General features: G+C 39.9%; 5 protein-coding genes and 1 long non-coding RNA gene across 6 annotated transcripts; all 6 read right to left on the bottom strand.

Moving 5' to 3' along the window:
* Nucleotides 1-14,857: 14,857 nt before the first annotated feature.
* Nucleotides 14,858-18,307, bottom strand: LOC128449687 (uncharacterized). The gene is made up of 2 exons (XR_008339897.1): nucleotides 18,155-18,307; nucleotides 14,858-18,037 (listed from the first exon to the last, which is right to left on the bottom strand). It is a non-coding gene; the product is annotated as an uncharacterized LOC128449687 (long non-coding RNA).
* Nucleotides 18,308-21,754: 3,447 nt separating this feature from the next.
* LOC128449688 (sialic acid-binding Ig-like lectin 14) lies at nucleotides 21,755-24,606 on the bottom strand. The gene is made up of 3 exons (XM_053432967.1): nucleotides 24,268-24,606; nucleotides 23,487-23,897; nucleotides 21,755-22,863 (listed from the first exon to the last, which is right to left on the bottom strand). Exons 1-3 carry the CDS (start codon nucleotides 24,326-24,328, stop codon nucleotides 22,535-22,537), a joined length of 801 nt encoding a protein of 266 aa, XP_053288942.1. The 5' UTR covers nucleotides 24,329-24,606; the 3' UTR covers nucleotides 21,755-22,534.
* A 4,839-nt stretch (nucleotides 24,607-29,445) lies between these two features.
* LOC128449191 (B-cell receptor CD22) lies at nucleotides 29,446-32,280 on the bottom strand. Its single transcript, XM_053432244.1, has 3 exons — nucleotides 31,966-32,280; nucleotides 30,599-30,874; nucleotides 29,446-29,714 (listed from the first exon to the last, which is right to left on the bottom strand). The coding sequence occupies exons 1-3, from the start codon at nucleotides 32,261-32,263 to the stop codon at nucleotides 29,446-29,448; spliced, it is 843 nt and encodes a 280-aa protein (XP_053288219.1). The 5' UTR covers nucleotides 32,264-32,280.
* Nucleotides 32,281-32,734: 454 nt separating this feature from the next.
* On the bottom strand, nucleotides 32,735-34,019 carry LOC128449689 (sialic acid-binding Ig-like lectin 14). The gene is made up of 2 exons (XM_053432969.1): nucleotides 33,673-34,019; nucleotides 32,735-33,317 (listed from the first exon to the last, which is right to left on the bottom strand). Exons 1-2 carry the CDS (start codon nucleotides 33,731-33,733, stop codon nucleotides 32,887-32,889), a joined length of 492 nt encoding a protein of 163 aa, XP_053288944.1. The 5' UTR covers nucleotides 33,734-34,019; the 3' UTR covers nucleotides 32,735-32,886.
* Nucleotides 34,020-39,957: 5,938 nt separating this feature from the next.
* LOC128449192 (sialic acid-binding Ig-like lectin 14) lies at nucleotides 39,958-41,767 on the bottom strand. The gene is made up of 3 exons (XM_053432245.1): nucleotides 41,671-41,767; nucleotides 40,910-41,317; nucleotides 39,958-40,286 (listed from the first exon to the last, which is right to left on the bottom strand). The coding sequence occupies exons 1-3, from the start codon at nucleotides 41,729-41,731 to the stop codon at nucleotides 39,958-39,960; spliced, it is 798 nt and encodes a 265-aa protein (XP_053288220.1). The 5' UTR covers nucleotides 41,732-41,767.
* Nucleotides 41,768-59,976: 18,209 nt separating this feature from the next.
* Nucleotides 59,977-62,023, bottom strand: LOC128449197 (sialic acid-binding Ig-like lectin 14). Its single transcript, XM_053432254.1, has 3 exons — nucleotides 61,688-62,023; nucleotides 60,929-61,336; nucleotides 59,977-60,305 (listed from the first exon to the last, which is right to left on the bottom strand). Exons 1-3 carry the CDS (start codon nucleotides 61,746-61,748, stop codon nucleotides 59,977-59,979), a joined length of 798 nt encoding a protein of 265 aa, XP_053288229.1. The 5' UTR covers nucleotides 61,749-62,023.
* Between the last annotated feature and the right edge of the window lie 9,317 nt (nucleotides 62,024-71,340).

A 71,340-nucleotide genomic window follows, 5' to 3' on the forward strand; every position in this document is an offset into this window, starting at 1 on the left:
ACTAAACAATTTAAAGTGGATAAAAACATCTTAAGATCACATAACTTTCTTTATTTACTGTAAAACATGTGATTATAAGTTATTTTTCAGCTTGTATCAGAATTTCCTTCTTCCTCTTTTCATTTCTTTTACTGACAGTTAGAGTTGTCTTTGTTTTGTTCCTCATGTCAAAATGGTTGTGAACTTGTGGTTTGAAAACACAAAATTCACCTCACCTCTATGCAGAATTAATCATTTATTCAAGGAAATTAAGTGTTTTTGTTAATCCCAGAGTTCAGTTTCTTTTTTCCTTTAATAACTAAAGTATTGTTTATTTTCCTTTTTCTTTTTTAATTTTATTTGACATTAGCTACTTGTCCAACTAACTTTTATTCAAAGAACCCAAAGAACACATATACAATATGTCGACTGGAAAAATAACAGTGTATTCATTACATTTACATTTTTTAACCGTTAGTCTGAAATATACTGTTTAAAAAGTCATATCTGGCTCTTTGGGTTCATCTCAGTCTTCAGGGAACTACGACGTCTGAAACCGATGTTTGAGTTTTCATTTGGAAAAAAGTTTTTCAACTGACTGGAAGAAAAAGTGTTTTAAATTATTATAAATTGTATGAAAAAAAAATCATTTTGTTTGTAATCAGTGTATCTACTGTAAATACAACTTCTGAAACACTTTATTTTACTCTAGTAGGTAAACATCATGAGGAGATAAATAACCATAGAAGCTTGTTCTTACCTCAGAGGACCCACTTGTATCAGTCTGTCACACACAGCCTCACTCCGAGTATGAGACTTTACAGAAAAAGGAAGTTTTCACACTTTGAAAGGGGATGCAAAGAAATGATTATCATCCCCTGTCATGCAAGCTAGAAAACAGCTTATTGTAGGTGTTATGATTACAGTGATGGAGTTTGCAGCTTCTCACAGTATCTGCACTCGGATGCTCTTCCCCCCACTTCCTCTATTAGTTGTTGTTTGTAGTGAAGTCTTGTTGATAGGCACAGAGCAGTTTTCATAACTTCATATTTATTTTGAGAATTCCTGCTCACATAGTATTCACAGTGTCTCTATTTAAAACTTCATCTAACAATGTGAAAACGTATCAAAAGGGTTTGTGGAGAGATGAATAAACATAAAAGTGCAGTTGAACAACACGTAAACAGGAAACATCTCACACAGAGAAAAGCATTTCACTCCCTGAGAGCTGCAGCCACGATCTTCACGGCATCAGCCGCCATTTCATCAATGGCGCAGTTCAGAGCTTGCAGCATGGCTGTGAAGGAGCAGCTGGCTTAACGGGCGTGTCTGGGCATGGCCATCTCCACCAGCTTTGACGACACCGTGGCCAAGTCCTGTTCTGCCGCCGCCAGCCGCCGCTTCACTTCCCCTTTGGTAACCTCCCCTGACAGCACACAGGTCCGCAGCCCTTTAAGTCTCGGGGGTTCCACGCCTCGCTGCCGGGCCAGTCGCTCGACTGATTTGTCATCCAGGCACAGAGATAACTGAGCTTTCTTCAGGATCCACACCGCTACTCACGAGTCCACCATAGAAGCCACCAGGGGGACGGGAACGGCAGACATCCCAACAGATAGCGACGCAGAGGCCCATCGTGGAGCTTTGAAGGTCTCCTTTTTCTGGGTGACCAGGGCTGAGGTGAGCGTCGGGAGAGCCAAGAGAAGGGCTTGGGCTCGGATCTCTGGAAGGTCTTTGCCCAAGTCGTCCAACAGACTGCCCTTCCACAACTTATGACCCTTCACCTATCTTTAGTTGTTCAGGAGAGCATGACCCAGACAAATACCTTCATCTGAAGTAACTTAATCAGCTCCATGCAGGTCCGGACCTCGGTATTATTTAAAAATGTGGGTGGTGGGTGAGTGAGTAGGAGGTGGAGTGGATCATCTTCTGGTAAATATACAAGGTAACGTAGTGTTAACGTCTCCTGCTCGACCTCCAGACCGGAGTCAGTGACGTACAGGGGAGATGTCTGTTCTCCTCCCGGGCTGAAGCCGCTTCTCACTTCAGGGTTCACACCCTTCACTTTCTGCAGCAGTAGAGAAATAACAGAGAAGCTGTTGTATTTATTTTCCAACACACTGTAACTGACCTTGTCCATCTTTATTCTCTCTCTCTCTCTCTCTCTCTCTCTCTCTCTTGACCACTCACTCTCTTAAACACATTGAAGCTCTACTCTTACAACACAAGGCCGATCAGTGAATTGATGGACAGAATCTACTCTGCACTGTTACAATGTAAATATGTGAGCTGGGTTGTTGTGTTTCTTCTCTGAGACTCAAATGAAGAGATTTCTTCAGACACACTTTCCTTTGGGAAGAAACAAGAGGCTGAAGTCAAGCCCAAGAGAGAAAGACAGAAAGGTGGTGATGATGAGAGACAAGGACCAGTGTTCCCACTGTTCCCACTCAGGGCAGTATTAGTGTTATATAACTGTGCTGTTGAATACAAAGAAAGAAAGTTCATCATTTGTTCCAACATATTTCATTTTATTTTGAGCAACAGGATATTTACATTTCAGGTGTGTGGGTTTGGATTAAGTTCACAACACTGGAAAGCACAAAAAAAAACATTCAGCAGTGATTCTCAGCATTTCTTGTCTAACTGCATGTCATTTATATATATAGATTATATCAAAAGTTATTAATACAATCATTTTACACTCACATTATTTACATTTTAAGTTTCAAAATAAGGATTTTAACCGTTTATCCCTCACATTTAGCTTTGTTCACTATTTTCTCCAGAACCTTTAATTAACAGTTTTGAATATTGATATATTATATTTTAGCTCAGTAATGTAACTTCTGTGTCTTCTTGCTAACTTGTTTTAAAATACTCCAAATGGCAACATGGTTTAACACATGAACTCTTCAGACTCTCTGTGATGACTTATTGTGAATATAAACTTCCTCAGGCCCGAGGTAGCTGTAAAAAGCAGGACGAGAACATCTCGGGTCAAATCCTGACGTTAGAGTAAAGACTCTCATCTTGGTGTGAGCTGCTGGAGTCTCTGTTGGTCGTCTGACGTCGGGGCGTCGCTGAGAATCTCACCTGTGGAAAGTTCAGCTCCACTTCACCTTCACTGGTGTGGTCGTCAAATAGATTTGGAGATGTTGGTGCACGTGCAGCTGCATCACTAACGTCATCATAGTCCTGCAGGCTCTCTGGTTCCTTGTAGGATGAGAGTGAAGGTAGTTTAAAGTTTATTTGTGCTACAATTTCTGGATTAAATTCACCTAATAGCAAAATATAGAGACTGATATAAAGAAATGAGAGGTCACGGTTCCTGACCTTTTTAACTCGTGTTGGCTTGGACACCTTCGCATACACGGAGTCTTCTTCCACCTTTCTTTGCTTCTTCCTTGAAAAACAAATATCAACATGACATGTGCTGATTAATAACGACTTTGTTGTTCTGGTATTGTATCACAAAGATTAAATTCTCACTTCAGATTATTCTTAAAGTTCAGAGGAGCGTAGTTGACAGAATCCTCCTCGGTGTTTCCATCTTGCAGTCTTGTGTGGTTTTGTGCAGAGGCAGCCTGAGCAGATGCAGACAGAAAACATCAGTGGTTATCAAGCAGCAACTGAATCTCTTCATTCAGGCTCTAAAATGGATGCTGTACAGGTTGTCTTTTATATAATGGTCCCAGTATACTGAGATATAAGTGTACTGATAGAAAACTACTGACAGGGCAAACAGTGAGGGCAGGATATGGAAGAACAAGGAGGGAAAAGCAACAGCTTGAACAGTACAAGACACATCTGCCTGTAGAGCCAGATTAATACTGATGATAGAAGATGGAAGGCAGTAGCTCTACATGGTCAATTTGAGGGGTTGAAGATATCATGATAGATTATTTATTCATAATTTTTAAAAATGATGTGCACATGTTGTTGTCTTGTTTCAGATCCTTGCATCGTGTTTTCTCAAACTAAAACAAATAACAGATTCTGGGACTTTGGATGCTTTGTAATATCACCATTAAAACATATTTGATAACATATGATTGAAATTATGACTTTAGAGCAGGGGTTTTCAACCAGGGGTCCGCGGCCCCCTGGTGGTCCGTGACGGCATTGCAGGGGGTCTGCAAAATTAACTTTGATATTTCAACACATTTCCAGATTACTCTTGAATATCATGAAAAATATCTAAAATAAGAAAAATATATCTAAAATAATATAAAGGTGATGAGGGGACCCTTGAAACCGGCTTGGGGCTAGAAACTGCAGGTAGTTTTCCCCTGTGCATGCGTGTTAAAGAGAGATGTACAAGAGCAGTTGACCTAGGTAGAAAAACTCTCAGGAGGTGTTGGAGATGTAGTTTGTGTGATGGGAATTTTTGTTTTCCCAAGAAGAAGGCCCAAAAGGGCAGCATTAATAATGACAATATTAAATAAAACAAAAGAGCGGAAAAAAATACTTTGTAATGAGAAAAATGAATTGGCATAATAGCCAAAACAATTAATTGCAATAACAGTCAACTTTACCACATTCGCTGGTTGAGAAACAATTTCTTAGGAGAGTTATAACACCTACGTCTATCGAGTAGCAGTTCTCCCAACAGAATGAATAGACAAGCTTAAATCGGGCCTAAGCACGCCCCTACAGTCGGCACAAACCATGATTGTTATTGATCACCTTTACTTTAACGTTCTCTCAACATGTCAGCTACATGTCTGTACATTTAAGTCATGAAGGTTATATATTGATGTACATATGGTTCTGAGATGCAGTACAACTACAAACTGCATTTTAATTTTGTTTTCAATTCGTAAGCACTGAAAATCAACCATTTTTGTTGTTTTTTACAGAAATTTTTCTAGATTTGTTAACTAGGTATATCTAGATTTGCTTTAGAGTATTTAGAAGAATCAGTAGTTTTACAGCTGTAACAGGTTAGAAGTGATGAGGCAGAGGCTTAAATATCCTGAATCTTAGACCTGTACTCTCCTTAATAACTGTTTCCTACGATTTCAATATACATAAAGCCAATTAGATATAAATGTTGAAGTTTCAACAACTGGTTGTTAAATAATTAAAAAATCTATTGTGCTACGACACGGTTCTGACAACAGGCCACCATGACTAGACACTTTGAATTAAACTCTTTTTAATATAAATCTTCTTGAGTTTTACTAAAGTCTCTGTTTAAAGACTGTTTTAACTTATTGTTTTCTAGTTTAAAGTGTTGTCTCAACCCGGGACTCACCTGGGGCAGATTCAAAATGCTGTAAACAAGGTTGATGTCGGTCGGAGGCCTGTGGAATATAAAAGATATGTAAGAATAAACATATGCATACAGAGTGAATGACTATTATAAATAACAGGGCAGACTTTCATTGTGTTATTCATGTCGGAGGATATAGAAAATAAATGGATGCTTTGACTATAGCATGAGCAGCAGTCCATGTCTGACTCTGTCCCACATGATGATCCTTGTCCTGGGTGGGGACAGTGTGTTGAGTGGGTGTGGTCTTACGTGCTCTCTGGAAGAGGCTGGTGTTCAGGGGCGTCTGGACGACTCAACTGCTCCGAAAAACCAGAAGGGGATTTGGTGTTTGTTGTTCCTTGTTGAATAGATTTTTTCCTCCTGAGTCTGAAAACATAGAGGGACATGATGTGGTTACACATGCCGGACCATCTCTGAAATGTATTTATTTAATCAAATTCACTTCTTATTCATTCACCTTAAAACTATGACGATTAAAATGATAATCATCAGGACAAATAGAGCAGGAACGATGAACTTCAGGATGTGCAGAGAGTTTCCTGTGGCTAAAAGAGAGAGAGCATCATATCGAGCTTCACCTTTGGCTACGAAATCAAATCATTTACTCCTTGATTCTTATTGTGTGTTTGTGCGAAGGATGTAGGAAATGGGATGTACTGATGGACAACCAGAAAACATAATCTGATATAAACCTCTCACATGTCTCCTGAACAATTAAACACACAGTTATAAGGTCTTGAAATCCACTCACGTTCAAACAGATGGACGGGATCAGACAAACTTTGATCTACTTCATTTTGTGCGATGCAGTAGTAGACTCCTGACTGGTTTGAGTACACTGTGTGGTTTTGATGCTTTGACACAAGTTCATCCTGTTCCTCTCCCTGACTCTTCCTGTACCATGAGTAGTGTTGGACTGGGGGAAAGCTGTGACTGAAGCAGCTCAGCATCACGGAGCTCCTCCCGTCAAGCTCCTGCTTCTCTGCCGACTCCGTGATGTGTGTATGTTTTGGAGAAACTAGCCGGGAAATTCAGGAGAAAAGACAACGTCATTTTCTGAACCTCATCAAAGATCAAACATGAAATACACAACAAGTGAAGTGACATTATTGCTGCTCTTTAAAACCAGACTGAGAAGAATGTGAAACGTATTTTCGCACCAGTTAATGGGCATTGAAACAATAAAAGATAAAACAGACTGGCTTTAGATTCTCCTGATGAAACTTTCAATTTTTCTCTCAGCAATTTCTCTTCCTAGCAAAGGGTTAACCCTAACAGCCACTGATTTTAGGTAAGTGTTCAATTTTTTTACTTATTTCTGATCAGATTTGCTAAACCTTATTTTGAATGACATCACATTGTGGAGTAATGTTTTCTTCTTTTTGGAACCAGCACGTCTGATCAGTATTTACTTTATACACAGTAATGTAGAATATATCCTCCTTGTTTATCCATTCACCATCACAAGTGCATCATTCTACTCACATCTGACTTTAACCTCAGCTGGCTGTGACTTTCCACTTCCAATGTCATTGGTGGCTTCACAGCTGTACAGTCCACTGTCAGAGGGACTGGCTGAATTCACCCTGAAGGTCTGAGTCTGAGTCTGTTGGATGATTTCCTCTCTCCCATCAGTCGTCTTCCTCCAGGTGACAGAGCTCACTGGTGGATTGGACTTGGAAGAACAGCTCAGTGTCAACGACACATTTTCCTTCACATCAAGACCAGGATTGGCTTGAACTGTCACATGTTTGGGACTGTCTGCAGTAACCAAAGATATAGAAAACAGAGAACTGTCAGATTTAACCACTGTTCAGTATAATGGTCTTTATAATATAGAATGACCCTGCATAATAAATGTTTTTTATTTCATCAGGGTCTATTTCATGGTTAATTTGTAGGTAGTGGACTAATTTATATAAGAGAGCACAATAACATGCAAACCTGTGAAAATAATTCATTGCATTACATAATTACACCACAAATTGTACTATAAGAAAAATTACAAGTGCTTAAAATCACAAAGCTTCATATCAACAGAATAATAATTTACTCTGGTGGAAGAATTACAGATATTTAAGTAAAAGTAGAAATATTGCAGTACAAAAATACTCCATTACAAGTATAGGCCCTGAATTCATAATTTAAACAAGCAGCACAGTAGTTTATCAGGAGTATTCATTAAGTGGCAGAGTGGCAGCACGTAACATTACTGGATCATTATTATTTATAATTTATAGATTAAATGACTTTATATAGGGTCTGGTAGTTTATTGATATTTTCTAAACTCTACAGAACTTAATCAAATAGACACAGTTAGTTTATGTGATTCATTTCTCAGGTGCTTTTGTTTCAACTGTCAGAAGTAAAAGTTGATGGAGGAGTAAATGAGAAAAGCTACTTTTGTATTTATAGATCTTTTAAGAAAAATTTGGTTTGATATGTTTGGTTGAAAAAAAAAGCCGCAGCTGAAACACTCACATTTCACCACCAACTCCTGCTGCTTGCTGTCCTTTGAGCCCTCAGTGTTCCTGGCACGGCAGAAGTACCAGCCAGCGTCGGCTGAAGTCACAGTAAATGTGTGGTAGAGAGAGTTGATGGGTCGTGAATAAAGATTTTCTTCAGTGATTATTTCACCCTGATTATTTGTGTCGGTCCTCATCAAGGTGAGAGTTGACTGTGGGAAACTTTCAGCAGTGCAGCTGATGGCGATGGTCTGACCTTCTGTGTCCTCAGACCTCATAGACAGTTTAGGTTCAGTGGGCGGGTCTGTAGAGAGAAAGCAGAATCTTCTTTAAAGAAGGAACATTATGATTTTATCGTTTCTCATCCCTATAGTCTGTGTCACATAGGTTTATTGCAAATGTAAAAGTACTGCAAGGCTAAATATCCAACAATACGTGGTAAAGGGAGCTCCTCTCTTGAAGCTCCTAAACTCCTCTTCATCAGTCCAGCAGATATGATTTATTGTACTAAGACAGAGTTGGGGGACAAAGCTTTTGAAACAAGAGCCCTGAGGCTCTGAAACAGCCTGAACGAGGACATACAGCAGACTGAGTCAGGAGCTGAAAACATACTTTTATCTTTCTTCATTCACTGATTTTACATAGGTCTAGTTTTTATTATTGTATTTATTCTTTTATGACCGATTTTTAATTTGTTTTAAAATTCATATTCATATTTTGATGTGTTTTGCCTTTTTGGTTATTTGGGAAGCCCTTTGTAACGTTGTTTTGAGAAGCGCTATTTAAATAAATCATGTTATGACAACAGGCCACTTTGGTCATGTTGAAATAGATGTTTTCATTTCAGAGAAATGTTGGATAAGTTTAATGAATTAATTAATTTACACCATAGTTAAAAGAACCCTGTTGTGTTTTTGACATTGTGGAGTAATGTTTTCTTCTTTTTTGAACCAGCACGTCTGATCAGTATTTACTTTATACACAGTAATGTAGAATATATCCTCCTTGTTTATCCATTCACCATCACAAGTGCATCATTCTACTCACATCTGACTTTAACCTCAGCTGGCTGTGACTTTCCTCTTCCAATGTCATTGGTGGCTTCACAGCTGTACAGTCCACTGTCAGAGGGACTGGCTGAATTCACCCTGAAGGTCTGAGTGTGAGTCTGTTGGATGATTTCCTCTCGCCAATCAGTCGTCTTCCTCCAGGTGACAGAGCTCACTGGTGGGTTGGACTTGGCAGAACAGCTCAGTGTCAACAACACATTTTCCTTCACATCAAGACCAGGATTGGCTTGAACTGTCACATGTTTGGGACTGTCTGCAGTAACCAAAGATATAGAAAACAGAGAACTGTCAGATTTAACCACTGTCCAATATAATGGTCTTTATAATATATAATGACCCTGAAGAATTTATGTTTCATCAGGATGTAAATCAAGGTAAGTTTGGAGACAGTGGATTAGGGATCACAATAACATGCAAACCTGTGAAAATAGAACATTGCATGAAACCAAAATGTATACTATAAGAAACCGTATAATTACTGGGAGTCACAAGGCTTCATATCAACATAATTATACTTTACTCTGGTGGATGAATTACAGAGATTTAAGTAAAAGTAGAAATATCGCAGAGCAAAAATACTCCATTACAAGTGTAGGCTCTGAATTCATAATTAAAATAAGCAGCACGGTAGTTTAAAGCGAGAGCAGAGGCTGACATTTCACACACAAGCTGGAAGCAGATGATCAAAGTATTTGAATTACATAAAAATGATCGGAAACATCATAGTACTTACACAGTACTTGTATGCACACTGGTTGACTCTTATCCCCTCCACCAATGAGGTTTGAGGAGCTGCAGCTGTAACAAGCTTCATCTGCTCTTTGTATTGTTAAACTCAGCTCTCGTCTGTTTGTGTTCTTCCACCAAGAGTCAGTTTGTTGATTTTTGCTGCGGGACCAGAAGTAAGTCGTCGGGGCAGGATTGGCATCGGTGTCACAGGTTAACATGAGAGAACCACCAACTTTCACTTGGTTATCAGAAGAGCCACTGACAGAAATGCTCGTCTTCCTCGGCTTATCTGGAAAAAGGACCCAAGTGAAATGAGCTTTATCTCAACAACAGGTGAATCTGAAACAGAAGATTCTTTCAGGTTAATTCACAACCCAGATAGCACACGGATGTGGGCCACTTCAGGCAATGATCCATCACTTCTGGTCTTCTCCTGGCCCAGGACAAATCTGGACCAAGACACTTGCTATGTGACTGACGGTCCACTAAGAATGTAATATTGTGAATACTATGCAGAAGATTTTAGTTCAGAATTCAAATTAAAACAATACATGAAGACAAAGTTTGGGGACAAAGCTTTTGAAACAACAGCCCTGAGATTTAAGTTCTTACGGTTATAAATTCCTGAGGTGCTGTTGTTTCAACTGTCAGAAGTAAAATTAATGAAAAAACTCGATCACTGAAAAAATACACAAGAAGATTTTTCTTCTGCATGGACAGTTTTTTTTATGGAAGATTTTGTCTGATTTGTTTGTTTAAAACATAAAGCCGCAGCTGAAACACTCACATTTCACCACCAACTTCTTCTGCTCGCTGTCCTTTGAGCCCTCAGTGTTCCTGGCACAGCAGAAGTACCAGCCAGCGTCGGCTGAAGTCACAGTAAACGTGTGGTAGAGAGAGTTGATGGGTCGTGAATAAAGATTTTCTTCAGTCATTATTAAAGCCTGAGGATTTGGATAGGTCCTCATCAAGGTGAGAGTTGACTGTGGGAAACTTTCAGCAGTGCAGTTGATGGTGATGGTCTGACCTTCTGTGACCTCAGAGCTCATAGACAGTTTAGGTTCAGTGGGCGGGTCTGTAGAGAGGAAGCAGAATCTTCTTTAAAGAAGGCACTTTATGATTTTGTTGTTTTTCTTCCCTCTAGTCTGTGTTACATATGTTTCTTGTAAATGTAAAAGTCCTGCAGAGCAAAATATCCAACAATCTGTGGTAAAGGGAACTCCTCTCCTGAAGCTCCTTAACTCCTCTTCATTAGTTCAGCTGATATGAATTATTGTACAAAAGGACAAAGTTTGGGGACAAAGCTTTTGAAACAAGAGCCCTGAGATTTAAGTACTTACGGTTATAGATTCCTGAGGTGCTGTTGTTTCAACTATTAGAAGTAAAAATTTATGAAAAAAATGGATCACTGAGAAAATACACGAGAAGATTTATCTTCTGCATGGACAGCTTTTTTTTATGGAAGATTTTGTCTGATTTGTTTGTTTAAAACATAAAGCCGCAGCTGAAACACTCACATTTCACGACCAACTCCTGCTGCTTGCTGTCCTTTGAGCCCTCAGTGTTCTGGGCACGGCAGAAGTACCAGCCAGCGTCGGATGAAGTCACTTTAAACTCGTGGGAGAGAGAGTTGCTGGGTTGTGAATAAAGATTTTCTTCAGTGATTATTAAAGCCTGATTATTTCTGTTGATCTTCATCAAGGTGAGAGTTGACTGTGGGAAACTTTCAGCAGTGCAGCTGATGGTGATTGTCCAACCTTCTGTGACCTCAGACCACATAGACAGTGTAGGTTCAGTGGGCGGGTCTGTAGAGAGGAAGCAGAATCTTGTTTAAAGAAGGCACATTATGATTTTATTGTTGTTCTTCCCTCTAGTCTGTGTTACATATGTTTCTTGTAAATGTAAAAGTTCTGCAGAGCAAAATATCCAACAATCTGTGGTAAAGTGAACTCCTCTCCTGAAGCTCCTTAACTCCTCTTCATCAGTCCAGCTGATATGAATTATTGTACAAAAGGACAAAGTTGGGGGACAAAGCTTTTGAAACAAGAGCCCTGAGGCTCTGAAACAGCCTGAACGAGGACATACTGCAGACTGAGTCAGGAGGTGAAAACAAACTTTTATCTTTCTTCATTCACTGATTTTACGTAGGTCTAGTTTTCTGTTCGTTTATTTATTCTTTTATGACAGATTTTTGTAGCCAAATTGATTGTGAAACTATGTAGAGTGAAGCTTTTTGTGCCAAACTGCTCTAGAGTCATAACTGATCTTGAAGAGTTCAAACCATCGACTAAAAGTGAAGTCAAAGTGTCTAGATCGACACCTGGTGCCTGATTGCAGTATAAATCTCACCTCGTGAATTTTTGTAAATGGGACATGAACCAAACTAAAAAGTAAAAATACACATCAACTAAAATGATCTCAAAGATGCATTCTGTCGTTTTATCAATGGTTTATGTTCAAATGTCCATTTTTCATGTACGTTAGGTTAATAATTATATTTCCACCCGGAGGAGCCTTGGTTGCTCGGGCAGGTAGGACACATTTGTGTACTGATTGTAATTTTATGTATATTATGAAACATATTTCCATATTCAGATTTGTATTGTACATACATTTAACGGGACTTCCAGGGTCACTTGTAGAAACATCTGTCGGTGAAAACACAAGTGGAGAAGTCAGTTAATCTTTAATGCAAATGTTGGAAAAAAAACACCAACTTTATTTTCAAAATGGAAAAATAAAATCCTTACGTTTTATTAGGGCCAGAAAAACCAACCACGTGACTGTCTGAGCCTCCATCTCATGTGGGACTACAACTGGATTTCTGAAACAAATAAAAAATTCAAAGTGGATAAAAACATCTTAAGATCACATAACTTTCTCTATTTACTGTAAAACGTGTGATTATAAGTTATTTTTCAGCTTGTGTCAGAATTTCCTTCTTCTTCTTTTCATTTCTTTTACTGACAGTTAGAGTTGTCTTTGTTTTGTTCCTCATGTCAAAATGGTTGTGAACTTGTGGTTTGAAAACACAAAATTCACCTGACCTCTATGCAGAATTAGTCATTTATTAAAGGAAATTAAGTGTTTTTGTTAATCCCAGAGTTCAGTTTCTTTTTTACTTTAATAACTAAAGTATTGTTTATTTTCTGTTTTCTTTTTTAATTTTATTTGACATTAGCTACTTGTCCGACTAACTTTTATTCAAAGAACCCAAAGAACACATATACAATATGTCGACTGGAAAAATAACAGTGTATTCATTACATTTACATTTTTGAACCTTTAGTCTGAAATATACAGTTTAAAAAGTCATATCTGTCTCTTTGGGTTCATCTCAGTCTTCAGGGAACTACGACGTCTGAAACCGATGTTTGAGTTTTCATTTGGAAAAAAGTTTTTCAACTGACTGGAAGAAAAAGTGTTTTAAATTATTATAAATTTTATGAAAAAAAAATCATTTTGTTTGTAATCAGTGTATCTACTGTAAATAAAACTTCTGAAACAATTTATTTTACTCTAGTAGATTAACATCATGAGGAGATAAATAACCATTGAAGCTTGTTCTTACCTCAGAGGACCCACTTGTATCAGTCTGTCACACACAGCCTCGCTCCGAGAATGAGACTTTACAGAAAAAGGAAGTGTTCACACTTTGAAAGGGGATGCAAAGAAATGATTATCATCCCCTGTCATGCAAACCGGAAAAACTGCTTCTTGAAGTTATTCTGATTACAGTGATGGAGTTTGCAGGTTCTCACGGTATCTGCACTCAGATGCTCTTCCCCCCACTTCCTCTATTAGTTGTTCTTTGTGGTGAAGTCTTGTTCACAGACACAGAGCAGTTTTCATTACTTCATATTTATTTAGAGAATTCCTGCTCACATAGTATTCAGAGTGTCTCTATTTAAAACTTCATCTAACAATGTGAAAACGTATCAAAAGGGTTTGTGGAGAGATGAATAAACATAAAAGTGCAGGTGAACAACACGTAAACAGGAAACATCTCACACAGAGAAAAGCATTTCACTCCCAGAGAGCTGCAGCCACGATCTTCACGGCATCGGCCGCCATTTCATCAATGGCGCCGTTCAGAGCTTGCAGCATGGCTGTGAAGGAGCAGCTGGCTTAACAGGCGTGTCTGGGCATGGCCGTCTCCACCAGCTTTGACGACACCGTGGCCAAGTCCTGTTCTGCTGCCGCCAGCCGCCGCTTCACTTCCCCTTTGGTAACCTCCCCTGACAGCACACAGGTCCGCAGCCCTTTAAGTCTCGGGGGTTCCACGCCTCGCTGCCGGGCCAGTCGCTCGACTGATTTGTCATCCAGGCACAGAGATAACTGAGCTTTTGTCAGGATCCACACCGCTACTCACGAGTCCACCATAGAAGCCACCAGGGGGACGGGAACGGCAGACATCCCAACAGATAGCGACGCAGAGGCCCATCGTGGAGCTTTGAAGGCCTCCTTTTTCTGGGTGACCAGGGCTGAGGTGAGCGTCGGGAGAGCCAAGAGAAGGGCTTGGGCTCGGATCTCTGGAAGGTCTTTGCCCAAGTCGTCCAACAGACTGCCCTTCCACAACTTATGACCCTTCACATGTCTTTAGTTGTTCAGGAGAGCATGACCCAGACAAATACCTTCATCTGAAGTAACTTAATCAGCTCCATGCAGGTCCGGACCTCGGTATTATTTAAAAATGTGAGTATGTGGGCGGTGGGTGAGTGAGTAGGAGGTGGAGTGGATCATCTTCTGGTAAATATACAAGGTAACGTAGTGTTAACGTCTCCTGCTCGACCTCCAGACCGGAGTCGGTGACGTACAGGGGAGATGTCAGTTCTCCTCCCGGGCTGAAGCCGCTTCTCACTTCAGGGTTCACACCCTTCACTTTCTGCAGCAGTAGAGAAATAACAGAGAAGCTGTTGTATTTATTTTCCAACACACTGTAACTGACCTTGTCCATCTTTATTCTCTCTCTCTCTCTCTCTCTCTCTCTCTCTCTCTCTCTCTCTCTCTCTCTCTCTCTCTCTCTCTAACACATTGAAGCTCTACTCTTACAACACAAGGCCAATCAGTGAATTGATGGACAGAATCTACTCTGCACTGTAACAATGTAAATATGTGAGCTGGGTTGTTGTGTTTCTTCACTGAGACTCAAATGAAGAGATTTCTTCAGACACACTTTCCTTTGGGAAGGAACAAGAGGCTGAAGTCAAGCCCAAGAGAGAAAGACAGAAAGGTGGTGATGATGAGAGACAAGGACCAGTGTTCCCACTGTTCCCACTCAGGGCAGTATTGGTGTTATATAACTGTGCTGTTGAATACAAAGAAAGAAATTTCATAATTTGTTCCAACATATTTCATTTTATTTTGAGCAACAGGATATTTACATTTCAGGTGTGTGCGTTTGGATTAAGTTCACAACACTGGAAAGCACAAAAAAAATAATTCAGAAGTGATTCTCAGCATTTCTTGTCTAACTGCATGTAATTTATGTATATATAGATTATATAAAAAGTTATTAATACAATCATTTTACACTCACATTATTTACATTTTAAGTTTCAAAATAAGGATTTTAACCGTTTATCCCTCACATTTAGCTTTGTTCACTATTTTCTCCAGAACCTTTAATTAACAGTTTTAAATATTGATATGTTATATTTTAGCTCAGTAATGTAACTTCAACACTCCCTGAGTCATTCTCTACAGCCATAATTACTGTTATTCACAAAAAAAGTAGAGATCCTTTGAAATGCTCTTCATATTGGCCGATTTCATTGTTAAATACAGATTATAAATTAATTTTCAAGGCCCTGGCTAACAGACTCGGCCAATACCTGCCGCAACTAATAAATCCAGACCAGTGTGGCTTTATTTCAAAGCGTTCCTCAGCTAATAACCTGTGTAGGCTTTTTAATATTGTTCACTTAACAAAATCTGAAAAGGAACCCAGTATAGCTGTGGCTTTAGATGCTGAGAAGGCCTTTGATAGGCTAGAGTGGCCATACTTATTTAAAGTGTTAGCCAAGTTTGGGTTCGGTCAATTATTTATTAGTTGGGTTCAAACTCTATATCATAAACCCCAGGCAAAAATCAGCACCAATGGACAGATTTCATCTACATTCCCTTTAAGCAGATCAAGTCGACAGGGATGCCCTTTGTCTCCAGCACTTTTTGTCTTAGCAATTGAGCCTTTGGCTGAAGCAATTAGAGAAGATCCTGATATAAAAGGCTTTCAGGTGGGTCAGGCAGTTCATAAAATTAATTTGTTTGCAGATGATGTTATTCTGTACTTAAAAGACCCTGATAACTCTCTTTCCAAATTACAAACTGTATTAACTACTTATAGTAGTGTTTCAGGCTATAAGGTGAATTTGGAAAAAAGTGAAATTATTCCATTGACAAATTTTGATCACTCCGAACTCCAGCGAACAAGTCAATTTAGATGGCCTATGGATGGTATAAAATACCTTGGTATATTTGTAGACAACAACCTCAAAAACCTGTACAAACTGAATTACCTCCCACTGCTCAGTAGGATTGAAGATGATTTACGTAGATGGATGGGCTTGCCTCTCACTTTGATTGGAAGAGTGAGTTGTATTAAAATGAATATACAACCGAGATTGCAATATCTGTTTCAATCCCTACCCATTCCATTGCCAAAATCATTCTTCAAAGCTCTCAATAGATACGTCAGGCAATTTTTATGGAATTGTAAAACACCCCGGATATCTATGGAGAAGCTAACATGGGACTATGGCTCGGGGGGACTTCGACTGCCAAGTTTTAAAAACTACTACCTGGCAGCTCAACTGAGGTTCATCTCAGCCTTTTTTGAGGGCAGCGACGCCCCTTCTTGGACACAAATCGGATTGCACCCCCTGAATGAAAAGGTCCGCAGTGACTTCTTTTATAAGCACAATTCTAGAACTGTAAACAACAGGACAGATAACCCTATATTGAGGCATCTGATAAAAATGTGGTATGAGGTTCACAAAGGTCTTGGATTGAGGGTGGGGCTGTCACCTAAAACACCTTTAAAGCAAAATGAACTTATACCCATGACTCTTGATAATAAGATTCTGGACAGATGGCACCATAAGGGAATCCAACACTTGAAAGATTGCTTCGACAAAAGACTTTTCATGCCATTTGAACACCTGAAGAGGAAATATAGTTTGCCCAATCAGACCTTTTTCTGTTATCTCCAATTAAGATCCTTTTTGAGGGCTAATTTGGGTCCTGAAATTACTGTTATGAATGATGTTGAAAGATTTCTTTGTGATGGGAACACACATAAATTTATTTCTAAAATGTACCGCCTATTGTTGAATGAAGGCCCAAAACCAGGTGTGCATAAGTCTAGAATGAAGTGGGAGTCAGATCTCAATGTTACAATTGAAGAACAACTTTGGACAGAACTATGTCAAAACAGCTTGTCAACTATTATCAATGCCCGTTACAGATTGATTAACTATAATACTCTACATCAATTATATTTTACCCCAGAAAAATTACACTCATTCAAATCTAACCTGTCAGAAATGTGCTTTAGATGTGATACTGAAGTTGGTTCCTTTTTGCATTGTACCTGGCTGTGTATGAAAGTTAGGCCTTTCTGGCATGATATCTGCTCCACTTTAACCAGGATCACGGGAGTAAATATTCCAGTGGACCCTGAATTTTGTTTATTGGGGAACTTAACAAGTATTCGCCGTTCTCTAACCAATGCACAACTCAAATTCATTGAAGTTGCTCTATGTGTGGCTAAGAAGTGCATTGCAGTGTCATGGAAATCTGACTCCCCTCTTCTTATTGACAGGTGGTCTGTTGAGATGAATAGTTGCATCCCCCTGGAAAAAATCACTTATTGTCTCAGAAAACGATATAACACCTTTTTGAAAATTTGGCAGCCATATTTAGACCATATTGGTACATCTCTTACACCAAATACTTAATGTAGTTGTTTGTATTGACCTTGAACACTGACCTTTTTTTTTTTTTTTTTTTTTTTAAGGGGGGCGGGGGGCACTTTGTCCTTTGTTGTCCTTTGTTATGTCTCTATACTGTTTGTATACTGATATGTTTGTTTGTACACATTACATATAAAACTGAAAATAAAATATTTCCAAAAAAGTAATGTAACTTCTGTGCCTTCTTGCTAACTTCTTTTAAAATATTCCTAATGGCAACACGGTTTAACACATGAACTCTTCAGACTCTCTGTGATGACTTATTGTGAATATAAACTTCCTCAGGCCCGAGGTAGCTGTAAAAAGCAGGACGAGAACATCTCGGGTCAAATCCTGACGTTAGAGTAAAGACTCTCATCTTGGTGTGAGCTGCTGGAGTCTCTGTTGGTCGTCTGATGTCGGGGCGTCGCTGTGAATCTCACCTGTGGAAAGTTCAGTTCCACTTCACCTTCACTGGTGTGGTCGTCAAATAGATTTGAAGATGTTGGTGTACGTGCAGCTGCATCACTAATGTTTTCATAGTCCTGCAGGATCTCTGGTTCCTTCTAGGATGAGAGTGAAGGTAGTTTAAAGTTTATTTGTGCTACAATTTCTGGATTAAATTCACCTAATAGCAAAATATAGAGACTGATATAAAGAAATGAGAGGTCACGGTTCCTGACCTTTTTAACTCGTGTTGGCTTGGAAACCTTCGCATACACAGAGTCTTCTTCCACCTTTCTTTGCTTCTTCCTTGAAAAACAAATATCAACATGACATGTGCTGATTAATAACGACTTTGTTGTTCTGGTATTGTATCACAAAGATTAAATTCTCACTTCAGATTATTCTTAAAGTTCAGAGGAGCGTAGTTGACAGAATCCTCCTCTGTGTTTCCAGCTTGCCGTCTTGTGTGGTTTTGTGCAGAGGCAGCCTGAGCAGATGCAGCCAGAAAACATCAGTGATTATCAAGCAGCAACTGAATCTCTTCATTCAGGCTCTAAAATGGATGCTGTACAGGTTGTCTTTTCATCACTGGCCCCAGTATACTGAGATATAAGTGTACTGATAGAAAACTACTGACAGGGCAAACAGTGAGGGCAGGATATGGAAGAACAAGGAGGGAAAAGCAACAGCTTGAACAGTACAAGACACATCTGCCTGTAGAGCCAGATTAATACTGATGATAGAAGATGGAAGGCAGTAGCTCTACATGGTCAATTTGAGGGGTTGAAGATATCATGATAGATTATTTATTCATAATTTTTAAAAATGATGTGCACATGTTGTTGTCTTGTTTCAGATCCTTGCATCGTGTGTTCTCAAAATAAAACAAATAACAGATTCTGGGACTTTGGATGCTTTGTAATATCACCATTAAAACATATTTGATAACATATGATTGAAATTATGACTTTAGAGCAGGGGTTTTCAACCAGGGGTCCGCGGCCCCCTGGTGGTCCGTGACGGCATTGCAGGGGGTCTGCAAAATTAACTTTGATATTTCAACACATTTCCAGATTACTCTTGAATATCATGAAAAATATCTAAAATAAGAAAAATATATCTAAAATAATATAAAGGTGATGAGGGGACCCTTGAAACCGGCTTGAGGCTAGAAACTGCAGGTAGTTTTCCCCTGTGCATGCGTGTTAAAGAGAGATGTACAAGAGCGGTTGACCTAGGTAGAAAAACTCTCAGGAGGTGTTGGAGATGTAGTTTGTGTGATGGGAATTTTTGTTTTCCCAAAAAGAAGGCCCAAAAGGGCAGCATTAATAATGACAATATTAAATAAAACAAAAGAGCGGAAAAAAATACTTTGTAATGAGAAAAATGAATTGGCATAATAGCCAAAACAATTAATTGCAATAACAGTCAACTTTACCACATTCGCTGGTTGAGAAACAATTTCTTAGGAGAGTTCTCCCAACAGAATGAATAGACCAGCTTTAATCGGGCCTAAGCACGCCCCTACAGTTGGCACAAACCATGATTGTTATTGATCACCGTTACTTTAACGTTCTCTCAACATGTCAGCTACATGTCTGTACATTTAAGTCATGAACGTTACATATTGATGTACATATGGTTCTGAGATGCAGTACAACTACAAACTGCATTTTAATTTTGTTTTCAATTCGTAAGCACTGAAAATCAACCATTTTTGTTGTTTTTTACAGAGATTTTTCTAGATTTGTTAAGTAGATATATCTAGATTTGTTTGAGGTTTTTAAATTAAACCAACATGGAAAACCAAATGTTAAAACTTCCTTCTATCCACACGCAAGCACACACACGTACGCACGTAGGCACATCAGGTGGCCGCGGGTTACTTTCTAGTCAGAATGAAGGTCCCTGGGACATAACCAGTTGAAAACCCCTGCTTTAGAGTATTTAGAAGAATCAGTAGTTTTACAGCTGTAAAAGGTTAGAAGTGATGAGGCAGAGGCTTAAATATCCTGAATCTTAGACCTGTAGTCTCCTTAATCACTGTTTCCTACGATTTCAATATACATAAAGCCAATTAGATATAAATGTTGAAGTTTCAACAACTGGTTGTTAAATAATTAAAAAATCTATTGTGCTACGACACGGTTCTGACAACAGGCCACCATGACTAGACACTTTGAATTAAACTCTTTTTAATATAAATCTTCTTGAGTTTTACTAAAGTCTCTGTTTAAAGACTGTTTTAACTTATTGTTTTCTAGTTCAAAGTGTTGTCTCAACCTGGGACTCACCTGGGGCAGATTCAAAAGGCTGTAAACAAGGTTGATGTCGGTCGGAGGCCTGTGGAATATAAAAGATATGTAAGAATAAACATATGCATACAGAGTGAATGACTATTATAAATAACAGGGCAGACTTTCATTGTGCTATTCATGTCGGAGGATATAGAAAATAAATGGATGCTTTGACTATAGCATGAGCAGCAGTCCATGTCTGACTCTGTCCCACATGATGATCCTTGTCCTGGGTGGGGACAGTGTGTTGAGTGGGTGTGGTCTTACGTGCTCTCTGGAAGAGGCTGGTGTTCAGGGGCATCTGGACGACTCAACTGCTCCGAAAAACCAGAAGGGGATTTGATGTTTGTTGTTCCTTGTTGAATAGATTTTTTCCTCCTGAGTCTGAAAACATAGAGGGACATGATGTGGTTACACATGCCAGACCATCTCTGAAATGTATTTATTTAATCAAATTCACTTCTTATTCATTCACCTTAAAACTATGACGATTAAAATGATAATCATCAGGACAAATAGAGCAGGAAGGATGAACTTCAGGATGTGCAGAGAGTTTCCTGTGGCTAAAAGAGAGAGAGCATCATATCGAGCTTCACCTTTGGCTACCGAAATCAAATCATTTACTCCTTGATTCTTATTGTGTGTTTGTGCGAAGGACGTAGGAAATGGGACGTACAGATGGACAACCAGAAAACATGATCTGATATAAACCTCCCACATGTCTCCTGAGCAATAAAACACACAGTTATAAGACCTTGAAATCCACTCACGTTCAAACAGATGGACGGGATCAGACAAACTTTGATCTACTTCATTTTGTGCGATGCAGTAGTAGACTCCTGACTGGTTTGAGTACACTGTGTGGTTTTGATGATCGGACACAAGTTCATCCTTTTCCTCTCCCTGACTCTTCCTGTACCATGAGTAGTGTTGGACTGGGGGAAAGCTGTGACTGAAGCAGCTCAGCATCACGGAGCTCCTCCCGTCAAGCTCCTGCTTCTCTGCCGACTCCGTGATGTGTGTGTGTTTTGGAGAAACTAGCCGGGAAATTCAGGAGAAAAGACAACGTCATTTTCTGAACATCATCAAAGATCAAACATGAATAACACAACAAGTGAAGTGACATTATTGCTGCTCTTTAAAACCAGACTGAGAAGAATGTGAAACGTATTTTCACACCAGTTAATGGGCATTGAAACAATAAAAGATAAAAAGGAACGGGCTTTAGATTCTCCTGATGAAACTTTCAATTTTTCTCTCAGCAATTTCTCTTCCTAGCAAAGGGTTAACCCTAACAGCCACTGATTTTAGGTAAGTGTTCAATTTTTCTACTTATTTCTGATCAGGTTTGCTAAACCTTATTTTGAATGACATCATATTGTGGAGTAATTTGTTCTTCTTTTTGGAACCAGCAGGTCTGATCAGTATTTACTTTATACACAGTAATGTAGAATATATTATTTAAGTTCTTACGGTTATATATTCCTGATGTGCTGTTGTTTCAACTATCAGAAGTACAAATTAATGAAAAAACTGGATCACTGAGAAAATACATGAGAAGATTTTTCTGCTGCATTGACAATTTTTTTTATGGAAGATTTTTTCTGATTTGTTTGTTTAAAACATAAAGCTGCAGCTGAAACACTCAGAATCTTCTTCAAAGAAGGAACATTATGATTTTATTGTTTTTCTTCCCTCAGTGTCAACAACACATTTTCCTTCACATCAAGACCAGGTGAATTACGAGACATTTTTAATTGTTATTAAATGTATCTTCATATTTTGATGTGTTGTTACTATATATGTTATATCGGGAGCACTTTGTAACGTTGTTTTTAGAAGAGCTATTTAAATAAATCAAGTTATGAACACTTAACAGGACACTTAAGTCATGTTGAAATAGTAGAAACTCCTCTTCATCAGTCCAGCCCATACGATTTAATGTACTAAGAAAAAGTTGGGGGACAAAGCCCTTGAAACAAGAGCCCTGAGCTCTGCTGTGACATTAAAGATAGAGAGAGTGGCAGTTCCTCTTTCTTCTTTGTAATAGAGCAAGTCATTGATTGTGGTTTTCCGCAGAGTTGTTCCTGTTCCATTTCTGCTGCTTTGATCAAAAACTTTAGTCCACGTGATCCGCGATGGAAGGAAACCTTCAACACTTCACTTCAGAGTCAGAGTCTCGCCCTCACTAACACATTTTGGGTTAATCTGACTTCCTTCACATCTACGATAGATAAACAGACGTTGCACAGTCATATAATTTGGTTAAAGCACAAAGTTTCCTGTTGTAAAATCAGCCCCTCAGAAATGAAGTAGTTTCTACTCACAGCTCACACTCAGAGTCGCCGTCTCCTCTGTGCTCACGTGTCCTTGGAAGAGGACCATGCAGGTGATGTTGGTTCTGTGATGTTCAGCTGAAGGGGAGAAGGACAGAGTCGAGCTGCTTCTCTTAGCGAACTCAGCCACGTTCTCAGTTTTGAAGGCCGTGATGTTTCCTGTGAGGTCAGCGTCGCTCTCTCCTCTTCCTCGCCACCTCCAGGTGAATGCAGGTTCAGATCCAGAGCAGAGACCAGGAGCAGTGCAGGTCAGTGTGGTCGGCTGTCCTTCCGTCAGAGGTGGAATCATCACTGTGGGCCTCTGACTCAGACCTGATGGGAGACCAGTTCATGAATGGAGTCAGATCAGAACGTCATCATTCCCTTCATTCACATTTTTTTAAATGGGGCAACGATAGGAATCTGCATCAGCTAAACAACGGCCAAAATTACTTTATGTCCCACCCATAGACTGTGAATAAAGATGGACGACATGACAGCTCCACTAAAGTGAAGCCAAATTCCCCTGATCACCCTCTGGTGGTTGCCATCTCCATGTTAGTAAATGGGACATGGATCAAAAACTCAAACTTCACCTCAAATGAACTTTTCACAAGAACTGTTTCCGTCACTTCCAGGAGATCATATCACACTGATGTTTGTTAAATTGCAAATTCTTCAGAAAGTTTGTTTCTAATACGTTTTTTGGTGTGAGCCTCTGTAACGGGATGAAACATCTTAATTGGTCTTACAATCGGTTGAGCCCATGAACTGACAGGACTTTGACACCACCCTACATCCCAAAATCTCTACTGTGCAAACTTTGACACCAAAAGTGCAACGTGGCATCACACGTATTTTGTACAACGGAAGGAAATGGAGAAGTGTCGTTCATGTTTATTTGCAGCCTATGGCCCCAAAACACCAAACATGTCATACAGCAGGATGGTTCATACCTTTAACAGAGACAGTTGCTCTTTGGGAGAATTTGGAAAATGAACCTGAACTCGGTAAAGTGTTAACTCTGAGTTGATATGTTCCAGAGTCCGACTCCTTCAGGTCATTGACGATGATGCTGCAGTTTTTCTGGCTCACATCAGACTCCAGCAGTGACACTCGTCCTTTAAACTCCGACTGAACCTTATCGCTGAAGGTGTTACTGTGGAAAATCCTGTCTCCACCACCACATCTCTGTTTGGTCGATTCACATTTAAACCAAACTATATGTAAGACTTTGATATCCTCAGGAACAGTGAAGGAGCATGGTATCACGACACAGAGTCCGGCCTCCGCTGTTATTTCTCCTTCATCTAGAGTGATACAGTAATCTGTCAACGGACAACTTTGTTTCCCCCACACTGAAGAACCTGTTAATGCAAACATTAAGAGAAAAACAGGGAGAGAGATTATTTAAACTTTAAAAATATACCAAAAAAGAAGAAAGGCTACTTAAAAAACAATAGAACATGTGAATCTGTCAGTTTTACACAGTTTATATATATATATATATATATATATATATATATATATATATATATATATGAAATGAGGTCAGCAAACACGACACAGAGGAATTCCAATAATCAACGTATAATACTTTGGAAAACAAATGTATAGTTGAAATCCTAATCCCAAATTAAACCTTGTCAGTAGCAAATCTTTTTAATGGCAAACTATTTCCACCTATTCTCTTCATAACTATAAAGTTGGCATATAAGTAAAATAATAAGTGAATACCTGTCTCAGCATCGCTGACTCTCACAGAGAAAAGCAGAGTCGCCCAGATGAGAACAAACATCTCTTCTTCTTCTTCTTCCTCCAACGAACCTGACACAGAACATACAGTAACGGAACCAGAGGACAGTCTACCATCGAAATCATCGTCTTAATAAAGGATGCTGCCTGTTCAGATTTTCCTTGAGTCGCTCTTTTAGGAGAACAAGCAGCAGCTCTGAATCGATTTACATCTCACACCTTCACTTCACCAGCAAAGCCAGGAATGTGGCAAAGATGGTTACATAAACCTTTACAGTTCAGAACATTATATAAATCAAGCATTAGTTAAATGTTGTATTTTACCTTTCTCTCTCCCTCTCTCTCTGTTTCTGCTCTGAAGTGACTTCTGCTCTTGTTGCTTTTCTGTCTACTCCCCAATTATCACACTCAACCGTTTAAGGAAGTCACTGCTGAGAAATGTTTTTCCTGTGCACATCGACAGGCTTTTACACACTGTGATGTGTAAGAGGCTGGAACACCATATTTGTCTTTGTTTATTTTAATAGGAGCTTTCTGCAGAAAGGATCAACAAAGAGAGTCACAGGGATCTCAGTGAAGATGGAGAACAGTCAAATGCAAGGATCTTATATAGAAGAACTAAGGCCGTTTGTCCGAGCCAGTTCAGACTGGTTCTGTAGGCCAAGATTGAGACAGGAATTAGTTTTCTCAGTTGTTAACACACAAAAAGCGAAAATTCTGCACAATTTGCACAACCTTCACTTCATGTACCAATCGCTCGACCCAGTTTGGCACTACTTCACACTCCCTTATCTGCATTAGACTCTGACTTTCCTTCATTACACTCTGATGTCAATTACACATCACCTTGTTGTCAAAACACTACACACAATGTTCAGTTGTTGCACACACTTCTCAAGTAAAATCTCAAAGCATCAACCTACAACACACAAATACTCAAATCTCTAAGCATTCAGGTCTGTTGAGCAATTTCACAGCATTTTCACAGCCGAACAGGAAACTGTAACTGTAGATATGGTTCGTGAGAACAACTCTATCACACTCAGACAAATTAAAACTAGGATCCTGGCTGACCATGCTACATTTAGAAACGTCCAGACCGTCATTGGAGCGTATTCTTCATAGGACTGCCATGCTGATGAAACAAGTGTTCAGGGTCCTATTAGAACGGAACACAGGCATCAAGGAGTTACAGTGAGAGTTTGTGCTTGTAAGTACCAACATTCAGCACTGACACATGCATGTATTGTACCTGTAAGCCAATATTGTTCCTTTTCTACAGTGTCTCACTGTAGCCCACTGTGTGGACCTCTCTGTGTCCATACTGTAACTTGCATTCTCATGCTGATCCAGGAGCATGACACAGCTCATGTGTTGTACCAGTACATCTTTATTGATGAGGTGGGATTCAACCTGGTGAAGAGGAGGCGACGGGGCAGAAACGTCATTGGCCAGCGGGCCATTGTTGAGGTCCCCGGCCAGCGTGGTGGGAACATCACAATGTGTGCTGCAATGAATCCCCATGGGGTCTTACACCGTCATCCCCACCTAGGGGCCTATAACGCTGCCCGTCTCCTCATCTTCCTGGATGGCCTGCATGACCTGCTGGTACCACCTGACCAGGTAGATGACCCACAGTGGATCAATCACGTTGTCATCTGGGACGTGAGTGTCGAGGCCTGTCAGCATTGTGTGTGTGAGGTTTTTAGTTTTCTGGGTGCAGTTTTGAGAAAGCCGTTATTGTTTTGAAAAACGTGTGTTAACGATTGTGAAAAACTGTAATTTTTGTGAAGGGGGGGGGGGGTTGAGTAGGCCGGTTTACAGAACTGTACTGTTCTCTGTGTGTACCGAAATAAACCTTTTTATGCTGCATATTTGTGTTCTGTTTTATGTTTGACTATGAAAAAAGTAGGCTTACACTGAGACATTTTACAAAAGGAGAAATGGCTCATTCATTCATATGGTGTGTTCCATTTTAATGATTGTGTTTTCAATTTTGCACTTCAGTGTGCTGTAAATGCTTGGTAGTGTGCAAGCAAATGCTTAGTTGTGTGTTCCCAATGAATGGTATGTGTGTGTCATTTGAAAATATGGCTGTGTGTACCAAATGAAAACACGAGTTCCATTTTGTGAACAGATAAGAGATTTGATGGAAAGAGTCATCTTGCAAAGGGAGTGTCAGGTTTAGAATTTTGTGTGTGAGGTTTTCAGTTTTGTGTGTGCAGTTTTGAGAAAGCCGTTATTGTTTTGAAAAACGTGTGTTAACAATTGTGAAAAACTGTAAGAAGACATTTAGAAACTTTACACCTCAGTCACATGCAGGCACGTGCATAGACATTTTGGGCGGCAGGTGCTCAAACCAAAAAAAAGGGCACCCATTGCCAAAATTATTTATGAAATTAAAAATAATAATAATAAATAAATAGTAGAACAGTAAAACTGCCTTTAAATTCTCTGCCTGTCTGTCTGTCTGTCTGTCAGTATCTCTCTCCCTGTCTCTAGTGAGTGCCGCCGAGCATGTCGGGGCGAAATTTGTGCACGTGCCTGCTCACATGCATGTGTTCTTTTTCAAGACGTAATTTAAGGTTTAAATGGTCCGTTGATAGAAATGCATCACAAAATAATGTGCTTTCTTGACGCAATGCATTTTGTGTGTACATGCATGTTCCCGAAACTCTTTCACACTGTGACATGTTCACAAATCCAACAATAATGTCAATAAACTTAAAGTTCATCATTTGTTCCAACATATTTCATTTTATTTTGAGCAACAGGATATTTACATTTCATGTGTGTGGGTTTGGATTAAGTTCACAACACTGGAAAGCACAAAAAAAAACATTCAGCAGTGATTCTCAGCATTTCTTATCTAACTGCATGTCATTTATATATATATAGATTATATAAAAAGTTATTAATACAATAATTTTACATTTTAAGTTTCAAAATAAGGATTTTAACCGTTTACCCCTCACATTTAGCTTTGTTCACTATTTTCTCCAGAACCTTTAATTAACAGTTTTAAATATTGATATATTATATTTAAGCTCAGTAATGTAACTTCTGTGCCTTGCTAACTAGTTTTAAAATACTCCAAATGGCAACACGGTTTAACACATGAACTCTTCAGACTCTCTGTGATGACTTATTGTGAATATAAACTTCCTCAGGCCCGAGGTAGCTGTAAAAAGCAGGACGAGAACATCTCAGGTCAAATCCCGACATCAGAGTATTAACTCTCATCTTGGTGTGAGCTGCTGGAGTCTCTGTTGGTCGTCTGACGTCGGGGCGTCGCTGTGAATCTCACCTGTGGAAAGTTCAGCTCCACTTCACCTTCACTGGTGTGGTCGTCAAATAGATTTGGAGATGTTGGTGCACGTGCAGCTGCATCACTAACGTCATCATAGTCCTGCAGGCTCTCTGGTTCATTCTAGGATGAGAGCGGAGGTAGTTTATAGATTATTTGAGTGACACTCTCTGGATGTAAGTCACAATAAAGTTCATACAAGACTCACATCTGATTCTTTAAGGACTTGAAGACATTTTCCTTGATTTAATTGTTTTGTTTGTTGCACAGAATAAATGGGTGAAGGGGAGGTTTCATCTCCTGATGAGTTTTGTTTCCTCTAACCACATGATTATCAAGCAGCAACTTAATCTCTTCATTCATGATCTAAAATGGATGCTATACAGGTTGTCTTTTATATAATGGTCCCAGTATACTGAGATATAAGTGTACTGATAGACAGCTACTGACAGGGCAAACAGTGAGGGCAGGATACGGAAGAACAAGGAGGGAAAAGCAACAGCTTGAACAGTAAAAGACACATCTGCCTGTAGAGCCAGATTAATACTGATGATAGAAGATGGAAGGCAGTAGCTCTACATGGTCAATTTGAGGGGTTGGAGATATCCTGACAGATTATTATATATCATTTTAAAATCTAATGTGCACATGTTGTTTTGTTTCAGATCCTTGGATCTTGTGTTCTTAACATAAAATTAACAAAACATTCTGGGACTTTGGAGGCTTTGTAATATCACCATTAAAACATATTTGATTACATATTATTGAAATTATGACATCATTTAGAGTATTTAGAAGAATTAGTAGTTTTACAGCTGTAACAGGTCAGAAGTGATGAAGCAGAGGCTTAAATATCCTGAATCTTATACCTGTACTCTCCATAATCACTGTTTGCTATGATTTCCAATATTCAAATAGTCAATTAGAAATAGATTTTTAAGATCAAACAAATGTGTCATTACCAAAAAACCAGAAGGGGATTTGATGTTTGTTGTTCCTTGTTGAACAGATTTCCTCCAGTATCTGAAAACATAGAGGGACATGATGTGGTAAAACAAGCCAGACCATCTCTGAAATGTATTTATTGAATTTGATCAAATGCACTTCTTATTCATTCACCTTAAATTTACAACAATTACACTGATAATCATCAGGAGAAGTAGAGCAACAATGAGGAACCTCAGGTTCTCCAGATAGTCTCCTGTGGTTAGAAGAGAGAGAGCATCATATAGACACTGAGTTGTGAACATGGAGAATTAGTTTAAACTTTATTCCTTGTGCAGATATTTATTTAAGACTGAATTAGAAATACTATTCTGTAGTTGTTTACCTCCATCAACCAAGATTCTGATGAGGCCACTGTGACCTTTGACCACTGATATCTAATCACCTCACAGTTTTGAGTTCTCATTGAAAGTTGAGGAATTTCTCTAAAGGCGGTTTTGTAAAATTACTTTCAAGAGGACAAGATACGTGTTTTGTGAGGCCACTGTGACATTGACCTTTGACCTTTGACTGCCAAATCAAATCACTAACTCCTTGAGTCTAATTGTGTGTTTGTTCCCTCAAGGCGTTACGTGGGTATTGCTTTTACAAGGCAAAAGTATGCTTTGTGAATTCACAGTTTTGTGAGGACACAATCTTAACCTTTGACCTCCACATTCTTATAATTTCATTCCTGAATCACACTGAACATTTACATTTTAAGTTTAAAGAAATTCCCTCAAGACCTTCTAGAGATGTCACATTCACAAACATAGGACGTATGGACAGACAACCAGAAAACATGATCTGATATAAACCTCTCACATGTCTCCTGAACAATAAAACACATAGTTATAAGACCTTGAAATTCACTCACGTTCAAACAGATGGACGGGATCAGACAAACTGTGATCTACTTCATTTTGTGCGATGCAGTAGTAGACTCCTGACTGGTTTGAGTACACTGTGTGGTTTTGATGCTCGGACACAAGTTCCATCCTCTCCTCTCCCTGACTCTTCCTGTACCATGAGTAGTGTTGGACTGGGGGAAAGCTGTGACTGAAGCAGCTCAGCATCACGGAGCTCCTCCCGTCAAGCTCCTGCTTCTCTGCCGACTCCGTGATGTGTGTGTGTGCAACTAGCCGGGAAATTCAGGAGAAAAGACAACGTCATTTTCTGAACATCATCAAAGAGCAAAAATGAATAACAAAACAAATCTTTAAAGCCAGACTGAGAAGAATATGAAACTTTAAATGGGAGGATAAAACAGACAGGTTTCAGATTCACTTGGTGAAACTTCCAATTTTTTTCTCAACAATTTCTCTTTGAAATAAACTACAGCCACTGATTTAAGGTTACTGTTCCTTTTTTTTTTAACTTATTTTTTTAGCAGGTTTGCTAAACGTTATATTGAATGATTTGTCCAAAAAGTCTATCTGAAATAGATTTTTGAAGTATAAACAACTTGAAATGTCGTTAAATAATAAACAAAGCTTTTGTACTAAGACAAAGTTTGGGAACAGAGTTTTAGAAACAAGAACCCTGAAGCTCTGCAACACCCTGACTAGCTTAAAACTAAAACTAATACTTTCATCTTACTTCGCTCTATAATTTACATACTTCTAGTTTTTATTCTTTTATTTGTTATTTTTGAAAAAATTTTAATTTGTTTTTTAATTTATATTCATATTTTGATGTGTTTTTACTTTTTTGGTTATTTGGGAAGCACTTTGTAACGTTGTTTTGAGAAGTGCTATTTAAATAAATCAAATTATGACAACAGGCCACTTTAGTCATGTTGAAATAGACGTTTTCAGTTCAACGAAATGTTGGATAAGTTTAATGAATTAATTAATTTACACCATAGTTAAAAGAACCCTGTTGTGTTTTTGTCATTGTGGAGTAATTTTTTCTTCTTTTTGGAACCAGCACGTCTGATCAGTATTTACTTTATACACAGTAATGTAGAATATATCCTCCTTGTTTATCCATTCACCATCACAAGTGCATCATTCTACTCACATCTGACTTTAACCTCAGCTGGCTGTGACTTTCCACTTCCAATGTCATTGGTGGCTTCACAGCTGTACAGTCCACTGTCAGAGGGACTGGCTGAATTCACCCTGAAGGTCTGAGTCTGAGTCTGTTGGATAATTTCCTCTCTCCCATCAGTCGTCTTCCTCCAGGTGACAGAGCTCACTGGTGGGTTGGACTCGGCAGAACAGCTCAGTGTCAACAACACATTTTCATTCACATCAAGACCAGGATTGGCTTGAACTGTCACATGGTTGGGACTGTCTGCAGTAACCAAATATAAAGAAAACAGAGAACTGTCAGATTGGACCACTGATCAATATAACTTAATCAAATAGACACATTTACTTTAGGTCATTCATTTCTCAGGTGCTATTGTTTCAAATGTTAGAAGTAATAGTTAAATAGAAAAATACATGAGAAAAGCTACTTTTGCATGGATAGTTTTTTTAAAGGTAGATTTGGTTTGATCTGTTTTGGTTGAGAAAAAAAGCCGCAGCTGAAACAATCTTGCTGTCCTTTGAGTCCTCAGTGTTCTTGGCACGGCAGAATTACCAGCCAGCATCAGCTGAAGTCACAGTGAACTCGTGGGAGAGAGAGTTGATGGGTCGTGAATAAAGATTATTTTCGGTGATTATTAAAGACTGATGATTTGTGTAGGTCCACATCAAGGTGAGAGTTGACTGTGGGAAACTTTCAACAGTACAACTGACTCTGATGGTCTGACCCCCTGTGACCTCAGACCTCATAGACAGTATAGGTTCAGTGGGCGGGTCTGTAGAGAGGAAGCAGAATCTACTTTAAAGAAGGCACTTCATGATTGTATTGTTGTTCTTCCCTCTAGTCTGTGTTACATAGGTTTCTTGTCAATGTAAAAGTTCTGCAGAGCAAAAGATCCAACAATCTGTGGTAAAGGGAGCTCCTCTCCTGAAGCTCCTAAACTCCTCTTCATCAGTCCAGCCCATACGATTTAATGTACTAAGAAAAAGTTGGGGGGACAAAGCCTTTGAAACAAGAGCCCTGAGCTCTGCTGTGACATTAAAGATAGAGAGAGTGGCAGTTCCTCTTTCTTCTTTGTAATAGAGCAAGTCATTGATTGTGGTTTTCCGCAGAGTTGTTCCTGTTCCATTTCTGCTGCTTTGGTCAAAAACTTTATTCCACGTGATCAACGTTTGAAGGAAACCTTCAACACTGCACTTCAGAGTCAGACTCTTGCTTTCACTAACACATTTTGGGTTATTCTGACTTCCTTCACATCTACGATAGATAATCACACGTTGCACAGTCATATAATGTGGTTAAGAACAAAGTTGTTGTAAAATTCAGCCCCTCAGAAATGAAGTAGTTCTACTCACAGCTCACATTAAGAGTCGCTGTCTCCTCTGTGCTCACGTGTCCTTGGAAGAGGACCGTGCAGGTGATGCTGGTTCCGTGATGTTCAGCTGAAGGGGAGAAGGACAGAGTCGAGCTGCGTCTCTTAGCGAACGCAGCCACGTTCTCAGTTTTGAAGGCCATGATGTTTCCTGTGAGGTCAGCGTCGCTCTCTCCTCCTCCTCGCCACCTCCAGGTGAATGTAGGTTCAGATCCAGAGCAGAGACCAGGAGCAGTGCAGGTCAGTGTGGTCAGCTGTCCTTCAGTCAGAGGTGGAATCATCACTGTGGGCCTCTGACTCAGACCTGATGGGAGACCAGTTCATGAATGGAGTCAGATGAGAACGTCATCATTCACTTCATTCACATTTTTTTAATTGGTGCAACGATAGGAATCTGCATCAGCTAAACAACGGCCAAAATTACTTTAGGTCCCATCCATAGACTGTGAATAAAGATTGACGACATGACAGCTCCACTAAAGTGAAGCCAAATTCCCTTGATCACCCTCTGGTGGTTGCCACCTCCATGTTAGTAAATGGGACATGGATCAAAAACTCAAACTTCACCTCAAATGAACTTTTCACAAGAACTGTTTCCGTCACTTCCAGGAGATCATATCACACTGATGTTTGTTAAATTGCAAATTCTTCAGAAAGTTTGTTTATAATACGTTTTTTGGTGTTAGCTTCTTTAACGGGATGAAACATCTTAACTGGTCTTACAATCGGTTGAGGCCATGTACTGACGGGACTTTGACACCACTCTACATCACAACATCTCTACTGTGCAAACTTTGACACCAAAAGTGCAACGTGGCATCACACGTATTTTGTACAACGGAAGGAAATGGAGAAGTGTTGTTCATGTTTATTTGCAGCCTATGGCCCAAATACACCAAACATGTCATACAGCAGGATGGTTCATACCTTGAACAGAGACAGTTGCTCTTTGGGGGAAATTATATGAACCTTCCTTCGGTAAAGCGATAACTCTGAGTTGATATGTTCCAGAGTCCGACTCCTTCAGGTCATTGACGATGATGCTGCAGTTTTTCTGGCTCACATCAGACTCCAGCAGTGACACTCGTCCTTCAAACTCCGACTGAACCTGATCGCTGAAGGTGTTACTGTGGAAAATCATGTCTCCATAACCCAATTTCTGTTTAGTCGATTCACATTTCAACCAAATTACATGTAAGACTTTGATATCCTCAGGAACAGTGAAGGAGCATGGTATCACGACACAGAGTCCGGCCTCCGCTGTTATTTCTCCTTCAACTAGAGTGATACAGTAATCTGTCAACGGACAACTTTGTTTCCCCCACACTGAAGAACCTGTTAATGCAAACATTAAGAGAAAAACAGGGAGAGAGATTATTTAAACTTTTAAAATATACCAAAAAAAAGAAGAAAGGCTACTTAAAGAAAATAGAACATGTGAATCTGTCAGTTTTACACAGTTTTATATATATATATATATATATATATATATATGAAATGAGGTCAGCAAACACGACACAGAAGAATTCCAATAATCAACGTATAATACTTTGGAAAACAAATGTATAGTTGAAATCCTAATCCCAAATTAAAACCTTGTCAGTAGCAAATTGTTTTAATGGCAAACTAAATCCACCTATTTTCATCATAACCATAAAGTTGGCATATAAGTAAAATAAAAAGTGAATACCTGTCTCAGCATCACTGACTCTCACAGAGAAAAGCAGAGTCGCCCAGATGAGAACAAACATCTCTTCTTCTTCTTCTTCCTCCAACGAACCTGACACAGAAAATACAGTAACGGAACCAGAGGACAGTCTACCATCGAAATCATCGTCTTAATAAAGGATGTTGCACGTTTGGATTTTCCTTGAGTCGCTCTTTTAGGAAAACAAGCAGCTGCTCTGAATCGATTTACATCTCACACCTTCACTTCACCAGCAGAGCCAGGAATGAGGCAAAGATGGTTACATAAACCTTTACATTTCAGAACATTATATAAGTCAAGCATTAGTTAAATGTTGTATTTTACCTTTCTCTCTCCCTCTCTCTCTGTTTCTGCTCTGAAGTGACTTCTGCTCTTGTTGCTTTTCTGTCTACTCCCCAATTATCACACTCAACAGTTTAAGGAAGTCACTGCTGAGAAATGTTTTCCTGTGCACATCGACAGGCTTTTACACACTGTGATGTGTAAGAGGCTGGAACACCATATTTGTCTTTGTGTATTTTAATAGGAGCTTTCTGCAGAAAGGATCAACAAAGAGAGTCACAGGGATCTCAGTGAAGATGGAGAACAGTCAAATGCAAGGATCTTATATAGAAGAACTAAGGCCGTTTGTCTGAGCCAGTTCAGACTGGTTCTGTAGGCCAAGTTTGAGACAGGAATTAGTTTTCTCAGTTGTTAACACACAAAAAGCGAATATTCTGCACAATTTGCACAACCTTCACTTCATGTACCAATCGCTCTACCCAGTTTGGCACTACTTCACACTCCCTTATCTGCATTAGACTCTGATTTCCTTCATTACACTCTGATGTCAATTACACATCACCTTGTTGTCAAAACACTACACACAATGTTCAGTTGTTGCACACACTTCTCAAGTAAAATCTCAAAGCATCAACCTACAACACATAAATACTCAAATCTCTAAACATTCAGGTCTGTTGAGCCTCTGTGTTGTTTGATGAACAATGGAGAACTTGGAAGATATCGACAACCAGAGAAAGAGAGGGGTAAGAGTGAGAGGAGGAGGAGGAGGAGGAAGAGGTGATGCCTAATTCATTTTTGTGAAGGGGGAGGGGGAGGGGGAGGGGTGAGCAGGCCGGCTTACAGTACTGTTCTCTGTGTGTACCGAAATAAACCTTTTTATGCTGCATATTTGTGTGCTGTTTTATTTTTGACTATGAAAAAAGTAGGCCTACACTGAGACATTTTACAAAAGGAGAAATGGCTCATTCATTCATATGGTGTTTTCCATTTCGATGATTGTGTTTTCAATTTTGCACTTCAGTGTGCTGTAAATGCTTGATAGTGTGCAAGCAAATGCTTAGTTGTGTGTTCCCAATGAATGGTATGTGTGTGTCATTTGAAAATATGGCTGTGTGTACCAAATGAAAACACGAGTTCCATTTTGTGAACAGGTAAGAGATTTGATGGCAAAGAGTCATCTTGCAAAGGGAGTGTCAGGTTTAGCATTTTGTGTGTGAGGTTTTCAGTTGTCTGTGTGCAGTTTTGAGAAAGCCGTTATTGTTTTGAAAAACGTGTGTTAACAATTGTGAAAAACTGTAAGAAGACATTTAGAAACATTACACCTCAGTCACATGCAGGCACGTGCATAGACATTTTGGGCGGCAGGTGCTCAAACCAAAAAAAAGGGCACCCATTGCCAAAATTATTTATGAAATTAAAAATAATAATAATAAATAAATAGTAGAACAGTAAAACTGCCTTTAAATTCTCTGCCTGTCTGTCTGTCTGTCTGTCTGTCTGTCTGTCAGTCTGTCTGTCAGTATCTCTCTCCCTGTCTCTAGTGAGCGCCGCCGAGCATGTCGGGGCGAAATCTGTGCACGTGCCTGCTCACATGCATGTGTTCTTTTTCAAGACGTAATTTAAGGTTTAAATGGTCCGTTGATAGAAATGCATCACAAAATAATGTGCTTTCTTGACGCAATGCAATAATGTCAATAAACTTAAAGTTCATAATTTGTTGAAACATATTTCATTTTATTTTGAGCAACAGGATATTTACATTTCATGTGTGTGGGTTTGGATTAAGTTCACAACACTGGAAAGCACAAAAAAAAACATTCAGCAGTTATTCTCAGCGTTTCTTATCTAGCTGCATGTCATTTATATATATATAGATTATATAAAAAGTTATTAATACAAACATTTTACATTTTAAGTTGCAAAATAAGGATTTTAACCGTTTATCCCTCACATTTAGCTATGTTCACTATTTTCTCCAGAACCTTTAATTAACAGTTTTAAATATGTATATATTATATTTTAGCTCAGTAATGTAACTTCTGTGCCTTCTTGCTAACTTGTTTTAAAATACTCCAAATGTCAACACGGTTTAACACATGAACTCTTCAGACTCTCTGTGATGACTTATTGTGAATATAAACTTCCTCAGGCCCGAGGTAGCTGTAAAAAGCAGGACGAGAACATCTCGGGTCAAATCCTGACGTTAGAGTAAAGACTCTCATCTTGGTGTGAGCTGCTGGAGTCTCTGTTGGTCGTCTGACGTCGGGGCGTCACTGTGAATCTCACCTGTGGAAAGTTCAGTTCCACTTCACCTTCACTGGTGTGGTTGTCAAGTAGATTTGAAGATGTTGGTGCACGTGCAGCTGCATCACTAATGTTTTCATAGTCCTGCAGGCTCTCTGGTTCCTTCTAGGATGAGATTAGAGGTAGTTTAAAGTTTATTTGTGTGAACATTTCTGGATTAAATTCACCTAATAGCAAAATATACGGACTGATATAAAGAAATGAGAGGTCACGGTTCCTGACCTTTTTAACTCGTGTTGGCTTGGACACCTTCGCATACACAGAGTCTTCTTCCACCTTTCTTTGCTTCTTCCTTGAAAAACAAATATCAACATGACATGTGCTGATTAATAACGACTTTGTTGTTCTGGTATTGTAACACAAAGATTAAATTCTCACTTCAGATTATTCTTAAAGTTCAGAGGAGCGTAGTTGACAGAATCCTCCTCGGTGTTTCCAGCTTGCCGTCTTGTGTGGTTTCGTGCAGAGGCAGCCTGAGCAGATGCAGACAGAAAACATCATTGATTATCAAGCAGCAACTGAATCTCTTCATTCAGGCTCTAAAATGGATGCTGTACAGGTTGTCTTTTAACTAATGGCCCCAGTATACTGAGATATAAGTGCACTGATAGAGAGCTACTGACAGGGCAAACAGTGAGGGCAGGATATGGAAGAACAAGGAGGGAAAAGCAACAGCTTGAACAGTAAAAGACACATCTGCCTGTAGAGCCAGATTAATACTGATGATAGAAGATGGAAGGCAGCAGCTCTACATGGTCAATTTGAGGGGTTGAAGATATCCTGATAGATTGTTTTATTGATAATTTTTAAAAATGATGTGCACATGTTGTTGTCTTGTTTCAGATCCTTGCATCGTGTGTTCTCAAAATAAAACAAATAACAGATTCTGGGACTTTGGATGCTTTATAATATCACCACTAAAACATATTTGATAACATATTATTGAAATTATGACTTTAGAGCAGGGGTTTTCAACCAGGGGTCCGCGGCCCCCTGGTGGTCCGTGACGGCATTGCATAGGGTCTGCGAAATTAACTTTGATATTTCAACACATTTCCAGATTACTCTTGAATATCATGAAAAATATCTAAAATAAGAGAAATATATCTAAAATAATATAAAGGTGATGAGGGGAACCTTGAAAACGGCTTGGGGTTAGAAACTGCAGGTAATTTTCCCCTGTGCATGCGTGTTAAAGAGAGATGTACAAGAGCGGTTGACCTTGGTAGAAAAACTCTCAGGAGGTGTTGGAGATGTAGTTTGTGTGATGAGACTTTTTTTTTTCCAAAAAGAAGGCCCAAAAGGGCAGCATTAATAATGACAATATTAAATAAAACAAAAGAGTGAAAAACAAATACTTTGTAATGAGAAAAATGAATTGGCATAATAGCCCAAACAATTAATTGCAATAACAGTCAACTTTACCACGTTCGCTGGTTGAGAAACAATTTCTTAGCAGAGTTCTCCCAACAGAATGAATAGACAAGCTTAAATCGGGCCTAAGCACGCCCCTACAGTTGGCACAAACCATGATTGTTATTGATCACCTTTACTTTAACGTTCTCTCAACATGTCAGCTACATGTCTGTACATTTAAGTCATGAAGGTTATATATTGATGTACATATGGTTCTGAGATGCAGTACAACTACAAACTGCATTTTAATTTTGTTTTCAATTCGTAAGCACTGAAAATCAACCATTTTTGTTGTTTTTTACACAGATTTTTCTAGATTTGTTAAGTAGATATATTTAGATTTGCTTTAGAGTATTTGGAAGAATCAGTAGTTTTACAGCTGTAACAGGTCAGAAGTGATGAGGCAGAGGCTTAAATATCCTGAATGTTAAACTTGTACTCTCCTTAATCACTGTTTCCTACGATTTAAATATACATAAAGCCAATTAGATATAAATGTTGAAGTTTCAACAACTGGTTGTTAAATAATTAAAAAATCTATTGTGCTACGACACGGTTCTGACAACAGGCCACCATGACTAGACACTTTGAATTAAAGTCTTTTTAATATAAATCTTCTTGAGTTTTACTAAAGTCTCTGTTTAAAGACTGTTTTAACTTATTGTTTTCTAGTTTAAAGTGTTGTCTCAACCCGGGACTCACGTGGGGCAGATTCAAAATGCTGTAAACAAGGTTGATGTCGGTCGGAGGCCTGTGGAATATAAGATATGTAAGAATAAACATATGCATACAGAGTGAATGACTATTATAAATAACAGGGCAGACTTTCATTGTGCTATTCATGTCGGAGGATATAGAACATAAATGGATGCTTTGACTATAGCATGAGCAGCAGTCCATGTCTGACTCTGTCCAACATGATGATCCTTGTCCTGGGTGGGGACAGTGTGTTGAGTGGGTGTGGTCGTACGTGCTGTCTGGAAGAGGCTGGTGTTCAGGGGCGTCTGGACGACTCAACTGCTCCGAAAAACCAGAAGGGGATTTGGTGTTTGTTGTTCCTTGTTGAATAGATTTTTTCCTCCTGAGTCTGAAAACATAGAGGGACATGATGTGGTTACACATGCCGGACCATCTCTGAAATGTATTTATTTAATCAAATTCACTTCTTATTCATTCACCTTAAAACTATGACGATTAAAATGATAATCATCAGGACAAATAGAGCAGGAACGATGAACTTCAGGATGTGCAGAGAGTTTCCTGTGGCTAAAAGAGAGAGAGCATCATATCGAGCTTCACCTTTGGCTACCGAAATCAAATCATTTACTCCTTGATTCTTATTTTGTTTTTGTGCGAAGGATGTAGGAAATGGGACGTACAGATGGACAACCAGAAAACATGATCTGATATAAACCACCACATGTCTCCTGAACAATAAAACACACAGTTATAAGATCTTGAAATTCACTCACGTTCAAACAGATGGACGGGATCAGACAAACTTTGATCTACTTCATTTTGTGCGATGCAGTAGTAGACTCCTGACTGGTTTGAGTACACTGTGTGGTTTTGATGCTTGGACACAAGTTCATCCTGTTCCTCTCCCTGACTCTTCCTGTACCATGAGTAGTGTTGGACTGGGGGAAAGCTGTGACTGAAGCAGCTCAGCATCACGGAGCTCCTCCCGTCAAGCTCCTGCTTCTCTGCCGACTCCGTGATGTGTGTGTGTTTTGAAACGTATTTTCACACCAGTTAATGGGCATTGAAACAATAAAAGATAAAAAGGAACTGGCTTTAGATTCTCCTGATGAAACTTTCAATTTTTCTCTCAGCAATTTCTCTTCCTAGCAAAGGGTTAACCCTAACAGCCACTGATTTTAGGTAAGTGTTCCATTTTTTTACTTATTTCTGATCAGGTTTGCTAAACCTTATTTTGAATGACATCATATTGTGGAGTAATGTTTTCTTCTTTTTGGAACCAGCACGTCTGATCAGTATTTACTTTATACACAGTAATGTAGAATATATCCTCCTTGTTTATCCATTCACCATCACAAGTGCATTAGTCCATGTGATCCGCGATGGAAGGAAACCTTCAACAGTGCACTTCAGAGTCAGAGTCTCGCCCTCACTAACACATTTTGGGTTAATCTGACTTCCTTCACATCTACGATAGATAAACACACGTTGCACAGTCATATAATGTGGTTAAGAACAAAGTTTCTTGTTGTAAAAATACCCCCCCTCAGAAATGAAGTAGTTCTACTCACAGCTCACACTCAGAGTCGCCGTCTCCTCTGTGCTCACGTGTCCTTGGAAGAGGACCGTGCAGGTGATGTTGGTTCCGTGATGTTCAGCTGAAGGGGAGAAGGACAGAGTCGAGCTGCGTCTCTTAGCGAACGCAGCCACATTCTCAGTTTTGAAGGCCGTGATGTTTCCTGTGAGGTCAGCGTCGCTCTCTCCTCTTCCTCCCCACCTCCAGGTGAATGTAGGTTCAGATCCAGAGCAGAGACCAGGAGCAGTGCAGGTCAGTGTGGTCAGCTGTCCTTCAGTCAGAGGTGGAATCATCACTGTGGGCCTCTGACTCAGACCTGATGGGAGACCAGTTCATGAATGGAGTCAGATCAGAATGTCATCATTCACTTCATTCACATTTTTTTAAATGGGGCAACGATAGGAATCTGCATCAGCTAAACAACAGCCAAAATTACTTCATGTCCCACCCATAGACTGTGAATAAAGATGGACGACATGACAGCTCCACTAAAGTGAAGCCAAATTCCCTTGATCACCCTCTGGTGGTTGCCACCTCCATGTTAGTAAATGGGACATGGATCAAAAACTCAAACTTCACCTCAAATGAACTTTTCACAAGAACTGTTTCCGTCACTTCCAGGAGATCATATCACACTGATGTTTGTTAAATTGCAAATTCTTCAGAAAGTTTGTTTCTAATACGTTTTTTGGTGTTAGCCTCTGTAACGGGATGAAACATCTTAACTGGTCTTACAATCGGTTGAGGCCATATACTGACTGGACTTTGACACCACTCTACATCCCAAAATCTCTACTGTGCAAACTTTGACACCAAAAGTGTAACGTGGCATCACACGTATTTTGCACAACGGAAGGAAATGGGGAAGTGTTGTTCATGTTTATTTGCAGCCTATGGCCCCAAAACACCAAACATGTCATACAGCAGGATGGTTCATACCTTGAACAGAGACAGTTGCTCTTTGGGAGAATTTATATGAACCTCTCCTCGGTGAAGCTTCAACTCTGAGTTGATATGTTCCAGAGTCCGACTCCTTCAGGTCATTGACGATGATGCTGCAGTTTTTCTGGCTCACATCAGACTCCAGCAGTGACACTCGTCCTTTAAACTCCGACTGAACCTGATCGCTGGAGGTGTTACTGTTGAAAATCATTTCTCCATAACCACATCTCTGTTTGGTCGATTCACATTTCAACCAAACTATATGTAAGACTTTGATATCCTCAGGAACAGTGAAGGAGCATGGTATCACGACACAGAGTCCGGCCTCCGCTGTTATTTCTCCTTCAACTAGAGTGATACAGTAATCTGTCAACGGACAACTTTGTTTCCCCCACACTGAAGAACCTGTTAATGCAAACATTAAGAGAAAAACAGGGAGAGAGATTATTTAAACTTTTAAAATATACCAAAAAAAAGAAGAAAGGCTACTTAAAAAAAATAGAACATGTGAATCTGTCAGTTTTACACAGTTTTATATATATATATATATATATATATATATGAAATGAGGTCAGCAAACACGACACAGAAGAATTCCAATAATCAACGTATAATACTTTGGAAAACAAATGTATAGTTGAAATCCTAATCCCAAATTAAAACCTTGTCAGTAGCAAATTGTTTTAATGGCAAACTATTTCCACCTATTTTCTTCATAACTATAAAGTTGGCATATAAGTAAAATAAAAAGTGAATACCTGTCTCAGCATCACTGAGTCTCACAGAGAAAAGCAGAGTCGCCCAGATGAGAACAAACATCTCTTCTTCTTCTTCTTCCTCCAACGAACCTGACACAGAAAATACAGTAACGGAACCAGAGGACAGTCTACCATCGAAATCATCGTCTTAATAAAGGATGCTGCACGTTCAGATTTTCCTTGAGTCGCTCTTTTACAAGAACAAGCAGCAGCTCTGAATCGATTTACATCTCACACCTTCCCTTCACCAGCAAAGCCAGGAATGAGGCAAAGATGGTTACATAAACCTTTACATTTCAGAACATTATATAAGTCAAGCATTAGTTAATTGTTGTATTTTACCTTTCTCTCTCCCTCTCTCTCTGTTTCTGCTCTGAAGTGACTTCTGCTCTTGTTGCTTTTCTGTCAACTCCCCAATTATCACACTCAACCGTTTAAGGAAGTCACTGATGAGAAATGTTTTTCCTGTGCACATCGACAGGCTTTTACACACTGTGATGTGTAAGAGGCTGGAACACCATATTTGTCTTTGTGTATTTTAATAGGAGCTTTCTGCAGAAAGGATCAACAAAGAGAGTCACAGGGATCTCAGTGAAGATGGAGAACAGTCAAATGCAAGGATCTTATATAGAAGAACTAAGGCCGTTTGTCCGAGCCAGTTCAGACTGGTTCTGTAGGACAAGATTGAGACAGGAATTAGTTTTCTCAGTTGTTAACACACAAAAAGCGAATATTCTGCACAATTTGCACAACCTTCACTTCATGTACCAATCGCTCGACCCAGTTTGGCACTACTTCACACTCCCTTATCTGCATTAGACTCTGACTTCCTTCATTACACACTGATGTCAATTACACATCACCTTGTTGTCAAAACACTACTGTTGGGACATGGTTTTTGTGCAAACCACAGGCCTCCCTTCAGTCAAACTGGAAACAGCCAAGCCGCATGTTCTGGAGTGAACTCAGTCTCCCAGAGTGCCACATGTTCCCTTTGTCTTAAGACAGTCAAGGAACTCAGTCTCCCAGAGGATGTAACAGGATGCTGCATGTCCTGGGATTTGGGCAATATCACACAAAGGTGTCAAGAACCTGGGGGGTCACTCCTATTGGTCACTCTGGTCCAAGACCTGTGAGGTCACCGGGGCCAATATAAGGAGAGGTCTGCCTAAAATCTCTCTCTTTCTCCAATCCTCCCGAGGGCGGAAGGCTGCTACAGCCTCTCTCTCCTACATCGCCAAGGGGGGGGGGCCTGGCTGATCCAGCTTCCTTCTCTTCCAACCCACAACCGGAGGTCAGAGGTGCAGCTCCCAGCTCACCCCTCTCAAGGAAATCTCCTCGCCCTTCAAGCTCTACAAAACTCCTCGTAGCGACGCGATTTCCTGCAGGAGAACTTCAACCAGCATCTGAGCACACAGCTCGACAGAATCACGAATGCAGAACTCTACGACCACCAACCCAGGAGACGTCACAGAACTACAACTGGACTGCAACTTCTTTTCCCCTTTCCCTCGGACTGGTAACATAATCTGGGCTTAATAATTATACTACGCTAAGCAAGACTGTTTATTTGATCAGTGTGTGTTTATAAGTTTGATATGTGTTGTGATATTGTGGCAACAAGTTATTTGAAAGTAATTGTTAGTTAGGCCCTTCATAGGCCTCCTTTGTAGGTCTCTCTGACTCTTGCATTATCTGATTAACATCTCCACAGACACACGCATAGTCTCCACCTAATTAAACCTACCCCCATAAAGCAACCTCAGAAGAAGGGGGGGGGCTCTTATCTTAGGGACCATTTTTAAAGCATGCTAATTTACATTCACACACACACACTCACACACCTCCTTGTTAGTTAGTTTGATTGTTTAGTAATTTGTGTTTTTATACTTTATTATGTTCATAATAAATGTTCTTCTTTCACAAATGTTCTGTCATTAATATTGCATAAGTGAATCTTGCCAACTGTTACACTGTTAAGAACTCCATAAACCTTCATTGTTCATTATATAATCTTTAATGGTAAAATATTGAGATTTCTAATTGAACTAGATCTAAATGAGACTGATCTTAATCAATAAATTGGCTATCTTTTCCCTTCTATGAAGGGTGGTGCCACGCGAGAACTTTAACCAATTAAAGTTATGATTTAATATTAATATTTTAAATATTAATGTTTTACATTTTATTTTGATAACCAAATTTATTGAGTGCCTAAAGGCACACCATTCTATGGTAACACTTTTTACGTACTATTGCACAACATAAATGGATCCCCGTGTGAGGGCGGAATGCTGCACCTAATTAACATAAATGGTGTAGCCCTGTGAAGCAGAGTACAGTTGGCAAAAACTTCATGACTATGCAATATTAATGTGTTTTTCATTTTTGGCAAATGCCAGAAATAGGTGAATTTGGAATTTTCAGTCAAGCCAGAGGCTTGAATTCAATTCCACTAGTCTGCTACCGGAGTAGACATTCAACCGTATTTACAAACAAGTGCATTGTGGTGAAATTTAATTTACTCATAAATGAAATATTTATTAATAATTAATTATTAAGAACTACCACTTTAAGTCCCATAGTGTTACCCTAAAAGATTGCTATTGCTGCTAATAATTCTAGTTGAACGTTCTTTGTTGAAATTTTAAGAATTTCTTTTAACATTTGAATATCACATATTCAATGTTAACTGGTCAAGCTGCGAAATTGCCTGTAACTGTTAAATGCTTTTGAATTAAGACATAGCGTGCCACCGGCCCTATGTAACAGAGCTTGTACCTGGCTGTTACTGCCTAGCATATCAGCCCAAGTTGGATAAGAGAACATGAGAAAGAGCCACAGCGTGCTTACAGCCCTGTGAATTTATAGAACCCTTAACTGTTACTGCCCTGCATATCAGTTATTGTGATTCAAAGTTTGGTGAATTGTTTTACTCACCATAGTTTTGGTTAGGCTAGTGTACGATAAAATCCACACTACAAGGTGTCTGCCATCGCAACACCAAAGCCAACCACACTGTTGTTGATTTATAAACTTAAATCTAATCCTTACATTTCAGATCCAACAATGGAGAATCCCTGTGTAGAACAATTTGTTTCTTCCCTAGCACCAAGCCTGACCCCTGGCTATCCTGAATTCATCAACAAGTTGAACTTCAATGAGTGTAATAAAGAAATAGATTCTTTACTTAATGACAGGTGTGATGCACAAACAGCATCAAAGGGTCCATTGTTGAGATGTATGATTCTTAATTTCCACAGGCAAATCAACCTTGCCTGTCAGAGCACAGCAGCCATGGAACAGGAGGTAAATGCCCTTAGAGCACAAAATGCTTTTCTCCTCCAGGAGGTTCAGACTGCTAGTAAGAAAACTCTGCACTATTTGGAAGACCTGCACTCAGCCGAGTCAGATCTGTTTTCACACAAGGAGGAATTGTTAAAACTTAGATTAGAAGGCGCGGCCTCACATCAGTTTTTGAACCAATGTGATTCTGGTTACTCCGATTCATACTCCTCTGATAGTGTACGGTTAACTCCCTCTTCACTCCCAAGATGGGACAGAATCCCATCCGACCCGAAGTCTTTGGGAATGAAGTCACTTTCTGATCCTCCACTGACAAGAAGAGGTAACAGCTTCCTAACCGCCCATCTTTCTGACTCTGAGACTGACATTGATGACACATGTAGTTTATCTTCAAGAACACATTGTGCCTCATACACTTCTCATCCACTGCTGCATGACACATTGCTCCGTGCACAACTCTCGAAAGGGGGGACTTCAACATTCAAAAATGTTTTAGCACCTCCCCCTCAACCAGAGAGACCTGTAGCAGGTGATGCACGCAGCCGGACCTCACAGTGTCCGCGCTTCAAGTTGCTGGAGTTTCTAGCTAAAGATATTGAACAATTTGATCCAGACAACTGTGATCACAACATTGATAATTACTTTAGAGAACTAGATCTCAGCTTAAGTGATGTGGCAAATGCAACAGAAAGAGAGAAGGTTAGACTTGTGTTAAAAACCAGCTCTACAGCTGTTCACAAGTTAATTCGGTCACTTCCTTCCAGTGTCACCAGTAACTACACAGAGCTCCGTCAAGCAGTAGTCGAGGAATTCTCTTCTACTGCTGATGAGATAACAGCCATTGTTACAGCATCCGAAATTAAACATTCACGTCGCGAAAATCCCAAGGATTATTTCAAACGTTTAAGACATGTTTATTTTCAAGGAAAGAACGAACCAGGCCTAGAAGAAAATCCCACCTTCAAGGCCATGTTCTTACGCAATTTACATCCATGTATACGCACACATGTTGTACTGATGACACAGGAAGAAAAACCTTCAATGCAGCAGATCAGGAAGATGTCACAGGTGGCTTGGGAAACTGTTATCACTCTCAAGGCTACAGTTGGTGCAACCGAGCCTGTCAGAACAAACACCAAGGTGTCAAATTTATCCACAGCCTCAAAAAGGCCCCCTCACAACAAAACGAGGGGGGGTGACAACAGGCAGCATGGGGACACAGAGCGTATCCGCCATGTTCACCAACTGCCCAGAGATAGGCATTCCCACAGTAGAAGCTGCAGGAAGCCGTACTCTGACATTCTGGCCCAAACAGACAACCACTACTCAGAAGATGACGACAGCATCTCTGAGTACAGTTCAAAATATGGTTATGACCGAGCACACAGTGACAGCACCTCTGAACGCAACTTAGAGCCTGGCCCCGCAGCGCGTTACAGCCCTGAGCCGAGACACAGGCGATCAAGAGCTCGCTCCTCACGGCCATAACCAACACACAGTTAAATCCTGTACGGACAGTCAGTATTAAGTTTCATGCTCTTAAATAGGAAAACTGTTTTTGTTAGCAACATCAGCAAACTCAAAAACCTCAATTCTGATTAAACTTATATACCACTGCCAACTTTGTACATATGTTTGGATCGAACACCTTTCATATCATAATAAAAGTCCATACCACACAGGTTAGGACATTAGCATATTATTACAGAAACAATGATACAGTCATTTGAATTTTGAGATTTTGAAAATTATGACATCCACCGCAGGAAACCTGAGGAGTTTAAAATTGTTAAGTCTAACAGATACGACTGAGTACTACATTAAGTAAGAACCAATGAGGTAACAAAACTCTTGGACATTCCCAAAAAAAGATGACCTTACCATTGTACGTGTCTCTCTCTTCATCTTGTTTTACAATTTACAAATGTCACATTTTTTCTGTTTTCTCCTTAAACCTAGTGAACAGCACAGGTTATTCATATTGTACTGTTACTTTACTCTGAATGATTTGTCTAATTTGAATCTTGCTTAGGTTAACTAGATAGTATATACAAATGCCCAGATGTTACCGTCCAAATGAACTGACAATTGACTTTTCCAGCCTTGCACTAAACATGTTCAGATATGCCCTCAGGAACACACGTCAGGTGCGATCCCTGAAGCCACAGGGGGGATGTTGGGACATGGTTTTTGTGCAAACCACAGGCCTCCCTTCAGTCAAACTGGAAACAGCCAAGCCGCATGTTCTGGAGTGAACTCAGTCTCCCAGAGTGCCACATGTTCCCTTTGTCTTAAGACAGTCAAGGAACTCAGTCTCCCAGAGGATGTAACAGGATGCTGCATGTCCTGGGATTTGGGCAATATCACACAAAGGTGTCAAGAACCTGGGGGGTCACTCCTATTGGTCACTCTGGTCCAAGACCTGTGAGGTCACCGGGGCCAATATAAGGAGAGGTCTGCCTAAAATCTCTCTCTTTCTCCAATCCTCCCGAGGGCGGAAGGCTGCTAAAGCCTCTCTTCTCTCATCCCTCCAAGGGCGGAAGGCTGCTACAGCCTCTCTCTCCTACATCGCCAAGGGGGGGGGCCTGGCTGATCCAGCTTCCTTCTCTATCCAACCCACAACCGGAGGTCAGAGGTGCAGCTCCCAGCTCACCCCTCTCAAGGAAATCTCCTCGCCCTTCAAGCTCTACAAAACTCCTCGTAGCGACGCGATGTCCTGCAGGAAAACTTCAACCAGCATCTGAGCACACGGCTCGACAGAATCGCGAATGCAGAACTCTACGACCACCAACCCAGGAGACGTCACAGAACTACAACTGGACTGCAACTTCTTTTCCCCTTTCCCTCGGACTGGTAACATAATCTGGGCTTAATAATTATACTACGCTAAGCAAGACTGTTTATTTGATCGGTGTGTGTTTATAAGTTTGATATGTGTTGTGATATTGTGGCAACAAGTTATTTGAAAGTAATTGTTAGTTAGGCCCTTCATAGGCCTCCTTTGTAGGTCTCTCTGACTCTTGCATTATCTGATTAACATCTCCACAGACACACGCATAGTCTCCACCTAATTAAACCTACCCCCATAAAGCAACCTCAGAAGAAGGGGGGGGGGCTCTTATCTTAGGGACCATTTTTAAAGCATGCTAATTTACATTCACACACACACACTCACACACCTCCTTGTTAGTTAGTTTGATTGTTTAGTAATTTGTGTTTTTATACTTTATTATGTTCATAATAAATGTTCTTCTTTCACAAATGTTCTGTCATTAATATTGCATAAGTGAATCTTGCCAACTGTTACACTGTTAAGAACTCCATAAACCTTCATTGTTCATTATATAATCTTTAATGGTAAAATATTGAGATTTCTAATTGAACTAGATCTAAATGAGACTGATCTTAATCAATAAATTGGCTATCTTTTCCCTTCTATGAAGGGTGGTGCCCCGCGAGAACTTTAACCAATTAAAGTTATGATTTAATATTAATATTTTAAATATTAATGTTTTACATTTTATTTTGATAACCAAATTTATTGAGTGCCTAAAGGCACACCATTCTATGGTAACACTTTTTACGTACTATTGCACAACACTACACACAATGTTCAGTTGTTGCACACACTTCTCAAGTAAAATCTCTAAGCATCAACCTACAACACATAAATACTAAAATCTCTAAACATTCAGGTCTGTTGAGCCTCTGTGTTGTTTGATGAACAATGGAGAACTTGGAAGATATCGACAACCAGAGAAAGAGAGGGGTAAGAGTGAGAGGAGGAGGAGGAGGAAGAGGTGATGCCTAATTCATTTTCACCTCATTTACACAGCCGAACAGGAAACTGAAACTGTAGATATGGTTCGTGAGAACAACTCTATCACACTCAGACAGATAAAAACTAGGATCCTGGCTGACCATGCTACATTTAGAAACGTCCAGACCGTCATTGGACCGTATTCTTCATAGAAATGCCATGTGGATGAAACAAGTGTTCAGGGTCCCATTAGAACGGAACACAGGCATGAAGGAGTTACAGTGAGAGATTGTACTTGTAAGTACCAACATTCAGCACTGACACATGCATGTATTGTACCTGTAATCCAATATTGTTCCTTTTCTACAGTGTCTCACTGTAGCCCACTATGTGGACCTCTCTGTGTCCATACTGTAACTTGCATTCTCATGCTGATCCAGGAGCATGACACAGCTCATGTGTTGTACCAGTACATCTTTATTGATGAGGTGGGATTCAACCTGGTGAAGAGGAGGTGACGGGGCAGAAACGTCATTGGCCAGCGGGCCATTGTTGAGGTCCCCGGCCAGCGTGGTGGGAACATCACAATGTGTGCTGCAATGAATCACCATGGGGTCTTACACCGTCATCCCCACCTAGGGGCCTATAACGCTGCCCGTCTCCTCATCTTCCTGGATGGCCTGCATGACCTGCTGGTACCACCTGACCAGACAGATGACCCACAGTGGATCGATCACGTTGTCCTTCTGGGACAACGTGATCGATCCACACTGTGTTTTTCCATTCTATACCTTCCACCTTATTCTCCTTTCCTGAATCCCATTGAGGAAATTTGTGAACAGTTAAGAGATTTGATGGCAAAGAGTCATCTTGCAAAGGGAGTGTCAGGTTTTGCATTTTGTGTGTGAGGTTTTCAGTTGTCTGTGTGCAGTTTTGAGAAAGCCGTTATTGTTTTGAAAAACGTGTGTTAACAATTGTGAAAAACTGTAAGAAGACATTTAGAAACATTACACCTCAGTCACATGCAGGCACGTGCATAGACATTTTGGGCAGCAGGTGCTCAAACCAAAAAAAAGGGCACCCATTGCCAAAATTATTTATGAAATTAAAAATAATAATAATTTATAAATAGTAGAACAGTAAAACTGCCTTTAAATTCTCTGCCTGTCTGCCTGTCTGTCTGTCTGTCTGTCTGTCAGTATCTCTCTCCCTGTCTCTAGTGAGCGCCGCCGAGCATGTCGGGGTGAAATTTGTGCACGTGCCTGCTCACATGCATGTGTTCTTTTTCAAGACGTAATTTAAGGTTTAAATGGTCCGTTGATAGAAATGCATCACAAAATAATGTGCTTTCTTGACGCAATGCATTTTGTGTGTACATGCATGTTCCCGAAACTCTTTCACACTGTGACATGTTCACAAATCCCACAATAATGTCAATAAACTTGAAGTTCATCATTTGTTCCAACATATTTCATTTTATTTTAAGCAACAGGATATTTACATTTCATGTGTGTGGGTTTGGATTAAGTTCACAAAACTGGAAAGGACAAAAAAAAACATTCAGCAGTTATTCTCAGCATTTCTTATCTAACTGCATGTCATTTATATATATATAGATTATATAAAAAGTTATTAATACAATCATTTTGCATTTTAAGTTGCAAAATAAGGATTTAAACCGTTTATCCCTCACATTTAGCTTTGTTCACTATTTTCTCCAGAACCTTTAATTAACAGTTTTAAATATTGATATATTATATTTAAGCTCAGTAATGTAACTTCTGTGCCTTCTTGCTAACTTGTTTTAAAATACTCCAAATGGCAACACGATTTAACACATGAACTCTTCAGACTCTCTGTGATGATTTATTGTGAATATAAACTTCCTCAGGCCCGAGGTAGCTGTAAAAAGCAGGACGAGAACATCTCGGGTCAAATCCTGACGTTAGAGTAAAGACTCTCATCTTGGTGTGAGCTGCTGGAGTCTCTGTTGGTCGTCTGACGTCGGGGCGTCGCTGTGAATCTCACCTGTGGAAAGTTCAGCTCCACTTCACCTTCACTGGTGTGGTCGTCAAGTAGATTTGGAGATGTTGGTGCATGTGCAGCTGCATCACTAACGTCATCATAGTCCTGCAGGCTCTCTGGTTCATTCTAGGATGAGAGCGGAGGTAGTTTATAGATTATTTGAGTGACACTCGCTGGTTGTAAGTCACAATAAAGTTCATACAAGACTCACATCTGATTCTTTTAGGACTTGCAGACATTTTCCTTGATTTAATTGTTTTGTTTGTTGCACAGAATAAATGGGTGAAGGGGAGGTTTCATCTCCTGACGAGTTTTGTTTCCTCTAACCACATGATTATCAAGCAGCAACTGAATCTCTTCATTCAGGCTCTAAAATGGATGCTGTACAGGTTGTCTTTTAACTATTGGCCCCAGTATACTGAGATATAAGTGCACTGATAGACAGCTACTGACAGGGCAAACAATGAGGGCAGGATATGGAAGAACAAGGAGGGAAAAGCAACAGCTTGAACAGTAAAAGACACATCTGCCTGTAGAGCCAGATTACAGTTTTTTTCAGTCGCTAACAAGCGTTTTTCTAAACAGTAGTCACATTTTCAAAACTCTAAACACGATTAGCACAACATCGGTCCTTTGTGGCCATACCATTCACACATTTCATGTTGTTTTCACACAATATGCAGTCAGTGAACACATTTATATAATGCTTACATTTTCTTAACAGACAAGCTATACCTCCAAACAAAATTATGGATTGTTTTTGTATTATTTACAAATGTTAACACACAACATCCCACAATTGCAAACACAATATTCCAAACCTTAGATACAGTATAAAAACCTCTGCTTCTGTAATACAGTAATATCAGTTCTAAAACAATATATCTCAGCTGATAATAAACAAACAATTGAATAATTGACACACAGCTGATGTATGTTGGGTATATTGGGTCAACCACAGCTGATTCCACTCTGGCTTAGAATCAATGGCATTACTAAAAGGAGGACTTTGAGGAGTGATGTTTTTGGAAACAGAAACCGAAAAAGATGTCTGGACGAGGAAGAGTTAGAGCAAGGGGCCCAGGGAGAAGAGCAGGCCCAGTGAGAGGAGCAGTGAGAGGTGTAGTAGTGAGAGGAGCAGGAGTAGTGAGAGGAGCAGGAGTAGTGAGAGGAGCAGGAGTAGTGAGAGGAGCAGGAGAAGTGAGAGGAGCAGGAGTAGTGAGAGGAGCAGGAGTAGTGAGAGGAGCAGGAGAAGTGAGAGGAGCAGAAGTAGTGAGAGGAGCAGGAGTAGTGAGAGGAGCAGGAGTAGTGAGAGGAGCAGGAGTAGTGAGAGGAGCAGGAGAAGTGAGAGGAGCAGGAGTAGTGAGAGGAGCAGGAGTAGTGAGAGGAGCAGGAGTAGTGAGAGGAGCAGGAGTAGTGAGAGGAGCAGGAGAAGTGAGAGGAGCAGGAGTAGTGAGAGGAGCAGGAGTAGTGAGAGGAGCAGGTCCAGGGAGAAGAGCAGGCCTAAGGAGAGGGCAAGGTAGAGGTATAAGAATGCGTGGTGGTGGCATTCTAAGGGCTACAAGGGCAGTGGTGAGTGATGGAATTCGTGCCACTATCATTGACCATGTGATAAACCACGGTCTTTCACTAAGGGAGGCTGGTGAAAGAGTACAGCCCAATTTGGGGCGGTCAACGGTTGCGTCAATTATACGCATCTTTCAACAAACCAACAGGTAAGTTTGCATTTTACATGGATTGTTTCTATTCTCACTTGACATGTCAATGAGGCCATACAGTAATGCATATGTTGATTTTTTTTGTCCCTCAAAAGAATGCAACGTCTTCCTCCCTCTGGGGGAAGAGGTAAGCTCCTTAATCATCAACAAGAGCTTGCCATAGTAGATATGGTTGTTGCAAATAACGCCATTAAACTGCATGAGATTCAAAGCAGAATTTTGGAGGACCAAGAGATATTTCACAATATCAATAGCATCAGCCTCGCAACCATTACGCGGACATTGTCCAAACACAGAGTGCGGATGAAACAGCTCTACACTGTTCCCTTTGAGAGGAACAGTGAGCGAGTCCAGGTGCTACGACAACAATATGTCCAGGTATAGTGTGTATATTCAATTCAATGTACAGTTCTATAAGCTTTGCACTTTTCAAGTAGGTAACCCACTCAGTAATAGGTTACAGTACTGTATGGTATATAGTACTATAATGGCATGATTTACATAAATTTTGTTTCAGAGAGTTATGGAATTGGAGGCCAACCAGGCCCCTCATGAATTCGTATACGTGGATGAGGCAGGATTTAATCTGGCCAAAAGGCGTCGACGTGGAAGAAATGTCATTGGAAAAAGGGCCACAGTTGATGTTCCTGGACAGAGAGGGGCAAATATCACTATGTGTGCGGCAATTTCAAATGCAGGATCACTCCTCCACAAATGTCAGGTTGGACCTTACAACACCGAGCGCCTCCTTGCTTTTCTCGATGATCTCCACCAGCGCCTGGTTCCAGAGCAGGATCAGGAGGGTGAAAACAGGAGGACCTTCGTTATCACCTGGGACAACGTGGCCTTCCATCACTCACAAGCAGTTACAGCATGGTTTGAGGTCCACCCAAGACTGATTCGTCTATTTCTTCCACCCTATTCACCTTTCCTCAACCCCATAGAGGAGTTCTTTTCTACATGGAGGTGGAAAGTCTATGACCATCAGCCACATGACCAGTTGTCCCTCCTTGAAGCCATGGATGCTGGCTGCAGGGACATCACAGTTGATGATTGTCAAGGGTGGATCAGGCATTCCAAGCGGTTTTATCCAAGGTGTATTGCCTTGGATAACATCAGATGCGATGTGGATGAAAACTTGTGGCCTAACCCTGAAGATCGCAGGGATTAGATACATTTTTTTTAGTTCTCCCTTTTTACTGGGCTTTTTGCTGTTGCTTTTTTGTTCATGGATATTTTGTTAACTTTACAGTAAACAATACTGTAAAACGTTTTCTGTTGTATCATACTGTAAACAGTATTTCTACTATACCTCCTGTAGTAAACAGTAAAGAAAAAAAAACTGATTCGCTTTTTACTGGAATGCTTTTGAATGTGAACATTACATGTGGATATACAGTACAGTTCCCAACCAAAAAATTTGGCGTAAAAAACAGTGGATTGCATGTTTTGCATGCAAATACCTGTAAAACTGAAACATAAAAGTCTATGCAGTTTTTGTAATGTCCACAATAGCCAGTATTTTGAAACCTGGTGTACTTTGATTGGCTGCATGTTCCTTGTGAAGTGAAAACAAGAGTTATTCTTTGAAAGAATAATTTCATTTTGAGTCAGATGTCCAGTGTTTTGGTAAAGTTAGTGTGTGCAGAGAAAGATGTCTTCTATTTTGAAATGAAGAGTTAGTATATAGTTAACAAAATGTGCTTTTGAGAAGAAAATGATCTATTTGGCCAATTGTGTTTTGCAGGTGTAAGTCTGTGTTAAGAGTTTAGAAAAAGTATTTTAAGTATAGGTAAGTGCTCGTTAGCGATGGAAAAAAACTGTAACACAGATCTCATGGACTATACCAGTGATTCTCAAACTATTTGGCGCCCCCCACCGGTGTGGTGCGGAGGCATACCCGCGGCTCTTCAGCCAGTCTGCAGAAAGTACGATGAAGCCTGTCTTGCTCTTGGGTTCACAGTCAATGCAGTAGGACATGAGGAGAGACCAGTGTGGATTTTATGTCTGAAATGTCTTTGAGACCCAACAAATTAAGAAGACACTTAGAAACATTAAACCTCAGTCACATGCAGGCACGTGCATAGACATTTTGGGCGGCAGGTGCTCAAAACAAAAAAAAGGGCACCCATTGCCAAAATTATTTATGAAATTAAAAATAATAATAATAAATAAATAAATAAAAAACACAGTATGATATTTTCAACTTATATATTTATTTTTGTTAACAAACTAACTCAAATTATCAAATTGAATAAATAAATGAATAACAGGCAAAAACAGACAAAACAAGGCCAACTGACAGAGTTGAAGCATAAGCAGCATTACACTAATAACATACCACAATATACCTCACCAGACTGTCATGTAGCTCAACTTAAGACCTACCTTCTTTTCAATAATGACGATTTTAAATGAAACAAAACTACTGAACTTGTCTAATTTGTAGAACAGTAAAACAGCTTTTAAATACTCTGCCTGTCTGCCTGTCTGTCTGTCTGTCTGTCTGCCTGCCTGCCTGTCTGTCTGTCTGTCTGTCTGTCTGTCTGTATCTCTCTCCCTCTCTCTTGTGAGCGCAGCGGAGCATGTCGGGGCGAAATTCTGACAAGAACTCAAATAAATGTCCTGTCAGATATCAAAACAAATTTTGGGGAAATTTATGAAAGAGTATTTTTTATTTTTAACTATTGATGAATGAAGAAAAAATTGAGCTCCAGCAGAAGGGGCACTTTTCTCATTCAGGGCAAAAGGGCCAGTGCTTGAGCACCACTGTCTATCTGTGCACGTGCCTGCTCACATGCATGTGTTCTTTTTCAAGACGTAATTTAAGGTTTAAATGGTCCGTTGATAGAAATGCATCACAAAATAATGTGCTTTCTTGACGCAATGCATTTTGTGTGTACATGCATGTTCCCGAAACTCTTTCACACTGTGACATGTTCACAAATCCAAAAATAATGTCAATAAACTTAAAGTTCATCATTTGTTCAAACATATTTCATTTTATTTTGAGCAACAGGATATTTACATTTCATGTGTATGGGTTTGGATTAAGTTCACAACACTGGAAAGCACAAAAAAAAACATTCAGCAGTGATTCTCAGCATTTCTTATCTAACTGCATGTCATTTATATATATATAGTTTATAAAAAAATATTAATACAATAATTTTACATTTAAAATTGCAAAATAAGGATTTTAAACGTTTACCCCTCACATTTAGCTTTGTTCACTATTTTCTCCAGAACCTTTAATTAACAGTTTTAAATACTGATATATTATATTTTAGCTCAGTAATGTAACTTCTGTGCCTTCTTGCTAACTTGTTTTAAAATATTCCTAATGGCAACACGGTTTAACACATGAACTCTTCAGACTCTCTGTGATGACTTATTGTGAATATAAACTTCCTCAGGCCCGAGGTAGCTGTAAAAAGCAGGACGAGAACATCTCGGGTCAAATCCTGACGTTAGAGTAAAGACTCTCATCTTGGTGTGAGCTGCTGGAGTCTCTGTTGGTCGTCTGACGTCGGGGCGTCGCTGTGAATCTCACCTGTGGAAAGTTCAGCTCCACTTCACCTTCACTGGTGTGGTCGTCACATAGATTTGGAGATGTTGGTGCACGTGCAGCTGCATCACTAATGTCATCATAGTCCTGCAGGCTCTCTGGTTCCTTCTAGGATGAGAGTGAAGGTAGTTTAAAGTTTATTTGTGTGACAATTTCTGGATTAAATTCACCTAATAGCTAAATATACGGACTGATATAAAGAAATGAGAGGTCACGGTTCCTGACCTTTTTAACTCGTGTTGGCTTGGACACCTTCGCATACACAGAGTCTTCTTCCACCTTTCTTTGCTTCTTCCTTGAAAAACAAATATCAACATGACATGTGCTGATTAATAACGACTTTGTTGTTCTGGTATTGTATCACAAAAATTAAATTCTCACTTCCGATTATTCTTAAAGTTCAGAGGAGCGTAGTTGACAGAATCCTCCTCGGTGTTTCCAGCTTGCCGTCTTGTGGGGTTTTGTGCAGAGGCAGCCTGAGCAGATGCAGACAGAAAACATCAGTGATTATCAAGCAGCAACTGAATCTCTTCATTCATGCTCTAAAATGGATGCTGTACAGGTTGTCTTTTAACTAATGGCCCCAGTATACTGAGATATAAGTGTACTGATAGACAGCTACTGACAGGGCAAACAGTGAGGGCAGGATATGGAAGAACAAGGAGGGAAAAGCAACAGCTTGAACAGTAAAAGACACATCTGCCTGTAGAGCCAGATTAATACTGATGATAGAAGATGGAAGGCAGTAGCTCTACATGGTCAATTTGAGGGGTTGAAGATATCCTGATAGATTATTTTATTCGTAATTTTTAAAAATGATGTGCACATGTTGTTGTCTTGTTTCAGATCCTTGCATTGTGTGTTCTCAAAATAAAACAAATAACAGATTCTGGGACTTTGGATGCTTTGTAATATCACCAATAAAACATATTTGATAACATATTATTGAAATTATGACTTTAGAGCAGGGGTTTTCAAACAGGGGTCCGCGGCCCCCTGGTGGTCCGTGACGGCATTGCAGGGGGTCTGCGAAATTAACTTTGATATTTCAACACATTTCCAGATTACTCTTGAATATCATGAAAAATATCTAAAATAAGATAAATATATCTATAATAATATAAAGGAGATGAGGGGAACCTGAAACCGGCTTGGGGCTGGAAACTGCAGGTAGTTTTCCCCTGTGCATGCGTGTTAAAGAGAGATGTACAAGAGCGGTTGACCTAGGTAGAAAAACTCTCAGGAGGTGTTGGAGATGTAGTTTGTGTGATGGGAATTTTTGTTTTCCCAAAAAGAAGGCCCAAAAGGGCAGCATTAACAATGACAATATGAAATAAAACAAAAGAGTGAAAAACAAATACTTTGTAATGAGAAAAATGAATTGGCATAATAGCCAAAACAATTAATTGCACTAACAGTCAACTTTACCACGTTCGCTGGTTGAGAAACAATTTCTTAGGAGAGTTATAACACTTACGTCTATCGAGTAGCAGTTCTCCCAACAGAATGAATAGACAAGCTTAAATCGGGCCTAAGCACGCCCCTACAGTTGGCACAAACCATGATTGTTATTGATCACAGTTACTCTCACGTTCTCTCAACATGTCAGCTACATGTCTGTGCATTTAAGTCATGAACGTTATATATTGATGTACATATGGTTCTGAGATGCAGTACAACTACAAACTGCATTTTAATTATTTTTTCAATTCGTAAGCACTGAAAATCAACCATTTTTGTTGTTTTTTACACAGATTTTTCTAGATTTGTTAAGTAGATATATCTAGATTTGCTTTAGAGTATTTAGAAGAATCAGTAGTTTTACAGCTGTAACAGGTTAGAAGTGATGAGGCAGAGGCTTAAATATCCTGAATCTTAAACTTGTACTCTCCTTAATCACTGTTTCCTACGATTTCAATATACATAAAGCCAATTAGATATAAATGTTGAAGTTTCAACAACTGGTTGTTAAATAATTAAAAAATCTATTGTGCTACGACACGGTTCTGACAACAGGCCACCATGACTAGACACTTTGAATTAAACTCTTTTTAATATAAATCTTCTTGAGTTTTACTAAAGTCTCTGTTTAAAGACTGTTTTAACTTATTGTTTTCTAGTTTAAAGTGTTGTCTCAACCCGGGACTCACCTGGGGCAGATTCAAAATGCTGTAAACAAGGTTGATGTCGGTCGGAGGCCTGTGGAATATAAAAGATATGTAAGAATAAACATATGCATACAGAGTGAATGACTATTATAAATAACAGGGCAGACTTTCATTGTGCTATTCATGTCGGAGGATATAGAACATAAATGGATGCTTTGACTATAGCATGAGCAGCAGCCCATGTCTGATTCTGTCCAACATGATGATCCTTGTCCTGGGTTGGGACAGTGTGTTGAGTGGGTGTGGTCTTACGTGCTCTCTGGAAGAGGCTGGTGTTCAGGGGCGTCTGGACGACTCAACTGCTCCGAAAAACCAGAAGGGGATTTGGTGTTTGTTGTTCCTTGTTGAATAGATTTTTTCCTCCTGAGTCTGAAAACATAGAGTGACATGATGTGGTTACACATGCCGGACCATCTCTGAAATGTATTTATTTAATCAAATTCACTTCTTATTCATTCACCTTAAAACTATGATGATTAAAATGATGATCATCAGGACAAATAGAGCAGGAACGATGAACTTCAGGATGTGCAGAGAGTTTCCTGTGGCTAAAAGAGAGAGAGCATCATATCGAGCTTCATCTTTGGCTACCGAAATCAAATCATTTACTCCTTTATTCTAATTGTGTGTTTGTGCGAAGGATGTAGGAAATGGGACGTACAGATGGACAACCAGAAAACATGATCTGATATAAACCTCCCACATATCTCCTGAGCAATAAAACACACAGTTATAAGACCTTGAAATTCACTCACGTTCAAACAGATGGACGGGATCAGACAAACTTTGATTTACTTCATTTTGTGCGACGCAGTAGTAGACTCCTGACTGGTTTGAGTACACTGTGTGGTTTTGATGCTCAGACACAAGTTCATCCTTTTCCTCTCCCTGACTCTTCCTGTACCATGAGTAGTGTTGGACTGGGGGAAAGCTGTGACTGAAGCAGCTCAGCATCACGGAGCTCCTCCCGTCAAGCTCCTGCTTCTCTGCCGACTCCGTGATGTGTGTGTGAACAACTATCCGGGAAATTCAGGAGAAAAGACAACGTCATTTTCTGAACCTCATCAAAGATCAAACATGTAATACACAACAAGTGAAGTGACATTATTGCTGCTCTTTAAAACCAGACTGAGAAGAATGTGAAACGTATTTTCGCACAAGTTAATGGGCATTGAAACAATAAAAGATAAAACAGACTGGCTTTAGATTATCCTGGTGAAACTTTCAATTTTTCTCTCATTAATTTCTCTTCATAGAAAACGGTTAACCCTAACAGCCACTGATTTTAGGTAAGTGTTCCATTTTTTTACTTATTTCTGATCAGGTTTGCTAAACCTTATTTTGAATGACATCATATTGTGGAGTAATGTTTTCTTCTTTTTGGAACCAGCACGTCTGATCAGTATTTACTTTATACACAGTAATGTAGAATATATTATTTAAGTTCTTACGGTTATAAATTCCTGAGGTGCTGTTGTTTCAACTATCAGAAGTAAAAATTAATGAAAAAAATGGATCATTGAGAAAATACATGAGAAGATTTTTCTGCTGCATTGACAATTTTTTTTATGGAAGATTTTTTCTGATTTGTTTGTTTAAAACATAAAGCCGCTGCTGAAACACTCAGAATCTTCTTTAAAGAAGGAACATTATGATTTTATTGTTTTTCTTCCCTTTACATCAAGACCAGGTGAATCTGAGACATTTTTAATTGTTATTAAATGTAAATGTAAATTCAGCCAATCAGAAATGAAGTAGTTTCTACTCACAGCTCACACTCAGAGTCGCCGTCTCCTCTGTGCTCACGTTTCCTTGGAAGAGGATCCTGCAGGTGATGTTGGTTCCGTGATGTTCAGCTGAAGGGGAGAAGGACAGAGTCGAGCTGCGTCTCTTAGCGAACTCAGCCACATTCTCAGTTTTGAAGGCCGTGATGTTTCCTGTGAGGTCAGCGTCGCTCTCTCCTCCTCCTCGCCACCTCCAGGTGAATGTAGGTTCAGATCCAGAGCAGAGACCAGGAGCAGTGCAGGTCAGTGTGGTCAGCTGTCCTTCAGTCAGAGGTGGAATCATCACTGTGGGCCTCTGACTCAGACCTGATGGGAGACCAGTTCATGAATGGAGTCAGATCAGAATGTCATCATTCACTTCATTCACATTTTTTTAAATGGGGCAACGATAGGAATCTGCATCAGCTAAACAACGGCCAAAATTACTTTATGTCCCACCCATAGACTGTGAATAAAGATGGACCACATGACAGCTCCACTAAAGTGAAGCCAAATTCCCTTGATCACCCTCTGGTAGTTGCCACCTCCATGTTAGTAAATGGGACATGGATCAAAAACTCAAACTTCACCTCAAATGAACTTTTCACAAGAACTGTTTCCGTCACTTCCAGGAGATCATATCACACTGATGTTTGTTAAATTGCAAATTCTTCAGAAAGTTTGTTTCTAATACGTTTTTTGGTGTTAGCCTCTGTAACGGGATGAAACATCTTAACTGGTCTTACAATCGGTTGAGGCCATATACTGACTGGACTTTGACACCACTCTACATCACAACATCTCTACTGTGCAAACTTTGACACCAAAAGTGTAACGTGGCATCACACGTATTTTGCACAACGGAAGGAAATGGAGAAGTGTTGTTCATGTTTATTTGCAGCCTATGGCCCCAAAACACCAAACATGTCATACAGCAGGATGGTTCATACCTTGAACAGAGACAGTTGCTCTTTGGGAGAATTTATATGAACCTCTCCTCGGTGAAGCTTCAACTCTGAGTTGATATGTTCCAGAGTCCGACTCCTTCAGGTCATTGACGATGATGCTGCAGTTTTTCTGGCTCACATCAGACTCCAGCAGTGACACTCGTCCTTTAAACTCCGACTGAACCTGATCGCTGGAGGTGTTACTGTTGAAAATCATTTCTCCATAACCACATCTCTGTTTGGTCGATTCACATTTCAACCAAACTATATGTAAGACTTTGATATTCTCAGGAACAGTGAAGGAGCATGGTATCACGACACAGAGTCCGGCCTCCGCTGTTATTTCTCCTTCAACTAGAGTGATACAGTAATCTGTCAACGGACAACTTTGTTTCCCCCACACTGAAGAACCTGTTAATGCAAACATTAAGAGAAAAACAGGGAGAGAGATTATTTAAACTTTTAAAATATACCAAAAAAAAGAAGAAAGGCTACTTAAAAAAAATAGAACATGTGAATCTGTCAGTTTTACACAGTTTTATATATATATATATATATATATATATGAAATGAGGTCAGCAAACACGACACAGAAGAATTCCAATAATCAACGTATAATACTTTGGAAAACAAATGTATAGTTGAAATCCTAATCCCAAATTAAAACATGGTCAGTAGCAAATTGTTTTAATGGCAAACTATTTCCACCTATTTTCTTCATAACTATAAAGTTGGCATATAAGTAAAATAAAAAGTGAATACCTGTCTCAGCATCACTGAGTCTCACAGAGAAAAGCAGAGTCGCCCAGATGAGAACAAACATCTCTTCTTCTTCTTCTTCCTCCAACGAACCTGACACAGAAAATACAGTAACGGAACCAGAGGACAGTCTACCATCGAAATCATCGTCTTAATAAAGGATGCTGCCTGTTCAGATTTTCCTTGAGTTGCTCTTTTACAAGAACAAGCAGCAGCTCTGAATCGATTTACATCTCACACCTTCCCTTCACCAGCAAAGCCAGGAATGAGGCAAAGATGGTTACATAAGCCTTTACATTTCAGAACATTATATATGTCAAGCATTAGTTAAATGTTGTATTTTACCTTTCTCTCTCCCTCTCTCTCTGTTTCTGCTCTGAAGTGACTTCTGCTCTTGTTGCTTTTCTGTCTACTCCCCAATTATCACACTCAACCGTTTAAGGAAGTCACTGCTGAGAAATGTTTTTCCTGTGCACATCGACAGGCTTTTACACACTGTGATGTGTAAGAGGCTGGAACACCATATTTGTCTTTGTGTATTTTAATAGGAGCTTTCTGCAGAAAGGATCAACAAAGAGAGTCACAGGGATCTCAGTGAAGATGGAGAACAGTCAAATGCAAGGATCTTATATAGAAGAACTAAGGCCGTTTGTCCGAGCCAGTTCAGACTGGTTCTCTAGGCCAAGTTTGAGACAGGAATTAGTTTTCTCAGTTGTTAACACACAAAAACGAAAATTCTGCACAATTTGCACAACCTTCACTTCATGTACCAATCGCTCGACGCAATTTGGCACCACTTCACACTCCCTTATCTGCATTAGACTCTGACTTCCTTCATTACACACTGATGTCAATTACACATCACCTTGTTGTCAAAACACTACTGTTGGGACATGGTTTTTGTGCAAACCACAGGCCTCCCTTCAGTCAAACTGGAAACAGGCAAGCCGCATGTTCTGGAGTGAACTCAGTCTCCCAGAGTGCCACATGTTCCCTTTGTCTTAAGACAGTCAAGGAACTCAGTCTCCCAGAGGATGTAACAGGATGCTGCATGTCCTGGGATTTGGGCAATATCACACAAAGGTGTCAAGAACCTGGGGGGTCACTCCTATTGGTCACTCTGGTCCAAGACCTGTGAGGTCACCGGGGCCAATATAAGGAGAGGTCTGCCTAAAATCTCTCTCTTTCTCCAATCCTCCCGAGGGCGGAAGGCTGCTAAAGCCTCTCTTCTCTCATCCCTCCAAGGACGGAAGGCTGCTACAGCCTCTCTCTCCTACATCGCCAAGGGGGGGGGGGCCTGGCTGATCCAGCTTCCATCTCTATCCAACCCACAACCGGAGGTCAGAGGTGCAGCTCCCAGCTCACCCCTCTCAAGGAAATCTCCTCGCCCTTCAAGCTCTACAAAACTCCTCGTAGCGACGCGATGTCCTGCAGGAAAACTTCAACCAGCATCTGAGCACACGGCTCGACAGAATCGCGAATGCAGAACTCTACGACCACCAACCCAGGAGACGTCACAGAACTACAACTGGACTGCAACTTCTTTTCCCCTTTCCCTCGGACTGGTAACATAATCTGGGCTTAATAATTATACTACGCTAAGCAAGACTGTTTATTTGATCGGTGTGTGTTTATAAGTTTGATATGTGTTGTGATATTGTGGCAACAAGTTATTTGAAAGTAATTGTTAGTTAGGCCCTTCATAGGCCTCCTTTGTAGGTCTCTCTGACTCTTGCATTATCTGATTAACATCTCCACAGACACACGCATAGTCTCCACCTAATTAAACCTACCCCCATAAGCAACCTCAGAAGAAGGGGGGGGGCTCTTATCTTAGGGACCATTTTTAAAGCATGCTAATTTACATTCACACACACACACTCACACACCTCCTTGTTAGTTAGTTTGATTGTTTAGTAATTTGTGTTTTTATACTTTATTATGTTCATAATAAATGTTCTTCTTTCACAAATGTTCTGTCATTAATATTGCATAAGTGAATCTTGCCAACTGTTACACTGTTAAGAACTCCATAAACCTTCATTGTTCATTATATAATCTTTAATGGTAAAATATTGAGATTTCTAATTGAACTAGATCTAAATGAGACTGATCTTAATCAATAAATTGGCTATCTTTTCCCTTCTATGAAGGGTGGTGCCCCGCGAGAACTTTAACCAATTAAAGTTATGATTTAATATTAATATTTTAAATATTAATGTTTTACATTTTATTTTGATAACCAAATTTATTGAGTGCCTAAAGGCACACCATTCTATGGTAACACTTTTTACGTACTATTGCACAACATAAATGGATCCCCGTGTGAGGGCGGAACGCTGCACCTAATTAACATAAATGGTGTAGCCCTGTGAAGCAGAGTACAGTTGGCAAAAACTTCATGACTATGCAATATTAATGTGTTTTTCATTTTTGGCAAAAGCCAGAAATAGGTGAATTTGGAATTTTCAGTCAAGCCAGAGGCTTGAATTCAATTCCACTAGTCTGCTACCGGAGTAGACATTCAACCGTATTTACAAACAAGTGCATTGTGGTGAAATTTAATTTACTCATAAATTAAATATTTATTAATACTTAATTATTAAGAACTACCACTTTAAGTCCCATAGTGTTACCCTAAAAGATTGCTATTGTTGCTAATAATTCTAGTTGAACGTTCTTTGTTGAAATTTTAAGAATTTCTTTTAACATTTGAATATCACATATTCAATGTTAACTGGTCAAGCTGCGAAATTGCCTGTAACTGTTAAATGCTTTTGAATTAAGACATAGCGTGCCACCGGCCCTATGTAACAGAGCTTGTACCTGGCTGTTACTGCCTAGCATATCAGCCCAAGTTGGATAAGAGAACGTGAGAAAGAGCCACAGAGTGCTTACAGCCCTGTGAATTTATAGAACCCTTAACTGTTACTGCCCTGCATATCAGTTATTGTGATTCAAAGTTTGGTGAATTGTTTTACTCACCATAGTTTTGGTTAGGCTAGTGTACGATAAAATCCACACTACAAGGTGTCTGCCATCGCAACACCAAAGCCAACCACACTGCTGTTGATTTATAAACTTAAATCTAATCCTTACATTTCAGATCCAACAATGGAGAATCCCTGTGTAGAACAATTTGTTTCTTCCCTAGCACCAAGCCTGACCCCTGGCTATCCTGAATTCATCAACAAGTTGAACTTCAATGAGTGTAATAAAGAAATAGATTCTTTACTTAATGACAGGTGTGATGCACAAACAGCATCAAAGGTTCCATTGTTGAGATGTATGATTCTTAATTTCCACAGGCAAATCAACCTTGCCTGTCAGAGCACAGCAGCCATGGAACAGGAGGTAAATGCCCTTAGAGCACAAAATGCTTTTCTCCTCCAGGAGGTTCAGACTGCTAGTAAGAAAACTCTGCACTATTTGGAAGACCTGCACTCAGCCGAGTCAGATCTGTTTTCACACAAGGAGGAATTGTTAAAACTTAGATTAGAAGGCGCGGCCTCACATCAGTTTTTGAACCAATGTGATTCTGGTTACTCCGATTCATACTCCTCTGATAGTGTACGGTTAACTCCCTCTTCACTCCCAAGATGGGACAGAATCCCATCCGACCCGAAGTCTTTGGGAATGAAGTCACTTTCTGATCCTCCACTGACAGGAAGAGGTAACAGCTTCCTAACCGCCCATCTTTCTGACTCTGAGACTGACATTGATGACACATGTAGTTTATCTTCAAGAACACATTGTGCCTCATACACTTCTCATCCACTGCTGCATGACACATTGCTCCGTGCACAACTCTCGAAAGGGGGGACTTCATCATTCAAAAATGTTTTAGCACCTCCCCCTCAACCAGAGAGACCTGTAGCAGGTGATGCACGCAGCCGGACCTCACAGTGTCCGCGCTTCAAGTTGCTGGAGTTTCTAGCTAAAGATATTGAACAATTTGATCCAGACAACTGTGATCACAACATTGATAATTACTTTAGAGAACTAGATCTCAGCTTAAGTGATGTGGCAAATGCAACAGAAAGAGAGAAGGTTAGACTTGTGTTAAAAACCAGCTCTACAGCTGTTCACAAGTTAATTCGGTCACTTCCTTCCAGTGTCACCAGTAACTACACAGAGCTCCGTCAAGCACTAGTCGAGGAATTCTCTTCTACTGCTGATGAGATAACAGCCATTGTTACAGCATCCGAAATTAAACATTCACATCGCGAAAATCCCAAGGATTATTTCAAACGTTTGAGGCATGTTTATTTTCAAGGAAAGAACGAACCAGGCCTAGAAGAAAATCCCACCTTCAAGGCCATGTTCTTACGCAATTTACATCCATGTATACGCACACATGTTGTACTGATGACACAGGAAGGAAAACCTTCAATGCAGCAGATCAGGAAGATGTCACAGGTGGCTTGGGAAACTGTTATCACTCTCAAGGCTACAGTTGGTGCAACCGAGCCTGTCAGAACAAACACCAAGGTGTCAAATTTATCCACAGCCTCAAAAAGGCCCCCTCACAACAAAACGAGGGGGGGTGACAGCAGGTAGCATGGGGACACAGAGCGTATCCGCCATGTTCACCAACTGCCCAGAGATAGGCATTCCCACAGTAGAAGCTGCAGGAAGCCGTACTCTGACATTCTGGCCCAAACAGACAACCACTACTCAGAAGATGACGACAGCATCTCTGAGTACAGTTCAAAATATGGTTATGACCGAGCACACAGTGACAGCACCTCTGAACGCAACTTAGAGCCTGGCCCCACAGCGCGTTACAGCCCTGAGCCGAGACACAGGCGATCAAGAGCTCGCTCCTCACGGCCATAACCAACACACAGTTAAATCCTGTACGGACAGTCAGTATTAAGTTTCATGCAGTTAAATAGGAAAACTGTTTTTGGTTAGCAACATCAGCAAACTCAAAAACCTCAATTCTGATTAAACTTATATACCACTGCCAACTTTGTACATATGTTTGGATCGAACACCTTTCATATCATAATAAAAGTCCATACCACACAGGTTAGGACATTAGCATATTATTACAGAAACAATGATACAGTCATTTGAATTTTGAGATTTTGAAAATTATGACATCCACCGCAGGAAACCTGAGGAGTTTAAAATTGTTAAGTCTAACAGATACGACTGAGTACTACATTAAGTAAGAACCAATGAGGTAACAAAACTCTTGGACATTCCCAAAAAAAGATGATCTTACCATTGTACGTGTCTCTCTCTTCATCTTGTTTTACAATTTACAAATGTCACATTTTTTCTGTTTTCTCCTTAAACCTAGTGAACAGCACAGGTTATTCATATTGTACTGTTACTTTACTCTGAATGATTTGTCTAATTTGAATCTTGCTTAGCTTAACTAGATAGTATATACAAATGCCCAGATGTTACCGTCCAAATGAACTGACAATTGACTTTTCCAGCCTTGCACTAAACATGTTCAGATATGCCCTCAGGAACACACGTCAGGTGCGATCCCTGAAGCCACAGGGGGGATGTTGGGACATGGTTTTTGTGCAAACCACAGGCCTCCCTTCAGTCAAACTGGAAACAGGCAAGCCGCATGTTCTGGAGTGAACTCAGTCTCCCAGAGTGCCACATGTTCCCTTTGTCTTAAGACAGTCAAGGAACTCAGTCTCCCAGAGGATGTAACAGGATGCTGCATGTCCTGGGATTTGGGCAATATCACACAAAGGTGTCAAGAACCTGGGGGGTCACTCCTATTGGTCACTCTGGTCCAAGACCTGTGAGGTCACCGGGGCCAATATAAGGAGAGGTCTGCCTAAAATCTCTCTCTTTCACCAATCCTCCCGAGGGCGGAAGGCTGCTAAAGCCTCTCTTCTCTCATCCCTCCAAGGACGGAAGGCTGCTACAGCCTCTCTCTCCTACATCGCCAAGGGGGGGGGGGGCCTGGCTGATCCAGCTTCCTTCTCTATCCAACCCACAACCGGAGGTCAGAGGTGCAGCTCCCAGCTCACCCCTCTCAAGGAAATCTCCTCGCCCTTCAAGCTCTACAAAACTCCTCGTAGCGACGCGATGTCCTGCAGGAAAACTTCAACCAGCATCTGAGCACACAGCTCGACAGAATCACGAATGCAGAAATCTACGACCACCAACCCAGGAGACGTCACAGAACTACAACTGGACTGCAACTTCTTTTCCCCTTTCCCTCGGACTGGTAACATAATCTGGGCTTAATAATTATACTACGCTAAGCAAGACTGTTTATTTGATCGGTGTGTGTTTATAAGTTTGATATGTGTTGTGATATTGTGGCAACAAGTTATTTGAAAGTAATTGTTAGTTAGGCCCTTCATAGGCCTCCTTTGTAGGTCTCTCTGACTCTTGCATTATCTGATTAACATCTCCACAGACACACGCATAGTCTCCACCTAATTAAACCTACCCCCATAAAGCAACCTCAGAAGAAGGGGGGGGGGGCTCTTATCTTAGGGACCATTTTTAAAGCATGCTAATTTACATTCACACACACACACTCACACACCTCCTTGTTAGTTGGTTTGATTGTTTAGTAATTTGTGTTTTTATACTTTATTATGTTCATAATAAATGTTCTTCTTTCACAAATGTTCTGTCATTAATATTGCATAAGTGAATCTTGCCAACTGTTACACTGTTAAGAACTCCATAAACCTTCATTGTTCATTATATAATCTTTAATGGTAAAATATTGAGATTTCTAATTGAACTAGATCTAAATGAGACTGATCTTAATCAATGAATTGGCTATCTTTTCCCTTCTATGAAGGGTGGTGCCCCGCGAGAACTTTAACCAATTAAAGTTATGATTTAATATTAATATTTTAAATATTAATGTTTTACATTTTATTTTGATAACCAAATTTATTGAGTGCCTAAAGGCACACCATTCTATGGTAACACTTTTTACGTACTATTGCACAACATAAATGGATCCCCGTGTGAGGGCGGAACGCTGCACCTAATTAACATAAATGGTGTAGCCCTGTGAAGCAGAGTACAGTTGGCAAAAACTTCATGACTATGCAATATTAATGTGTTTTTCATTTTTGGCAAAAGCCAGAAATAGGTGAATTTGGAATTTTCAGTCAAGCCAGAGGCTTGAATTCAATTCCACTAGTATTTTATTTTGATAACCAAATTTATTGACACACCATTCTATGGTAACACTTTTTACGTACTATTGCACAACACTACACACAATGTTCAGTTGCTGCACACACTTCTCAAGTAAAATCTCCAAGCATCAACCTACAACACATAAATACTAAAATCTCTAAACATTCAGGTCTGTTGAGCCTCTGTGTTGTTTGATGAACAATGGAGAACTTGGAAGATATCGACAACCAGAGAAAGAGAGGGGTAAGAGTGAGAGGAGGAGGAGGAGGAAGAGGTGATGCCTAATTCATTTTCACCTCATTTACACAGCCGAACAGGAAACTGAAACTGTAGATATGGTTCGTGAGAACAACTCTATCACACTCAGACAGATAAAAACTAGGATCCTGGCTGACCATGCTACATTTAGAAACGTCCAGACCGTCATTGGACTGTATTCTTCATAGAAATGCCATGATGATGATTCAAGTGTTCAGGGTCCCATTAGAACGGAACACAGGCTACAAGGAGTTATGGTGAGAGTTTGTACTTGTAAGTACCAACATTCAGCACTGACACATGCATGTATTGTACCTGTAATCCAATATTGTTCCTTTTCTACAGTGTCTCACTGTAGCCCACTGTGTTGACCTCTCTGTGTCCATACTGTAACTTGCATTCTCATGCTGATCCAGGAGCATGACACAGCTCATGTGTTGTACCAGTACATCTTTATTGATGAGGTGGGATTCAACCTGGTGAAGAGGAGGTGACGGGGCAGAAACGTCATTGGCCAGCGGTTCATTGTTGAGGTCCCCGGCCAGCGTGGTGGGAACATCACAATGTGTGCTGCAATGAATCCCCATGGGGTCTTGCACCGTCATGCCCACCTAGAGGCCTATAACGCTGCCCGTCTCCTCGTCTTCCTGGATGGCCTGCATGACCTGCTGGTACCACCTGACCAGACAGATGACCCATAGTGGATCGATCACGTTGTCCTTCTGGGACAACGTGATCGATCCACACTGTGTTTTTCCATTCTATACCTTCCACCTTATTCTCCTTTCCTGAATCCCATTGAGGAAATTTGTGAACAGTTAAGAGATTTGATGGCAAAGAGTCATCTTGCAAAGGGAGTGTCAGGTTTTGCATTTTGTGTGTGAGGTTTTCAGTTGTCTGTGTGCAGTTTTGAGAAAGCCGTTATTGTTTTGAGAAACGTGTGTTAAAAATTGTGAAAAACTGTAAGAAGACATTTAGAAACATTACACCTCAGTCACATGCAGGCACGTGCATAGACATTTTGGGCGGCAGGTGCTCAAACCAAAAAAAAGGGCACCCATTGCCAAAATTATTTATGAAATTAAAAATAATAATAATAAATAAATAGTAGAACAGTAAAACTGCCTTTAAATTCTCTGCCTGTCTGTCTGTCTGTCTGTCTGTCTGTCTGTCTGTCTGTCAGTATCTCTCTCCCTGTCTCTAGTGAGCGCAGCCGAGCATGTCGGGGCGAAATTTGTGCACGTGCCTGCTCACATGCATGTGTTCTTTTTCAAGACGTAATTTAAGGTTTAAATGGTCCGTTGATAGAAATGCATCACAAAATAATGTGCTTTCTTGAGGCAATGCATTTTGTGTGTACATGCATGTTCCCGAAACTCTTTCACACTGTGACATGTTCACAAATCCAACAATAATGTCAATAAACTTAAAGTTCATCATTTGTTCAAACATATTTCATTTTATTTTGAGCAACAGGATATTTACATTTCATGTGTGTGGGTTTGGATTAAGTTCACAACACTGGAAAGCACAAAAAAAAACATTCAACAGTGATTCTCAGCATTTCTTATCTAACTGCATGTCATTTATATATATATAGATTATATAAAAAGTTATTAATAAAATAAGTTTGCATTTTAAGTTGCAAAATAAGGATTTTAACCGTTTACCCCTCACATTTAGCTTTGTTCACTATTTTCTCCAGAACCTTTAATTAACAGTTTTAAATATTGATATATTATATTTAAGCTCAGTAATGTAACTTCTATGCCTTCTTGCTAACTAGTTTTAAAATACTCCAAATGGCAACATGGTTTAACACATGAACTCTTCAGACTCTCTGTGATGACTTATTGTGAATATAAACTTCCTCAGGCCCGAGGTAGCTGTAAAAAGCAGGATGAGAACATCTCGGGTCAAATCCTGACGTCAGAGTATTAACTCTCATCTTGGTGTGAGCTGCTGGAGTCTCTGTTGGTCGTCTGACGTCGGGGCGTCGCTGTGAATCTCACCTGTGGAAAGTTCAGCTCCACTTCACCTTCACTGGTGTGGTCGTCAAATAGAGTTGGAGATGTTGGTGCACGTGCAGTTGCATCACTAACGTCATCATAGTCCTGCAGGCTCTCTGGTTCATTCTAGGATGAGAGCGGAGGTAGTTTATAGATTATTTGAGTGACACTCTCTGGATGTAAGTCACAATAAAGTTCATACAAGACTCACATCTGATTCTCTAAGGACTTGAAGACATT

Source organism: Pleuronectes platessa, chromosome 10, assembly GCF_947347685.1.
Source record: "Pleuronectes platessa chromosome 10, fPlePla1.1, whole genome shotgun sequence".
In the NCBI taxonomy this organism is placed as follows: domain Eukaryota; kingdom Metazoa; phylum Chordata; class Actinopteri; order Pleuronectiformes; family Pleuronectidae; genus Pleuronectes; species Pleuronectes platessa.

Excerpts from the sequence above, each read along its gene's own strand:
- LOC128449688 (XM_053432967.1), bottom strand. The coding sequence starts at position 24,328 with ATGTTTGTTCTCATCTGGGCGACTCTGCTTTTCTCTGTGAGAGTCAGC. Across the intron at positions 23,898-24,267 it reads AGTCAGCGATGCTGAGACAG|GTTCTTCAGTGTGGGGGAAA; the intron begins GTATTCACTTAT and ends TTGCATTAACAG. Across the intron at positions 22,864-23,486 it reads AGCAACTGTCTCTGTTAAAG|GTCTGAGTCAGAGGCCCACA; the intron begins GTATGAACCATC and ends GTCTCCCATCAG.
- LOC128449191 (XM_053432244.1), bottom strand. The coding sequence starts at position 32,263 with ATGATTCCACCTCTGACTGAAGGACAGCTGACCACACTGACCTGCACT. Across the intron at positions 30,875-31,965 it reads AGCGACTCTTAATGTGAGCT|ACAGTCCCAACCATGTGACA; the intron begins GTGAGTAGAACT and ends TGGTTACTGCAG. Across the intron at positions 29,715-30,598 it reads AGCTGAGGTTAAAGTCAGAT|TTGCACACACACACATCACG; the intron begins GTGAGTAGAATG and ends TTTCCCGGCTAG.
- LOC128449689 (XM_053432969.1), bottom strand. The coding sequence starts at position 33,733 with ATGTTTGTTCTCATCTGGGCGACTCTGCTTTTCTCTGTGAGAGTCAGT. Across the intron at positions 33,318-33,672 it reads AGTCAGTGATGCTGAGACAG|GTTCTTCAGTGTGGGGGAAA; the intron begins GTATTCACTTTT and ends TTGCATTAACAG.
- LOC128449192 (XM_053432245.1), bottom strand. The coding sequence starts at position 41,731 with ATGTTTGTTCTCATCTGGGCGACTCTGCTTTTCTCTGTGAGACTCAGT. Across the intron at positions 41,318-41,670 it reads ACTCAGTGATGCTGAGACAG|GTTCTTCAGTGTGGGGGAAA; the intron begins GTATTCACTTTT and ends TTGCATTAACAG. Across the intron at positions 40,287-40,909 it reads AGCAACTGTCTCTGTTCAAG|GTCTGAGTCAGAGGCCCACA; the intron begins GTATGAACCATC and ends GTCTCCCATCAG.
- LOC128449197 (XM_053432254.1), bottom strand. The coding sequence starts at position 61,748 with ATGTTTGTTCTCATCTGGGCGACTCTGCTTTTCTCTGTGAGACTCAGT. Across the intron at positions 61,337-61,687 it reads ACTCAGTGATGCTGAGACAG|GTTCTTCAGTGTGGGGGAAA; the intron begins GTATTCACTTTT and ends TTGCATTAACAG. Across the intron at positions 60,306-60,928 it reads AGCAACTGTCTCTGTTCAAG|GTCTGAGTCAGAGGCCCACA; the intron begins GTATGAACCATC and ends GTCTCCCATCAG.